The sequence below is a fragment of the Nelumbo lutea genome, chromosome 1, assembly GCF_056320005.1.
Source record: "Nelumbo lutea isolate HS-2025 chromosome 1, American lotus-T2T, whole genome shotgun sequence".
NCBI classification, from domain to species: domain Eukaryota; kingdom Viridiplantae; phylum Streptophyta; class Magnoliopsida; order Proteales; family Nelumbonaceae; genus Nelumbo; species Nelumbo lutea.
This window is the reverse complement of record NC_142684.1, coordinates 112,833,922-112,906,010: the sequence shown is the minus strand read 5'-3', so window position 1 is coordinate 112,906,010 and position 72,089 is coordinate 112,833,922. Positions and strand designations below refer to the sequence as shown.

Sequence of the window (72,089 nt, the reverse complement as noted above, 5' to 3'; positions counted from 1 at the left end):
ATTAAAGGCTCGGTTTGAAAGCATATAAATATATAAAAAATAATACAAAATACAAGGTTTTGTATTTTAGATATTTGTATTTGTAGTCCTTCCAAATTGCGCTTAAGGTAAAAATTTTTATTGTCACGTGGCGAAACATTCTTACGAAGGCGATTGCATGAATTTGGTTTGGACTTTGGAACGTGGATGAGAAGAGACACGGTCAATCCGAGACGAATCTGCTCTTTATCGTCTGCACTGGGAATAACGGAAACGGTACATCAGTCCCCACCAATTCAATTAGAATAGCAAAGAACACATCAGCATTTGCTGTCCTATCCCACTCAAAATTGGTTTTAAAGCATCTCTTCGATCTCCCAAGGTCGTCTGTATCGCACTGCCGAACTGCTTTACCTTGAATCCGATTGACGATGGCGTTGTGGAGAAATATCTTGAAGCAAAGTCTTCAAACAAAGGAGAAGTTTCGCCATCTTCTGCTCTGTGATTTTTCTTCCATTTCTGCTCCAAAGCTCCCTCCGTTAGATTACGAACCGAAGCCTTACAAAGGACCTTCAGCAGATGAAGTTCTTGAGAAACGGAAGAAGTTTCTTGGTCCATCTCTGTTTTACTACTATCAGAAGCCTGTGAGTTGTCTCTTACTTTCTCTCTGTGAATCTCTGGAAACAATGAAGTTGTTGGCGTTAGGATTTCCAGGCTGATTTGGGTTTGATATTTGATGTTTATGTGATTCGAATTTACCCATGAGTTGAAAATTCCAGTGTTTTTGGCGATGCCATTCTTCCCGAATCTGTGGAAGGAAATGTAATTTGTGGCAGTTTTGATCATAAAGGTTTATGGGTTGCTTTTGGCTGTTGATAGTGTAGGTTCCTTTTTGCTATTGATAATATAGATTTGACGCAGAACTTACTGGATTGCTCTGGCTCTGCCATTCTATTAGAGAGGATGCTGGTTGTTTACAGTTTTGTTCATTAGATGTATCTGGTTGGAGTTTATCTTTATCCCCATTTTATCCTTTAAAATGAAAAGGAAAACGAGAATTTGTTGGCTGATTAAATGGTGCATCCGCATTCATTCTCTATTGTTCGGTGATGTAATATGAAATTTACTTTTTCACGATTTGATGAAGTCGTCCTGAGATTTTCTAATGAATTTTTCTGCTGAGGCCAAAGTTCTGATTCAGGACTGTCCTTACTGTCTTCAACGTTCTTTCATTTAGTTACATCTTGTATTAGTTGGGGATGTTATGGATCATTTCTAGTGATTTCAGGAACTTTTTTTTTTTTTTTTTTTTTGAGCAGCTCAATATTGTCGAAGGGAAGATGCAGTATTTATTTGACGACACTGGTAGGCGTTATCTTGATGCATTTGCTGGAATAGTCACCGTGTCTTGTGGACACTGTCATCCAGATGTTCTGAATGTTGTTGTGGAGCAGAGCAAGCTTCTCCAGCATGCTACAACCATCTACTTGCACCATGCTATAGCTGATTTCGCAGAGGCACTAGCATCGAAAATGCCTGGAAACTTAAAGGTTTGCCTTTTGGTCTTTTACATGTTTTCTAACTTGCAGTTCAAAGTTGTGAAAAAATTTAAATAAAATATTGATAGAGCAACTTAAAGGAAAAAACCTCTTTAACACTGTGTGTATTTGAACAAGGATTCTCTTTTTTCCAATGAAAGCTAATTTCAAATAAAACTAGATCACGAGTGAGTGGCTAGAGACCCTACCACCATACTATTGTTCTTTCTCATGGAAAACACAATAAATGATGGGGTAATGATTTTATGTACTAGTCATACAATCTCCTTCATTTGATGATCCCTCCAGGCCTCCCTGCAGCCAGATGTTAGCCACATCGATGGGTTACATGGCCACTCCTTAGCAGAGATTGTGTGTCCATGTCCAGCTTGTCATCTGCTGGTCTCCTTCCTTCTGGATTGGCTCTGCATTACCCTTATTCCCTGTTGGTCTTGCTATCCACTGTATATTGGATATTTGGATCCTATACCTAGGAAATCAGAAATACATCTCATGAAGTATAAAATGTAGGAATAAGTAAATCCCAAAACATGTTTTATTATGGCCATATGTTCTCCTTTGAGAAGCTGGGGAGGGGGAGATGTCTTGGGCTGAAACTTTCCACATGAGGAGAGGGTGGTATGGGACAACTAAGACCTTTTGGATGACATCTAAACTGCCAGGCATGAGATACAGTAGTTATCAAAACTACACTGAAGTTTTAGGCATCCACTTGCTGCTACTGCATTTGTCTAAACTCCTACTCTAAATATGCCAAAAGAAATTGTGAGCATGCTATATATGAAACTTACATTTTAAGAATGACTTGCATAGACTATTAGATACAAGGAATGTGTGTAAACAATGAGGAATTGTACATAGAGATGTATATACATTAAAATAAAGATTAAGGTTTAAATTTAGGTAGACAAGAAGATGAAACTGCCTCTGGACTATCATCCATGGGTTTATGTACAGAATTAGAACATTCTTTGGGTTTCTGCTTGTCTGCTAATGGCAATTTTTTAACTGACATGGGGTTTGTGGCCCCTGGATGTAAATAATATGAACCTTGTTTAGTTTTAATGTAAAAAATGTATTTTGTTTCATATAAAAATTCTGTATGCAGATGTTAACAGTAATTCGTTTCAATATACTGATAATTTATCTTTAATAAAAGCAGGTTGTTTATTTTGTCAACTCTGGAACTGAAGCAAATGAGTTAGCAATGTTAATGGCTCGACTTTATAGTGGTAACCTTGGTATGATTGCCTTGAGAAATGCATACCACGGTGGAAGTTCTGGGACAATTGGACTGACGGCTCTAAACACCTGGAAGTACTCAATACCACAGGTTCCCCAGCTTATTCTGTAACTTTTGTTTTGTAATATCTTTCTGTTTAAAATGCACAAATTAATATTTTTCCATAGAGATAAAAAGGAATAAACTCTTGGCATAATATAGATAGTAATTACCTAGAGTTTCTTCGTAAGTTGGATTGTAAATATTTTCTTCATTCCACTCCTTTCATCTCTGATGAAAATAAGGTCATTGGCCAAATTGCAAATGTTCCTGAAACTTATAATTAGTTTATACTCAAGTGCACATACATCTGAGGTTATCCTTCTTTGTAACATTTCATTGACCATGTAAGAAGCCAGTGAGGGGAAGATGACAACCATGAAATTCTGGCAATTTTCAAGTTGGAACTCTAACAATCATGCACCATTAAATACTTATGTCCCAACCTTCTATGTTTACAACATCATTGTTCAATAAGCATGGCGTCCAAACTTGATCGAGGAAAGGATACGTCAGTTATGCAAAGATAAATAGGCATATTAGAAATCTATCCTAAATATTCAACACTTTTCTTTTTTTAATCATCACTCCATTAATTTCCATTTAATGGTTGTGGATATCCATTAAAACCAACATTGATAAAAAAATCCATTGAAACCAATGAACCCCACTGGGTACTTCCTGGTAAGTCCTCATAGAGCATATTGTCTATTCTCATTCATGGGGAAACAAATAGGTTTAGGGCATACAGTTTATCTACAAGACTTAAATGAATAACTAGTGGGAATCTTCAGTCCTCTTAAAATGTTGAACAGGGAAAGGGCATCTCCTTAGGTGTAGTTTGTGATGCATGCGAATATTATTTACATGTTGATAAATTTTGTGATTGTTGTATACTAGGTTCACTAATAATGAATTCACCTAGAGAAAGAAAACTGCTTCATGTATAGGCTTGTCAGGTATGTTGTATAAGACCTCCAAGGTTAAATAAATAAAAAATCACAAATTTCTATTACTACAGCTGAGCATCTTAGACTTTCAGTTAATTTTCCTTTTACAGGATAATGTGTTACAGGGCTACCCATACCCATGCATGACTGTTGACTTGTACAGTCAATTTTTTCCACTTGTTTTTAGAAAGGAAAATTATATAATTTTATTCAAACACTTTAAGTGGGCTTAACAAAACATCTAAAGAAAAACTCTTTCAAAGGCAACATTGCTGAACATTCTTGCTGCAGATAACCAATTATATGTTGTTGCAGTGATATTCCTTGGCATCTCGTCTTTTCACATCATCCATATTATAGCTGCAAGGATTGTCTTCCAAAATTTCTTCCCCTTCATAGGCAAACTGCAAATATGCCATCCTTCTAGTTCCTCCTTGCTTGCCTTGGGAAGGTCCTGCTTACATTCATGGATTTCGGAAAGAAGAACCAAATCTTTGCAGTGCTTTGACAGCGAATGAATAAGCTGAATAGTCAATCAGTTCGAGTGTTTCATTTGCACATTTTCAAAATGATTTCAGATATATCTTATTAATATTTTCCTTTACATTATCCATGCATGTAAAGTTGGTGTGATGCCCATGTTGACACCTTAAATATTTGGCTGTAAACTTCATGCTTAAGGTGCACCCTTTTAACTGATAGTGTTGTGTGCCTATTCTAAGATGAACTTAAATATCATACAATATGCCAAAGGTTAAAGCCGTATTCAGTCTACCCCTCCCAATAGGTCAATACCCCAGTTATCTGGGACCAACATTGGGTAATGACCTTTCTCTTTCTTTTTTTTTTCCCTCTCCAAGGAATATCATCCTAGTTCTTATTTCTTGTTCATAGCTTAGCTACTAGGAGTTGGGAAGATGATGAATATTTTTTAGTTGGGTTACCATTCTCTTGCATAGCATGGTGGATATCTTGATCCTACAGAAAGATAATTTCTGATTAAATAATTTATGAAGAGAACCTCAGAAAGATTACTGATGATGAGGTATCATGCCACCAATATCTTTTATTAAACTGTTTTACAGGGCGAAATTCATCATGTTATAAACCCAGATCCATATCATGGGGTCTTTGGCTCTGATGCCAGTAGGTATGCCAAGGATGTTCAAGATCACATCAACTATGGTACTTCTGGAAAAGTTGCTGGCTTTATTGCAGAAACTATTCAGGTTGGACCAGAAGTTATATGTTTTGGTCTAGTGTCTGTTCTTTCCTTGTATTACCAAATTATTATTTCATTATTCTACAGTAATAGAAGTTTCTTGTCTTTACAAATTCTAGGGAGTAGGAGGAGCAGTTGAGTTGGCCCCAGGATACTTGAAATTGGTGTATGACATTGTACGTAAGGCTGGTGGTGTTTGCATAGCTGATGAAGTGCAAACTGGATTTGGTCGAACAGGAAGTCATTACTGGGGTTTTGAAACACAAGGTGTCATTCCTGACATAGTTACCATGGCAAAGGTCTCTCCTATTGTCACTTAATTTTGTAGCTTAGTCTTGCCAAATTGACGGTTTTTTTTTTTTTTTTTTGTACTTTTCATGTTAAATTTACTCTAATGAATTTAACAGGGTATTGGAAATGGATTACCATTAGGTGCAGTGGTAACAACACCAGAAATAGCAAATGTGATGGCCCAGAAAGTTCAGTTCAATACCTTTGGTGGAAACCCTGTCTGTTCTGCTGGTGGACTTGCAGTGCTTAGGGTTCTTGACAAGGAGAAGCGTCAAGCACATTGTGCTGATGTTGGTTCTCACTTAATAGAGCGTTTGAGAGCTCTTCAGAAGAAACATGAAAGTAAACACCCTCCAACCTTGATATTTCCATATACATTTCTTAGGTCTTTATATTTTCATTGATAAGCTTTGTGCTCTTACTTTCTGAATCATGCAACTGCATTTACAAGTAATTATTGGGCTTTTGGACATACAAATCATGATTGAAAATATTAATGCCAATGGACAGACCAAATGCAAATCATGAATGAAAATTTAAGCTTTGTAATTTTATTTTTAGATGCACCCATGAAAGTGTGTGTGTCTTAATTGCGTCTGTGGTGCATTGCATAGTCCAATTTAGTCTTGCTCACAGATTTTTCATCCAAAGAAATCATTTTATGCCAGAGAACTATTAAGGAAAGGAATAGACAGATTTTGGACAATCTTTCCAATGACATAGTTTCAGTCCAGAACAAATTTATAGATTTTCAGTGTTCCTGGTTAAGTGTATGAAGAGCTTTCATTGGAATTCAGCTTTTTCCTTTTTTGCAAGCTGGACCTTTCTTTATCTGATTTCTCAGATCTTTTTGTAAATTCCCAATGTACAGGTTCTCATTGTACATGGGCTGTTGTGGTTGATTTTCTTTTGCAATACAATACATTACCTTCTTCAAAAATAAATAAATAAATAAATAAATAAACTATTAAGGGTTTTCTGTTGGTCTTGGGATTTGATATGTGAACTTGTGAAGAACCTATAGGCAAGGTCTGAACCAGCTTGAACATCTGCAGGATATGAAACCATTCTAAGGACATATTTTTAATAGATGGTAAAATTGGTGTCTCTTGAGGTACAAGCTGTTAGTCTAAGATTTTATCATGTGTAGACATGTTGGTTATCTCCAAGTCATTTCTTGAACTTTCTATACACCTAACTTGGCAAGTTAGGCATTTCCTTGGGTTTTGTGGATCTTGTCCAGGGTATCAAGGGGGCTTTGATAAATGACCAATCATCTGGATTTGATGAAGGGTTTATTGTAAGATGTTTACTGTTTTTGATCCTTCAAATACCAATTGATGTAGACAAACCATAAGTACTAGTTTGCAGGATTGCTTGGTTTGACTTGTTTTGTGGTTCCTGATTTGAATCCTAGAATGAACACAGTTTTTTGGGTTTAGTCTTCTGTAATTTATCTTTTAATTTATATAAGTTGGCAGTTTGTGGTATGTTTGGGTTGCTAGAATGTCATATGCATTATGTGGATGATATGTACAATAATTATATTTTATGGAACCAATGTTTATGGGTATATAAGTTGCCCCAGAAAGAATATTTGCACATAATAGGAATCTTAATTGAAGTAGGATTTATACTTAAGATATTTTTTGTGAAGTTTTGGCCTTAAAAGTTGTCAAATTTATTTGTTTTTTTAATTTTATTATCACTAAAGGACGCAAAAATTTGTTAGGGATTTACTTTGTGTCTTTTCTTTTATTTTTTAAAGATTGTGCTTTTCGATGAACCAATATAGACAAACTTGAAGTGTGAAAATCAAATGAATTCACAAAGCAGAGAAAGGTCATAGAAACTTAGGTAAATATATGGGGGACTTTCCTGGTAATGAAATTTGAGTTTAAACTTTGAAGCAAGGATCAAAATTTTGTCACGTATCGAAGCCTTCCTGATACGCCCCTACAGGGGGTAGACCGGCCTTAAACCGGACCCTCTTAACCAGTTTCAAAAAAAAAAACAAAAAAAAAAACATAAAAACAGTACCGATACAGGCTGATACGCCCTACCGGCATATCGCCCTGTATCGATATTTTGAACCTTGCTTTGAAGTTTTTCACTTGTTGGAATATGATGCCCAATTTGCATATTATGAGGTTGTCTTTGTTCTGCATAATTTAAGACAAAACGTTATTATTGACCTTGGGTTGGGATATGTATTTTATTGAGCATGCATATGAACTGAGATATGCAAAGGGAAATTTAATATAAGTTGAGGTGCACAAATATGATACAAGGTGCATTTTTCTTCGTTTACATCAACATAGCACCGCTGAGCCCACATTTGCAGCGTCGCGTCAATGATTCTCACAGTACTATGTTTTATTGTCATATAAAGTACTTCTATGGGCATACATTGTTATACCCAGATTACCAGTACTCATTTTCTCACTACTACATCCAACTCAATTGAGAGGTTATCACTCCTTTTTCCAAAAAAAAAATAAAAACAAAGTTGATAATCTTCATGATTGTCTATATGCATTATTTATAGATGAATAACATTGTTATTAAAATCAATTTCTTATGTTGATGATAATGGGTAATGTAAGGATATGTGGTTTATTATGTAATATAGAGGATCCCTAGTGAATTCATCTCATGTCAATGTAATGTTGATTTCAGTCATTGGAGATGTGAGAGGCAGGGGCTTAATGGTGGGGATAGAACTTGTCACTGATAGGAGGGAAAAGTTGCCTGCAAAAGCAGAAACAGCAGCTCTGTTTGAGAAACTAAGAGGTAGATAATATTAATTCTATTTTTATGTAGAATGTGTTGTTTTCTCTATAATATCTCCTTAGTATTTTTATGGTTTGTACTTCTCAAGAGCTGGGAGTGCTAGTTGGGAAGGGAGGACTACATGGAAATGTTTTCAGAATAAAACCGCCAATGTGTTTCACAAAAGATGATGCAGGTACTCTCTCTCTCTCTCTCTCTCTCTCTCTCTCTCTCTCTGTATCTGTGTGTGTGCACCTGCACACACATGTCTGTCTATGTTTCTGTTTTATCTGATACCTTATAATTATTTTCACTCTGTTTTTATATGATTTGTTTCTTTAATGCAGATTTCCTTGTGGATGCATTGGACTATTCCATATCAAAGTTGTGAAGAATCAAAGTTGGTGAACCAATAGAGCTGTAGATGTTTTTTTTTAGCCTACAAACTCTGTGACATTAGATCCAACATTCCCATAAATAAGTAGATCTCTTGGCACTTGATTTCAATTCTAGAACTATTTCTTCTCTCTTCTTCTTCCTAAATGGATCCTGTGAAGTTTAGGGGATGGATTTAGGAATCCCATCTACTACTAGTGATAAATCCTAAACCCTTACCATTCAAAAAATCTGAATTATTGGCCTTTCACATTTTTATAGCTCAGGAGCCAGGCTGAAAGTTTCAACCTGTTTTGCCACCTCTATCATGTCACAATATAAATGTAGTAGCTATGGACCCTTTTCATTAGGAAAAGTCAAAGAATAAAATACCATGCCAATGGGAGTCATTCTCAGGAGAGCTCCTGTAGCCAATCCAAAAGGATTTTCTACAGGGCAATTAGGTTTATGTGTTTGAATCTAAATGGCATAAAACATGATAGGCTTTTCATTTAATACTTATCATGTAATCTCATACATGAAATGTCCGCCCATTCGATGACTGATGGCTCGATCCATTTGCTTACTTGTGCTGGAGGCTGTCAGATGAATCCAACATGTTACAAGTTACAACCAGATGTGAGAAGAGCATTTGTTCAAATCTAGATTTGAGAGTCATGTTGGATTGGGTTGATTAATGGCATTAGAGGTGTAGAATTGCTTGCGCAAATCTTAATTTTAGCCTTTCCATTTTATTGGATGCCACAGATGTCGTAGAATATATTTATAATTAATTCCACTATAACTTAGATTAATCTATCTATTTAATTTGCATAGTTCCTATTTATTCATTCACAACAACAACAACAACAACAACAACAAACTAAATAATTTTTTCTTTCTAGTTTTTTCAACGTCACCTATTTTAGAGATACACATATATTTTTCTACAACTTTCTCTATTTTTTGCAGTTTTTGAATTTCCATTTAGTTTTAAATTTTTATTATTTATTTATGACATTAGCTCATTTGACCTGAATAAAAAAATGACTTCATTTCTATGTCAGTTTTAAATTTTCTATTCCATTTTCATTATCAATAAAAATAATTATTGTTTATGACATTTATTTGTGTTTAATATGGTGAATATATAATATTATAGATGTGCCCATATTTTTTTATAAACTTTCTGTAATATTTTGTATTTCTACCATTTTTCAAATTTTATTATTTAACTATGATATTATGGATTAACCCATTTGAATTAGATGGTTGAACTATTATTATTCTTATTTTTTACACTTATTTTCTTTAGTATGATGAATCTATAATATTAGACATGACCAATTTTTTTTTTCTACAAATTTTTGTATCTTTGATGTTTTATCTATTTTTCATATTTTACTATTTATTTATGATGTCATGGCTTTATTTACTTTGTTGGTAAAACTGCTAACCTGCCATGTATATATATATATATATCCTTTCTAGTTGGTTCAAATTTTGTGTTCCATTTTCATTAATCAAAATAAGGGTAAAATATAAAATCCTCACTTGTCCTTTCTAGAAATCCTATAAACCTCCATTCTATTTTGACCCTAACAAAAACTTCCCTTCCACCAAAAACAAGGACACTGAATCAGCTACAAAGATAGAGCAGACTTAGGTAGGCAATAGAATATAACAAAAATAAATAAATAAAAGAAAGTAGTAGAAAATCTAAACACCTTACAGAACAAACAAGCAAATAGCTTAGAGCAGAGTTACGTAATCAATAGAGTAGAACAAATGAGTAAATAAATAAAAGAAAATAGTAAGAAACTAAAACACCTTACACTCACAAAAGAATGCATTCTAGAATGAAAGTGGAATTTGAAGATAAAGAAAAATGTATCCTAGAAAGTAATGTTATCATAGAGAAACCTAAAACAGCTAGCAAGTTGCAAAGAGAGGAAAAACACAATATGATGTTTGAAAAAGGAGCCGTTAAATTCAACATATTTGAGGCAAACAGTCAAAATGAACCGGTAAGAATAAAATGTGTATTGCACAGATTCAAAAGCGAAGGCAACCTATAATGAAATTCGCTTCATTGCTAACAAGATCATGCTCATATCGTTTGTATAGAGAAATTCCCAATGCAAGACTGTAAAGGTTGCGAACAGTGTGAGTTCAGTTTTGTGAGCACTGAAGCCAATTTCACCTAACAAAGCATAATTCACAGAATGCAAAATCTCCATGGTTTCGATTCATAGGATTGAAAACAAAATCCGAAAACGAAGAACCATTGATGTATAGTATAAAAGAAATAATTTTTTTTGCTATTGAGTCGGATTATTTCAATTTTCAAAGGAGAGACAAATAAAACGCATGCGATGTTTCACTGGACTCATGTGTGAGAAGAAGCAAAAAAAGTTGAGGAGAAGTCAAAGAAAATGTTGTTCATAATTTACACATGGAGAGGGAAAGAGACTTTGAGCGCAATGAAGCAAAGAAATTGCATAGCTTCGTTTTGGTGGAATTGCGTCGGAAATGTGGGGTAATGCAAATGAAAATAGTTGCAAGCAAGTTTCTAAATATCCACAGAGGGCGATGTGCTCTGGTTCTGAATATATTTTAAGAATGAAGATGATCTGTTATGGATGCTTTGCCGACCATGGTCAGTCAAGTACTACCCCCGCTTCATTTTGCATGCGGAGATGGGAACTGACGTCCATTGTCACTAGGAATCTGGTATTAAACCCGTTGAAAGGCATGTGAGAAAGCTAGATTTTAGGTAGTGAAAAGTTGCCAATCACTTGTTATCGCTGTGGAGCTCCGGGGGGTTACGGGGATAATCTGTATCAATGATGATGAATACATTGACGCCATAACCATAGTTTGGCTATCCAAATGGTAGGTGAAGAAGGTGGTCGAGCTCATTTCAGCCCAACGTTTTGGAACCACCCGTTGACCCAGACGGTCGGACTGTTCGGCCTGGGAACCTTCAGGCAATCGATTCCGTTTTACCCTAAATACGAAATTTGGTCAAAAACCATTGAAAGAGTTAATAAACCGTTGATTCGGGTGGTTGAACCATCGATCCATTCAACGGTTTTTTATTGTTTTTCTATTTTTTAATTATTTTTAATTTTATTATCAGAATGGGCCGTTCATTTGAATTGGATAGTCGGATCATCGACCTGAAAACCAGTGGTCAGAACAGTTCCATTTCAGAGTCATTTTGTAAAACGTTGTTTCAGCCAATGGATTCTCTAACTAGCTTCTCAAATGAACCGTTCCACGTGTAAGCTTTTAACTGTTAGTGAGGTCCTGAGTTTATATTTTCTAACACGCCGCCTCACCTGAACGCCCATAAGGCTTGGAGCGTAGACAATCATAAGCTCATCCTTTCCTTACATTGAATTTATGGGATAAGACTCTAATACCATTTCAAAGAATCATTCAGCCTAAAAAACATAAGCTTAAGCTTGTTTTTATTGTATTCCCTCAGATGATGTAGATTTAAATTCATTAATCAATAACCACCAGAAAGGAATGGAGAGAATGAGAGAGAGATATGTGGAACCATGTAGACACTAATCTTAAGTCCAATAGTTCTATGGTTAAGAAAGATCAGCAGAAAATACCCACCAAACGATGACCTTTTTTGTTGGTTAACCCAGTGGGAAAAAGGGATGTTAGGAACTCGGAGTGGCCACTGATTGAAGAACGCTACTAACATCTCTTGGTATCGCAGGTGAGACTGACGCCATGTTTGGAACCAATAATGCCGTATCGATGTGCCTTTTTTATTACCTGGGACCCTGGTCGCAGAATAAACCAATGACCCCTCAGTGAAATATGAGCACGTCAGTGTTTTAAATGAAAAATCAGCTGGCGTAATGTGTTGAATTTATATGGTAAGTAGAGAGTTGAATATATGGAGCCATGTTTCTATCCTTGATTTGTTGCGGAACTCTGGTTCAATTCCCAAGTGAAAATATGTGGAAGTGGATATTGCCTATGCTCCATTTATTGAAAGATTTCGTCCATTCATACTAGAAGTAAAGAAACATGATATCGCAAGCAGCTTGGATTGGGGTAATGGAATTAATTGCCCCATTTCTTTCTTTTTCTTTTTTGAAAGCCCAAACAGTTCCTGATTAGAGTTACACAGTAATCATCTATTTTATTCAGAGTTACATTTCTTGTTAATGTATTGAGCCTGTAGCCTAAACATTCCCTTCTCAGCATGCCTTTCTTCTGATTAAGGCATTCTATCTTAAACCAATTAACTCCTTCGATCCTTCCATTTGCTGTCAATGACCTTCATTTTAATTATGTACATTTTATTTTTGGCAAAGCTATTTTGTAAAACATATTAGCTAATTACGTTACGGATATAGAGGCACCATCCAAGTATCCTGCAAACAAATTAACTAAAAATAGATGATCCAAAATAAAAGTAACAGGATGAAAATGCCAATACCCCTATTATTGTATTATAGTTTATTTTGCAATTGGGATCTGCTCTACACACAGCGTGCCTCACACCGACCTCACAGATACATCCCGCCTTGCATTGGAAATATTTCCCACAAATAATAACACTTAAGTACGGAAGACATTTCCAATATAGGATGAAATTGGTGTAAGGCGCACCGTGTGAGAAGCAGATATGGTAATTTTACTTGAAGGAGATCCCATTGCAGTCGGGTCTCTCACTCTCTTGCCACATGTAGTATAAGTGTAGGTGTTGAGAGAGAGAGAGAGAGAGAGCGAACTGACATGAGAGGAAGTGTAATAATGTAGCACCATAGATAAACTGATGTCCCAGTCATTTTGAAATCAAAGCTGAAATAAAATAAAATTATAAAACTGGAGTGAGCAATCCAATGAAGGTTAAACACCTATAAAACTGGCCAACATCCTATGGTCCAATGCCTTCCCAGTCATTTAGGTTATTTATTTATTTATTTATTTATTATTATTATTATTATTATAAAGTATATAACTTAATTTAAAATTTTCAAAAGTTTTAATAATTGTTATTTAGGGTTTAGGTAATTTCAAAAGTTTAAAGTAAGCTACCATATATAGTTTAAATAGCTATTATTTAAGTGAATAAGTCTAAATAAATAGCTACCATAGTTTTAGCAATTAAGTGAATAAGTCTAAATAATTAGTTATTTTAATTATTCAAATTAAAGCAATTCATTAAAATTAACTAACTTAATATAGAGGTTTTAATTAAGGAATCACTTTTAAATATTATTACTTTAGTAATAAATTATCAATTTTTTTCAGAAAAATCTTTCGTTCACATCACTAATGAATATCTCAAGACTTGAAACAAAATATTAAAAGTAATAAAAAAAAAAGTGAAGAGAAAGAGGGAGATGCCTCCATCAGCAAAGATCTGGTCATATCATTTTCACCTTAATTCTCATGGTCATAATGGGATTATATATATCACAAGTTCTAAAGAAAATCATAATATTTTATTAAAAATAACTAAGAAATGTAAAATATTTTAAAGAAGATTGTTGGTATAATATTAAAAATATAGAAAATAATGAAGAAGTAAAAGAATTACGTTATTAGCAATATTAAAAAATAAATTGATTAATTGATCTAATTTCACTTGATTAAATGGAAAATATATTGAAATGTTGTTAGTATAATATTTAATATAAAAAATAATGAATAATATAAGAATTAGGTTATTAATAGCATTAGAAAATATAAATTAATTAATAAAATAAAGTAAAATGAAATTATTATATTTATTCTTAAAAATATTAAATTAATTGCATTAAATAAAACTAAAAATATAAATTGATTAATTGATTTAAGTTCACATTATTATTAAATGAATGAGTTATTACGGGGAGAGAAAGAGGGAGGGGCTGACCTGATTGAAGATAGAGAAGACATGACAACTTGTCATTTCCATCATTACTTCTTAAATAATAGTGGGTAATTAGGGGTGTCAACGATATTCGAAAATTCAAATTCGAATTCGACATTCGACATAATTGAATCGAATTCGGATAATTCGAATACCTAATTGGTCAAATTGGGATATCCTATTCTTATCGAATAGTTAATCGGATTTGAATTCGGATATGACCTGATTCGATTCGATAAATATCTGAATTTGACAAATTATTTAATTCTTATATATAATATATAAAATATTTTATATAATATATAATTTAAGTTATATAAATAATTTATATATTTATATACTTTATATCAATCAAATATTTATTTTATATATTTATTAATTATCTAAAATAATTAATTAATCAAATTCGAATCAAATCGGTTATTCGAATATTTAATCGGATTCGAATTCGGATATTAATTTTCAATATCTGTCGGATATCGGATTTTCTAATCGAATTCGAATTCGAATATTGCCTGATCCGATTTGAATTCAATCCGTTTACACCCCTAGGGGTAATGTGCGTTTTGCATTGAGAAAAATAGGGACAAAGAACAAATAAAAACCAGTCACGTCTCTAGTCACTCATCCCTGGTTCATACTCCAAAGAGATTAAAAAAATTGAATTTATAATGGGTAAAATATAGGCGATACCTAGCTGGAGAGGAGCAAGAGAGAGAAGGGGTGGTGAGAGGTGATGTGAAAGAGAGACATGGGATGGAAATAGTTTCAGCAACCATCATTCCTCGTTGCTTTTCAAATAAAAATATGGGAAAATTCATTATCAATACCCTGTACTTTGGTCCCTGAATATTAAAATGCCATAATTTAGTATTCAAAGTTTCAAAATGTGACAATCCAGTACTTGAACTTTCAAAATGTGACAACCCAATACCTTCCATTAAACAGTTCGTTAATCAGCCATTAAGTGACATTTGAAAAGTAAAAATTGCCCTAAGAATGCATCTAATTCTCTTTATCAACCACCCAAACATTGACAGTAAAATAAATAGTCCCAAATTCTAGATTCTTCTAAGCATTGAATAAAAGAGGCAAGGATTTGGGACTACTCAGTTTTTTGTCAATGTTTGGATGGTTAATAAAGAGAATGAGATGGCATTTGAAGGGAATTTTTGACTTTTCAAATGTCACTTAACGGCTGATTAAGGGATTGGTTAATGACAGGTATTGGATTGTCACATTTTGAAAGTTCGGGTACTGGTTGTCACATTTTGAAAGTTTGGGTATTGGATTGTTGCATTTTAAAGTTCGGGGACCAAATTGTCACTCGAGCCAAAGTACAGGGTATTGATTGGGAATTTTCCCTAAAATTCCAGTACCCAAACTTTGCGTTTGGGGACCAAAGTGCATCAGCCAATGCAAGCGACGTCACGAAAAGGATGGTGTATGTTGAAGACCTGTCACGGCCTAGCATTGAGAGGGCGACAAAAGAGGTCGTTCCTATGTTGACAACAGAACTGAGCTGGATGGATCTACTTGTTGAGTATCTGCTCCATAGGACTCTACCAGCAGATCACAACGCAACTAAAAGGGTAGAGTGTCAGTCAACTCACAATCTTCTTATCGGCGGGCATATGTATAGAAGATCCTTTACGCTCCCCTACCTACATTGCATGCGACCTTCAAAGGCAAACCATGCGCTACATGAGATCCACGAAGGTCTCTGTGGAAGAAACTTGGAGGGGGGGGGGCAAGCCCAAAAGGCACTAAGGCAAGGCTACTATTAGCCTACAATGAAGGCAAATGCATTCAAGCTCGTTTGGAAATGTGATAACTGTTAGAGACATGCCAACCTACCTTATCAACCTGCCACCAACCTCAAGTACTTGACCAACCCGTGGTCTTTCGCCTAGTGAGGAATAGGCATCCTCGGTTTGTTCCCACAAACGACTGAGAAAAGAAGGTTCTTGGTTGTGGCAGTTGATTACTTTACGAAGTGGGTGGAGGTTGAGCCACTAGTAACAATCATAGCCCAGAACATACAGAATTTCTTCTGAAAGAATATAGTGTGCAGATTCGGACTCCCAAAAGTGTTGATATCTGACAATGGAAAGCAGTTCGAAGATATAAAGCTCCAGAACTAGTGTTCTGAGATGGAGATCTAGTAGAATTTTACTTCGATAGCACATCCTCAAGCAAACAGATAGGCCAAGGTGACTAACAGGGCAATCCTCTGCGGACTCAATGCTCAGCTCTCCCGAGCTAAGGGTTTGTGGGTAGACAGGTTGCCTAATGTTCTTTGGGCATACCAGACTATAATCAAGACAATGACTGGAGATACCCCATTCAACTTAACGTATGGTATGGAGGTTGTCATCCCTACTGAGATCAAAGTACCAACCCTGCAATTAAAGGTGTATGATGAGGAGGCCAATGATGATGAGCTATGGACCAACCTTGACCTAATCGAAGAAGTGTGTGACCTGGCCTATACCTGAATTATGGCCTACCAACAGCGAGTAGCTTGGTATTATAATGTCCGAGTCAAGAGACACCACTTTTGAGTTGGAAACCTTGTTAACTAGAAGGTTATGGTGCCTGAGCCTGGTGTAAGTAAGTTGGGACCGAATTGGGAAGGTCCTTATAGACAATGATGTGTGTTCGGAGAAGGGACGTACAAGCTCGAGACGTTGGAAGGGAGGCAGGTACCCCGTGCCCAGAATGTTGACAACCTCAGAAAGTACTATCTATGAGCTCAGGAATCAAGCATCTGTGACCTTAACCAGATAATCAAAATTTTCACTAAGTATGGGAGTCTATTCACTTCGGCGATCTAGTCAAGCATGTCAGCAAATCATATTTTAAAGAGAATTCAATGGGGATGCCAAGTCGCTTTATGGCTAAAGGCCCGTAGTCCTTACCTAATAGTGACCTCGGTGGTTTAACAAAGCCTAGTCGCTTCGGCATATAGGTAGTTTGAGTACATCTTTTATTATACCTAGTTGGAACATAGGCAATTCGGGTTATATCCCATAGCATGCCTAATTGCCTCAGTACACAATTACCCCAGGTCAATCCCATACTGTGTCTAGCCACTTCGAGGGCTAGGCACCTCGGGTGAACATACACTTAGAATTATTTTTGAAGTTTCGGTATGTTGAGATAGGAGGAGCACATGGTGTACAAAAAATGAGCTTTCATCCATTTCTAGATCAGCATACTTGCATCGGTTTGACTTACATTGGTATTGTAAAAAGAGAGAGAGAGAGAGAGAGAGAGAGAGAGAGAAGAGTTCTCTAGACTGAGCTCAGAGGCTCGGCGCAGTACATATATTTACAGGGGGGTCCAAGAAAAGAGGCAAAGTGTTTAGACATCTTGGGGCTCCTCCTCCCTGCCTCCAGTAGCAGCGGCAGCGCCCAGCTTCCTCCCCAACACCCCCCGTCGAGCCCATCTTCCTCCTCCTCGGTGTCCGGGTCTAGGTCGACCTGGTTGGTCATTTCCTTGGTGCACACAGAGGACATGATGGGTCCAAGGTCGAGCTCGGGGTATACCGACTTCATGAGCATCCGGCAAAGCTTGAAACCCTTACGAAAAGTTATAGTGTCGAAGTTTTGCCTCTCTTGAAGAAAACTCAGTGAGACTTTGTACTCCTTGATGGCATGAGTCTTCGCCTCCTTGATTGTGTCGATGAGGAGGACCTTACGATCAGCAAAGGAGGCTTCTTTCTCCTTGAGGTCCTTCTTGAGCTTAGCGTTGTCAAGCTCCATCTCCCTGACATGCCTCCTCTTAGACACCAACTCCTTCAATTTGTCAACGAGGCCAACAGCTTGCTCCACTCAGGACTTATATCCTTCCGCCACTGCCTCGGCCTCAAGAGTCCTCGCAAGGTGCCACTTAGATTACTTCACGAAGGTATGCGCTATGGACTTGATCTATGGAGAAAGAGAAATTCATTAAGTACATGAAAACACCTCGGCAACAACACAATAACAGGTTTGAGGACTTACCACCATGGCACAGTGCATCACTTTGGTTCCCAACTCAAAATTTTCATTTTTGCCATACTGGAGACCTCCTCAAGAAAGATAGCCTCCGAACTCTTGTAGAGGCAAGTCTAGACATCCATGATGAACTGTTCCTCCTCAGGTACTGCCCCCACAGAGTTGTCCCTAGGATGTTGAGGGCACATCTTGGGTGACCGGACCACCTCGGGTTGGTGTGATGGCTTCTTCTCCTAGTCTTCCTCCACCAGGTTAATGATCGGAACCTCCTCAGCCGTGGCAGGGGCAACGGGCTCAGCAATTGGTGCCCGAGATGAATCTCTGAGAGACACCTTCCTTTTCCTCTTCTTCTTCTTCTTCATGTCAAAGAGGAAGCCCATAGTCGAGATATCTGACATGTTGCTTGCAAAAGAAAGTCGAAAGTCATCCAAAAAAATATGGAGTAAAGTAACAAAGTTGAATACCCACACCTGAGGTGACGACCTACCTAGAGGACTCATCCGGGCCTAAATAAGCTTCTCCTCTGATAATAAGTCGTCCAACTGTAGTTCACGTTCTGCCAAGTCTCACATCTTGGCCTGTATCTCCTCACTTAGGTCTTCCCCGACATCCTTGATGCCCTTTCTCCAATGCATCGGGAAAGGCCACCCCCAGCTCGGGCGAGAAATGAATATCTACTTTTTTAGGGGACCTTTGAAGGGAACTCGTGGAGCAATTTGTATCCAGGTTGGTAGGACAAATAATAGCTAAATTTGTTTGGGGAACTAGCAGGGTTTTGTTTGATTTGGCAGACCGAGGTAAAGGTTTTTATATCAAGAGGGAGGCTGAGGTCAAAGAAAAGAGAGATCATACCGACCAAGGTACAACAGAGTTCGGGTGCAATTGATTGATGGTAACGTTGTAGAACTTTAGTAGTTCGGGAATGAAAGGGTGAAGTGGAAAGCGGAGCCTGGCCTTCAGGTGCTCCGCGAAGACAACTATTTCATTATCGTCATATTCCCAGGGAAAGCCACCAATGCAAAGAGAATAGTTGTAGTGGTCAGGGAACCTATGTTGAGTGGCCAAGGCACGAATCTCCTTGGCAGACATCTAGGTGGGACCAAAGTGGTCTGGTTCTCTAGGACGAGCTAGCCGGCGGGAAGACAAGGCCCTTTTATGGGAACATCATCAGTCTTGGACCAAGGCAGCCTCCTCGGCAGTACCGGACTAGACCCATTACCCGACATACTTAAAGCAAGGAAAGTGGAAAAGAAACAGAGAAAGGGAAACAACTTACCTAAAGGGAAGAGAGATCGACCTGAAGACAACCGCGACAACAGCGATGATAGCACACTTCACGACCTTTGGATATGCGAGAGCTCAGAATGGGACGAAGGAAATGGGTCCCCAAGGGTCCTATTTATAGCCAGCATAATCGACCATGGACAGTCTAGATCGATCAGATCCAACGGCTCCCAAGGGTGTGTCTATTCGCATTTCGAGGTCAAATTCAATTGAGTGCATTTTTTATGTCCGTGAAATTTATAGTTCGTGTGACATCTGTGCATACCCGAGACACAATCTCGCCCTTAAGGTTGAACCGGTTGGGTCATTCATGTCTAACCCATTGGTTGGATCTCAGGGGAACCAGAGGCTGGCTAAATCCATCCAACTCGTTGAGAACTCTGGCCCCGAGTTGATCACCCCAAGGTCGGGAGCGGGGGCAATTGATGAGGGATAATTTGGCCCGACCTGTAATAAGACAACATGCGGAACAACCTATTGACTAGACGACACATCGACCTTCTCGAGCACCTCATCAGTCCAAGTCATCTCGAGCACCTTGGGTCAGTTAGTCAAGACCAGGGTCCCTAGCAACCAACGTACACCGACCTACCGAGGTGCCATGTATCATCCTTGTAGAAGTGAGCCAACTGTCTCCGATATCCTCCAGAACATGCCGCACGTCAGCGAGCCTTATCCTTATCCTACCCAGATCGGATGGACTCGATAAGCCTTATTAGCTCACACAAAGTCCATCTCGGGTGCAAAACTAACTCTGGTTTACGCAGACTAGTGATTTTGGTGAAGGGATGGGAGATCCATCATATGGATGGCCGGACCATGTAGGGTGGCTAGGCAAATTTTCAAAAAAATTTATTTCTCCCATCCAGAAATTCTATTCCCTAATTTAGAAAAACTACATTTTTCAAGGTTCATTCTTGAAACAAACCGGACCAGATTTGAAAACAAAAGGAAGCAAGTAGGGATATACCTGATACGGAATAGCAGTAACTCCCAACATAGGTGTTCACACTCAAAGTGGTTACCAAATCTTCCTCCACTAAAGATGACACAACGAATGTTGAGGCAAGATTAGCAAGAAGGGTTCTTCAGCAAGAACTTATGATTCTTCAACAAGAATCGTGTAGGGTTGTGTGAGCACGACTTCAGATTGTTTCTTCACCAAGAAACAATATCAAAAATGATTCTTGATCACTCCAAGAGGTGGAGATCGAACTAGGCAGGGCAACAAGAGCAGAGGGAGAAAAAGATTGCAAAAAAGAAGTGATCTTTCTATAGAATTCGCCCCCTTATTTATAACCTTCCCTAAATCAACTTCCTAATCAAATTAGGAATGAGTTTCTTGATCCAAATCTGATATTTAGATTTGGACTCTCAAGTGGATAAGACTTATCTTATCCAACTGCTAATCCTAATCAGATTATAAACCCAAATTTGCTCATTTAATTAAATCACTTAAGCCCAGTTCGAAATGGGCCTTAGGCCCATTAAGTCACACTACTCACTTTACCTTTTAAATGCTGACTAGTTTGGCTCTCTTTGTATGGCGTGGGACCCTAGCATTGATCTATACATCAGCCACATGGGTTCAGCCCAACCTTTGTTACAAGGCCTGGCCAAATTCACTGCAGAACACAATAAACCCCTGAGTCCATCAGTATGGCCTCTCAACCGGCCCAACATTTACACAAAATGGTCATTGGGTCCAGCCATCTTGTGAAGGCACAAGGACTATAGACAAATGCAAGATTAGCCCATCAAGTATAACCCTTAATGGTCTTACACATAACCACTTAGTCCTTATTGATCAAACACTGCCCAATAAGAGAGGACCTCTCCCTCGGCTATAAGCTACAGTGTTGCACTCTCTACTCACATGGATCCCGAGAATTAAAATATTTTGCAAACATTTTGTGAAACCGTAATATATATGTATATCTCTATATAAATATATTTTGCAAAACAAATCTCAACAATTTGAAATCAACTGCCGGCAGTTGATGGTTTCCATCAAAGAGAGTGCATTCCCCGATCATTCACTTTGTCCGACAAAGGGGTTGATCATGTCACTATGATCACCCACTCAAGTGAATTCTTGGACTACCCCAACATACCCAGGTTTTGGCCCGTTTAAGGGTCTCATTGATTGGCATATGAAAGACAGCCTAATCATACACCTAGTGCAGTACCATAATCTAGTTTAGGGGTCAGGTGTAATATTCCAGTTTTGCCCATCTATCTCCAAGGTCTAGGGCAATATTGGAATTTGGTCTGGTTCAGGGTTTCAAGAAAACCCACACTACATGTACCTCAGGTCTCACCCTGGCAGCTGAGACAATCCACCCCAACCCACTTGGCGGCACATCAGTATCAACCTTGGTAGGATAATCTCCACAAATCTATCCAATGGCTGTGAAGATTCTAAACTAACATGAGTCTCATAAGTGCCAAGTTTAAGGGTATTACCCAGAAACATACCAAAATAACACAAATCAATTATGTACTTTATTCATTTACAATATATGACAAAAGGTACACCAATCTGATTGGAGCTAAGGGCATAATTGTCTAACACTTGGATATATTTCATGAGGGCTACTGAAGCTCCCTATATAAAGGCACCATCATCACCCTTAGAAGGTACATGTGATTTAGCTCTCTACTAGCCTACACAACACTTAAGCTCTCTACAAAGTACTCTTCACTAACTTGAGCATCGGAGTGCTCACACCGAGTAAAGCACCCTGAGACCTCTAATACTACTTTCTTGCAGTTCGACTAGCCACGTAGCAGACCAACGTCCAAGCTGCCTTCTAGTAGGGAGTGTTCAAATCGCGCATCATCAAAACTGATTAGATTTACCTACACACTTGTTTATAATAAGTCAACACGTGGCATGTGGATAGGCAACAGGGACCATCCAATTCTATGGCTCGACATCAGCGATATGTTTGATTTCAATCATTGGAGATGTGAGAGGCAAGGACCAAGGTTCAAAGTATCGATAAAGGCCGATACGTCGATGTAAGGCATATCGGCCTAAATCGATGCATTTTTTGTTTTTTTTTTAATTTGGTTCAGAACAGTTGGTTTAAGGTCCGGCTACCCTCTGTACCATGGTCTAACCCGAAACACCCCTATAGGAGCATATCGAGAAGGTCCGGCTACCCTCTGTACCATGGTCTAACCCGAAACACCCCTATAGGAGCATATCGAGAAGGCCACAATACGATACATACGGGTCGATACGTAACGATATTTTGAACCTTGATAGGGACTTAATGGTGGGGATAGAACTTGTCACTAATAGCAATAGAAAGGAAAAGATGCCTACAAAGGCAGCAATGACAGTATTGTATTGTTTGAGAGACTAAAACATGATGCAGGTATTCTCTCTCTCTCTCTCTCTCTCTCTCTCTCTCTCTGCACACACATGTCTGTCTATGTTTTTGTTGTATCTGATACCTTATAATTATCTTCACTCTATTTTTATATGATTTGTTCTTTAGGTTGTGTTTGGCTGCAATGCAAATAAATTTGCACTGATGCAAAATTATGACAGTGCAAATGATGTGAGTGCAAATTTTGACCTATTTTTGTTTTAAACTTTAGCTTATTTTGTTTGATTGTAATACAAATGAAATAAATTAAGACATGAAACAGAATAAAGTAAAACCCCCAAATAAAATCAAACGAGAATTTGCATTTTTTTCATTAACACTTACATGCATTTGTACTAGTGCAAATAAAATTGTACTGCAACCAAACGCAACATAAGGCTAAGTTTGGAAAGAAGACAAATACAAATATGAACAGTGCAAATACATACAAAATAATACAAATTACAAGGTTTTACACTACATGTTTGTATTTTTACTCCTTCCAAACTGAGCCTTGATGCAGATTTCCTTCGGGATGCATTGGATTATTCCATATCAAAGTTGTGAAGAATCAAGGTTGGTGTACCAAGAACTGTAGATGATTTTTTTAAACTGACATTAGATCCAACATTCCCATAAATAAGTAGATCTCTTGGCACTTGATTTCAATTCTACAACTATTTCTTCTCTCTTCTTCTTCCTAAATGGCACTTGATCTCTTGGCACCTGTGAAATTTAGGCTGTGTTTGGTTTGAAAGAAAAAGTAGGGAAACATTTACAAACCTTGTATGAATTTCCCTACCTTTCCCTACCTTTTCCTTCAAACCAAATATAGCCTTTAAGGGATGGGTTGAGGCATCCCATCTACTACAGCTCATGTGGCCAATCCAAAAGGATTTTCTACAGGGCTAATTGGGTTTATGTCTTTGAATCCAAATCTTATACATGGAATGCCCACCCAATGGATGACCGATGGTTCCATCCATACTCTTACTTGAGCTGGAGGGGGTTAAATAAATCCAACATGTTACGAGTTACAACCAGATGTGAGGAGCATTTGTTCAAATCTAGATATGACAATAATGTTGGATTGGGTTGATTAATGGCATTAGAAGTGTAGGATTGCTTGCACAAATCTTAATTTTAGGTTCTGCATTTTATTGGATGACAGATGTCATAGAAGAGATTTATAATTTATTCCAGTACAACTTATTTCAATCTGTCTATTTAATTTGCATATTTCCTAGTTTATTCATACACAACCGGCTTAAAAAAAACAATAAAACCTCCCTTGGCATTTCTAGAAATCCTATAAACCTCCCTTGTATTTTGACCTTAACAAAAACTTCCCTTGATGTTTTGAAAAATGTTCAAATACCTCTCCTCCAGTAGTTTTCTAATAACAGGTATTGCCAAGATACCCATCTCATTCTCTGTCTTTCTCTTCTTCCTTTTTTTTTTCTTTTTCCTCTTTTTTCTACACTTGATTGAGTCAGTTACAAAGAGCAGAGTTAGGTAAACAATAGAATAGAACAAATAAATAAATAAAAGAAAATAGTAGAAAATTAAAACACCTTACAGAACTAACAAACACATAGCTTAGCCACTCACAAAAGAATGCATTCTAGAATGAAAAGTGGAATTTGAAGAGAGAAAAAATGCATCCTAGAAAGTAATGTTATCATAGAGAAATCTAAAACAGCTAGCAAGTTGCATAGAGAGGGAAAACACATTTGATGTTTGAAAAAGGAGCTGTTAATTTGAGGTAAGCAGTCAAAACGAACAGGTAAGAATAAGAGGTGTATTGATACGGATTTCAAAGCAAAGGCAACCTACAACTACAAGAGCACAATTCACAGAATGCAAAATCCCCATGGTGTGAGAACAAAGAAAAGTTGAGAGAGAAGTCAAAAGAAAATGTTCTTAATAATTTAATTTACACATAAAGAGATAAAAGAGACTTTTGAGGGCAATGAAGCAAAAAGAAATTGCATAGCTTCGTTTAGGTGGAATTGCGTCGGCCGCCGGAAATGTGGGGTAATGCAAATGAAATAAGTTGCAAGCAAGTGTCTAAATATCCACAGGGCGATGTGCTCTGGCTCTGAATATATTTTAAGAGGTAAGATGATCTGTTATGGGTGCTTTGCCGAAAGCCATGGTTGGACAAGTACTAAGATATCCAAGATAATCGGATCCAATCCAATTCCATAAATGTATTATTCAATCTAAGATATCCAAGATAATCGGATCGGATGTCGAAACATATAATTCATCTCATGCCCTTTCCCCATCCCACCCCCAAGATCCAAGGATCCCGAGTCCAAAGATCTCCCAGGATGATAGCTAGAAAAGAAAAAGTTAAAGTCCAAAGAAGCCATTTACCATCACCTCTGCTGCGACTATTTGAGGACAAGCGTCTTGACCAAAAAGGACCAAAACTATTCAACAATATTACACAAGTACCAGTTGACTGCTCAAAAGTCAAAACATCAAAGTTACACTTCACACAATCTTCTCTTATAACATATATTACATGATTTGAATTGGAAAATTAACTTAATGAACAAAATGTTCTATTGATAAATGGTGAAAGGAGCTTCATATTTACAGCATTCTTCCAATTCTGGAGGCTGCTTCAAAAATGTCAGCAGCTTAATTACGCATGGCCGTCAAGATGATGATGACCACTACCAAGTGGATTCTGTTAAGCTAGGAGCATTTTCCTTGCTGCTAAAGGTGGTTGATCTCTAGCTAGTGATCATGTCTGACTGACAGGTTATGCATCCTCCATAGCTTAGGCTGGTTCGCGAGGACGAGCAGCCCAAAGTGAACTCAGGGCCCGAAAACGATGAAAAAAATCTCCCAAGACTAGCAGGCCTCGAGCTGCTTGATGGATAGTAAGGATACGAGACATTTGCAGTAAAGTCTGTTGCCGAAGGTGATCCGCCTGTTTGGAGAAAGAAGACTGAAATCAGTCTAATGATAAATGAGCAACTTAGAAATTGCTTACATTGTTAAGGTATACGTTCCAATTTTACATGCTAAAGTAGAGCTGTAACCTCAGAATTGCAGTCAAACAAATAGCTAATAAATAAAACCTACCCAACATATGAAAATATATAAGTGGATTGATAGCCTTTGAATGGTCAAGTTGCACACACCCAAGCTGGTGGGAAACTCAAACACGTTGTTTCTCTCTAATTTTCTGTAGGTAATAGTATCCTTTGGGCACCCTCATTCTATATTCTCCAAGTGATCTGATTCTTGCCAATAAGATTTTTCGGAGTATAGGAAGAGTATAAGACGAGACTTGTCTCCTCATCTCAGATTGTTAACTTCACTTCTCAGTTAATATGCCCTTGCCACATCCATTGCCTAGGAATGAGTTTCTACTACATTACCCCACACTTCTTTAGCTGTTTTGATCCATAAATCATCATCATCATCACCCAAGCCTTATCCCAACTATATGAGATCAGCTACACAAATCCTGTTTAATCATTCTCTTCTGTTCAAAGTTATATCCATTGTTAAATTACTGATGCTTAAAAGTCATTTTTTACTACTTCCAACCATGTCCTTTTTTGTCTGTCTAGCCCTTCTGGTCCCTTCAACTCATAACAAATCACTTCTTACAGGTGTTGTTAATGACCTTCTATGCACATGACCAAACCATTCAAGTCTACTTTCTCTCATTTTATCACCCATTGGAGCTACCCCTAAGGCTGAGTTTGGTTGCAGTACAAGATTCATTTGCACTGGTGTAAATGCTTTTTTTTTTTTTTTTGATGATTCACTGGTGTAAATGTATGGGAGTGCAAAAATGCTGAGTGCAAACTCCAGTTTACTTTTGCTTCAGATTTGACTTTGTTTTATTTATTTGTGAAAAGTAAAATGAAGTCACATCCACTTTAAATGAAAGAAAATGGAGATAGAGGGTTGTTATCTGTGTAGGAATAAGGTAAGATGCAATATTTGCACTACTAAAAATTTTGTATCATGTAGGAGTGCAAACCATTATTACAAACAATTGAAAGAAAAACAGAACCAGGTGCAAATTTTGATCATAATTCCTATGAATGGCTTCATTTCTGGTCCTATCCTTTCTAGTTTCCACTCATCCATCTCAGCATACACATTTCTACCACATTCAGTTTTTGGACATGTTTCTTGGCTGCCCAACACTTTGCTCCATACAGCATAGCTGGGCCTTAGAATTTTATGGAATTTTCCTTTTAATCTAAGTGGTATTCTCCTATTTCATAAAACTCTAGATGCATTCCTGAATTTTGCTCATCTTGCTTCTATGGGTGACGTCCTCCTCTATCTCTCCCTAGTTATGAACTATTGAACCAAGGTATAGGAAAAGGTCACATTGAGTTCTCTCCCTAGTTATTATTATTATTATTATAAATATTATTTCAAAACCACTTGTTTCTAAGGCATGTCTGTAAGCTTAATTTTGCATTTAATCCTTCATTAATTTCATCACTTAAAACAATGTCATCAACAAACAATATACACGATGGACCTCTACCTAAATTCATCTATGAGCAGTGCAAACAAATAAGGGCAAAGTGTGAACCTTGGTGAAAATCCATCAAAACTATAAAATCTGACGTCTCTTTCACGTGTTCTAACATTAGTTGTTGCACTCTCAAATATATCTATGTACCTATTTGGAATCCCTTCTTTTTCAAGACACACTATTATCTCTCTAGAAACTCTATCATATGCTTTCTCTAGATCATGCTTTGATCCATAAATAGTTCCTGCTAATATGCTGTTGCATGGAATTCACAAGCTAGGACATAATCATGTAGTATTCCTACACTCACCTATCATGAGAGGCACCTTACAACAACCAACCACACAACCTGTGATGTACTACAATTTGTGACAACCACCAATATAGATGCAGATAGACTGTGCCCACTCTAAGTAATTGGTTCCATCCAGTCTAATCATAGTTACAGGGTTCCCTACAAAGTACAGACCAATGGAAACAACCACACATTCCAAATTCTACTGGAAATCAGTTCCAAAATGGTCTGTTGATTAAAAACAATATACAGGCGTTTGAAAGATTAAAAGTCTATTCAACTTCAATCCCTTGCCTTGCAATCAAGCCAACAGAGAGAACTCAGGTTTTTACCAACACTGAAACTTGAGAGAAAAGGGAGAAGGCGCAGATGCTCTTACAAGCCTTCACAAAAGGTCCTTCAATGGTTGTTCATCTCAATATGGTTTCAAACTGTTCCACGAAATCCCTAAGCACCAACCCCAATGTCTCTTTGGTCTTTGATTTGATACTAGTCCTGTTTCTAAGATTGCTTCTGATTTCAGGCAAAGACTACAGGAATAACTACTGGGCTTCAAAATTGCAATCAAGTCTCTATGAAATCTGTTAAAAGTCTGTTAGTATACTCAGATTAGTACTGCAAGGGTACTGTTGTAATTTCTCCCTTTCTTTTATTTGTTTATGTCGCCCTAATATAAATACTCAAAGCTGGCACCGCCAGCCTAACTTTTTGGTTCTCAAATCTCTTTTATCTCTTCTCTCTTCCTTCTGTTCTTCTCGTCTTTTGGACAATATGGTATCAGAGTGGGACTATTAGATCTGAAAGGAGATCGAGCAAGCCTTCTTCTTCTGTCTTCCCTCCTCACCAGCTGCTGTTGGTTTTACTGAAGATCCAGAGTACAGCATCGGACTGTTCCAGAAGTAGGTTCACTCCATTTTTTTTTTCTGGTCATGTACCAGGACAGAACCTGTAATAGGTTCACTTAACTGATGTGAGGTGATCAGCACCTCTTCTTTCCTTTTATGTGGGATTGGTAGATCCCTATGATGATTTGTATGTCGGTGATGACTATATATGCTTTGACAGCAGTCCTATAGTATGTTTGTAGGTCAGGAGATGACCTGTATGTACTGTAACAGCAGTAGACTTTTCTTCTTTGATGATTGAAAGGCTGTGTTTGAACTGAAAGGTGCTTGTTTCTAGTTTCCCGGTGCAAGGACTTTTTTTAACAGCAATACAGTGTGTGAAGGGGGGAATTGTGTGAACTGGAGAAAAAATTAAATAAACATTGACTTTCTGGGGTGTTGGACTGTACTGTTTTAGGGTTTTGTGACTACTTTGGGTGTGACCTGAAACAGTTATCATGAGTGGTGAAGATTCTACCACATCTGGTGTTTCCTCAATGTAGAATGGACTGAGTGGGGGTATGGATTTATCCTTCCCTATGACTGTCATACCTCTTGATGGTCTGAAATACTTAGAATGGTCGAAGGGGATCAAGTTGTACATTACTGCAAGGGGAAAGATAAGATATATAAATGGGAGAATTAAAGAACCTAATTCTGGCAGTGCTGAATATGATAAATGGAACCAGGAAAACATCATGGTCATGTCCTAGCTTTTAGTCTCTATCCAACCTCAGGTGGAAAGAAATTTTGTGGGCTGAAACGGCTTATGAGATTTGGGAACAAGCAAAGTCCATCTATTCTTTATTGCGCCACTATGCAAATATTTATCAATTACAGGCAGAATCATCTATTTGCAAACATGGAAAAGAGTCTACCTGTGTACTATTCAGACTTGACCTCCATCTGAAAGGAGTTAGATCACTATCAGAGTGTGGACTAGAAGTGTGATGAAGATGCAAAAGCAGTATAGTCAGAGGAAAGTAGAAGAAGTATTTAAAGCATAAAAAAATAATGAGAATAGAAGGAAGAGAATAGGAGAAAAAGAAGAGAAGAATAATGTTCTTAGAGAAGTCCAATAATGGGCTTTATTGTAGTCCTGCTGTATTTTATATGAGCTGGTAATAAAAGCAAATAAAATTATGTCTCTTCCCCTAGTAGGTGGCAGCAATAAGAAAAGAGGCCCAGCCAGCCCACTATATAACCAGCCCAATTATAAACATAAAAAAATGAAGCCCAATAAAAAAAGAAACTCCTACAGCCCTACATCTCAAAACTCCCCCTCAAGCTGAGCATCTCAACAGTAAAAGTGATCCTTTATTTTAGAAAACAATCTTAAACAGATAGAGATGTATTTCTTTATTGCTATACTCATTTCCTGTACCTGAATGCTTATTCACGTATATAATCTACTGTATGAAAAGGATGATCAAATATTTCAAGCAATTTAAAGTTTGAAAAAGGTGGTAGGTAGAGGTATCATGTGAACTCCAGGTAAGAATATGCAAAATGAACTACCTGATAAGAAAAAGTGATTAATACCTGGTTCACAAAGCTCACTAGAGCTTCCAACTTTCCCATTGCCGTAGCCATCTGTGACATGTAACTGTCTTCACCCACTGGATCACTTGCTAAAGTTTCAGCTAGAGTTTGCTGCAGTTTAAGCATCCCTTGTGAAAGAGCATCTTCAGCTTGCTGAGATGACTGTTGCAGGTTACATACATCCAGCAGTTGTTGTTCTGATAATGGTTCAAGTTGGGGCATGAGAACCTGTGTCCAGCATAAACCAAAAAAATAAATAAATAAGAGAAAGAGAGAGAGAGAATAGAAATTTCAGAATTTGATGAATGGAATCACCCCAAAATCCCAGACAAGAATACAAGCACTAAAGTTTTCTGCAGGATAAAAGTAGAATCTAAATGTTCATACATTTGAAGCATGGTATGTCAACTAAAACTTGACACAAGAATGTTATGATAAATGAAGTGTTTAACAGACTAACAGAACAAAGAACTTTAAGTATTTCATTCAAACCAAGAGTAATACAATAACCAACTCAACTAACCCTTGTTCCAATCAAGGTTCCAAGTATTGATACACACTGATACGCCGGATGGGGCATATTGGGAGTTTCGACCTCACACACCCCCTCTTTTTATTTTTTATTTTTTTTCAAAACCTGTTCAGAGGGATCCGTTTAAGGCTTTTCTACCCCTTGAAACAGGTCAAAACACTAAAGCTTATATATTTGGCGTATTAGTTACCCACCAATACACTATGTATTGATCGAAACGTGATGAAAATTTGAACCTTGGTTCCAATTATATGGGGTTGGACACATGAACCCTATTCTGCCATTCTGCATTGTTCAATGCTATATCCACTATTAAATTACGGGCGCTTAAATCATTTCTCACTGAGTCAACCCAAACCAAGAGTAGTACAACATAGTAACCTTATTGAAATTTATCATTGATGTGGTTCTTTGGATTAAGTTATTGTAGTGTGTCATCACTAAGAAGCTCACCATCTATAACATCTCCACATATATGGAGGACGGAATTCATTAGTATGCATATGAGAAAAGAGGCTGATCTAATATAACATATTCATGAATTGATGGACCACATCTGAAGAAAAATTAATGATGCTATTTGTGAGAAGCTATCCTCATGAAGCAAATCTTTCAGCTACACTTTTCAATGGTGAAGATCTTATCATGTCACTGTACTGTTAAGATTACTAAAGAATAGTTCAAAAACAGGTAAATAGAGTTGAAAACAGATTGGTACAAGTGAGGGTTTCAAATGCATGATTAATTTAAGGCTACAATGATACATCTTAGATAACAATAAATAAAACAAAACAGACGATGTTTAGACAACTGAAACTTCATATTTGATCTACTGAAACTATATGAACGAATGAAAAAAGACGGATTGATGTAGGAGATATCTAGAATGGAAATAAGGAAAGTTCAGACCAGGAGTACAGAGCACTTTTCACTAGTGCCATTCATGCTTTATATTTGCACAAGATGGTTATTTCTTGTCCATAAATAATGACTCTAGAATGCAACTATAGGTCAGGTGCAGCAGAAATATTCTGATAACATGGAAAAAATCCTAAATAAAAGTTCTGCTTCTTGTGATAAAGAAAATGGAGAAAATATTGAGAAAAAAGTGGAACCACCTTAGAGATTAAAAAAGTAGCTACAGAAAAATAGCATTCTTCTAGTAGGCATATACTATAACCATTAATGCAAAAAAGAAAGTAATAGGACGAAGGGGATTAATAAATATAGAGTAGTTTTTTATCCAGAGTACATTGACGATCGACCATTATGGGCTGTACAAACAACATGTGCATAAAGAATAAGAATTAAACATCAAGGAGCCGTTTGATAACAGATGAAGTGGATGAACGCAAAGGACTTGTAGTTTTGTCTTTTAATGAATAAGTTATTAAGGAGGTTGCAAACTCCTTAATAATTGAATGAAACTTAAGTTAGATTGATTACTATACCCTCAAATATTGTATTTTTAATTATTTTATCCACTAAAAGAAAAAGCAATAAGTTATTCAGTTCAGCCTCTTCAACTGTTATCAAATGGCTCCTAGGTGATTCACAACTGATAGCTTCAACTGAACTGTTCATCACCTTTAGAAGCTCTGATGGACGAAATCCTCCAATCCACAGGAAAAAACGCTCAGCTGAGGTTTTCCACATGCCAGACATTAAATAGAAGACATCAGCCTTTGCAGCAGCTCCTTTCATGCGGAACAGATCACAATAGTGGTTTATGCCACTATCTACAAGTATGCGAAGCTCTATATCAGATACATGAGCTTGCAAAGCAGTTCTTAGTTCATGATTCTGTCTATTCTGTTCTTCAACCCAGTGTCCATACTCCATTTCAAATGTAGCAATGCCTACAAGATTCCCAAGATCAATCTTAGGAATATGACTAGAAGTACAATGAAGTGAATGAAAACCCAAATGAAATAATAAAAGAAAAATGGGAGCATCCTGCCACAGGACTCAAGATGCAGTTTAGGCCCCATAATTTGCCACATGTTGCATGTTAAGAGAAATAGGGAATGCCCAGTAAACCAGTCCAACCTAAAAGACATCTTACACCAAATCAACATGATGAATTTTAACCATATAATATTCAAATAAATATCCAGAAACTCTTTAGCTTAAGTAGAATCTTCCCCCCTCCCCCCATACTATGAAAATGAAAATAATAAAAGGACAAATGGTTTGTTAGAGCTGAATTTTGGCAATGGATAGTTCACTACATGGACTTCCCCATTGACAAGTTCTTTTCATTTTCTGTACATGTGATGCAGCTTTGCCCCTAATAGGGGAGGGGTGCTATATACTAAACCCAGTTAGCAAGTTACTGGATTAGTGGTGACAGAGTACATGTGTGGCCCCACTGGCATTCACTACACAGTGAGCCTTCCCTTCCACGGGATTGAACCTAAACCTCCTAAAGGGAGGAATACCAAGTAACCAACTGAACTACCGGGTCATCAGCCCTCATTGGCAGGTTGAGATACTTTCGAAGTGCAAAATAGCAAGTTATTATGCATGCTCAATGCACAGCTTATCTACCGATTAAAAACTCGCATATAATATTTACTACTGGTGGAACATTTAGGTAGTAAGGAGATCAAATTGAAAATGGTAACTACTAGAACAAGAAATGACAAACCTGAATTAACAGTTCCAGACAATCCTAGATGACTAGTATCTAATGCACCACCTATGTATACTCCCTGCAGTAATGCATTATCAAAATTGTTAAACAAGGAAAAAATGATAACTTTCTTAATTAGAAAATTAATAGACACAATAGAGGAAAAAATATAGTCCCATAACTGTTGTCTAGCTCGTTCAAGCTCTTGCTCCACTTGTGTCAGCTTCAAACGACTTGTCTCCAATTGTTGAATATAAGCCTTGAACATAATTTAGATCAAGTTACCAAGTCGTTAAGAATGTCCATAGACAGACATACAATAATGGGTTTATGCCTTCCTACCTTTTTCCGTAAACGGCTTTTACGGGCAGCCTCACGATTTTGTGCAAGTCGTCTTAATACCTACATGAATTAGCACATTAATGGAACTGGGAACCAACAATAATATTATACTGGAGGAACATAGAAATATCCCACCACAAATCTGGACCAACACTCACCAATACTGAATGTTCACCTGGAGATGTTTAAAATTGTGAGACAAACTATTTATAGCATGTTTTGGTGACATATTAAAAATAGAACAAATTAACTGTTAGTTTCAGATGGCATTTGAACCTATCCCATCTTTTCCTGAAATGGACTCACTTCAGACTGTTAGAGAAAACTAAATGAGTTCATTGTCAATAAAATCTGAGATGACTTCATTCTAAACTTTAGTTAAAAGCTGTCTGGATCAATTTTAGACGGTGGATTTTTCTAAAGCTTTGTAGAAACAAGCATTCAACATCCAAATGGTCATAACACATGATGATTATCACAATCACATGCAAACAGTCTAATGCATAATACAATAATAACTTTAACTGAGGGGGGTCAGGGACTCGACCAAAATAGAGCTTTGTGCTGCTTTTATTGTGTCCTTAGGAGAGTAAAATTATTGAACTGCAGAAACCTCATAATTGAGGGGGACCCACAGGTTGTAACAGGGTAGCTGGGAAGCACTAAGGTTGGTAATTGGAGTTACAGATACAGGCTTAGGGAGATCAAAGAGCTAATAAAGGACCTGAGAACCAGCATCAAGTAGGTACATAGATTTGCCTGGGGTATAGGGGGGGAGGGGGGGGGGTTGTAAGCAACAATCTTAGTGGTGTCCAGCATGTGCAACAGGGACATGTTGATGAATAATGTTAGATTACATAAATAATTAAAAATTTAAAAACACACAAGGATATTTAAGTATGGACTTATTATTGGATGTATCCTTTCTTGTGATCTTGTTTATGAATACTAACTGCTGAGGTTTTATGCCAAATTTTACTTGGAGCATCAAAGAGATGCTACAAGAAGTGCCAAAAGTGTCTATCACAGCTAAGCACCTTACTTTCAAAGTTCCTGGTAAGAGTAATCTCAAGTACAAATATATTTGCAAACTACCAAAAATCTAGCTAAACCACACTTGCTGTCCCTGCATCTAAGAATTTCCTTCCTTGATTACTATAGGAGCCTGACATGTACCATTTCCTTGTTGACCTATTCTGGCATCATAGAACATGATTGTTTTTTTGACAAGTTAGAATATGACAATGTTTCACCATTTGCAACTTGTATTAACTGAAGACTCAACCCAGAAACACTACAACTCAACTCTGGTGCTGGGGAAAACGATATACAGTTTTCTTTCCCCCTTTCAATGTCATTTCTCTATTGATGCTGTGGTTGTCCTCCATGCCTGCCTTTGGTGGTCTTGGATCTGGAATCATGAAAGTTGTGATTCTTATGACTAAAATTTCTATTCGACCCCTTTCATTTTATTACAATTTTGATTTCCAAAATTTACATGTCTGGCCCACTCCAGTAGTCTTGAACATGGATGTGGCTGTGCAAGAAAACCAACAACTTGGTGAACTTTCAACTTCAGCTGGACATGAGCTGATCAGGATTCCTGATGCTCAAAACAAGATTGCATAAATAATGGGCCTGATCTGAGACTAAGGTTGCTCATCTTTGCTAACTAAGCAACCAAGACAGGATGGATTGTAAATCCTCTTCATGCAGGTTTTTTCCATCATTCACCATGGTTCTTTTTCTCATTTATTTCTTTTGTAATGAAGAAGAAATACTTAGACTATGATGATGTCTCACAACCTCATAAAGTTTGGCAAAATAAACTGATAATGGTATCATACAAGAGAACCCTTCCAACCCCAACACCCCCCCCCCCACACACACACAAAAAAAAGGGAAAAAAACCGGAACATCAATAGAAAGTTTATCCTATGACAGAGAAGCCAAATAGTCAATTATGGGGATTTCTGATTGTTTTATGTATTTTATACTTTTTTGGTTTGGTAATTTTGAATATTGTAAGTGGGTTTGAGCCTTAAGGTTCACCAAATAGAGTGATAGAGCCATTGTAGAGAGACTGGGCTGAATGGGCCCTAGTACTTTTTTATGTTTTAAGTAGCATCATGTTTACATTTTGTGTTAATGGGCCTTTTTCATTATGGGCCTGAGGCCTGTTAATTTGTTTTGTGTTTCTTTTAAGTGATTTAAGTGCTGGCCGCCCACTTAAGGGCAGAGATGTAATTAATCATAGTTAAGTGAGTTTAATAAAAGATTAAGAGAGAGAGGAGGAAACCATCGAACTGTCTTCTCCTTTCTCTTCTTCTTCTCCATCTTCTTCTTCCTTCTGCTGTAATCACCTCTTTTTCTTTTTCTTTTTCTTTTTCTTTTTCTTTTTATTGCTGTGATCACGTTTAATTATCAGATTTGAAGGACAATTTTACATCTGCCGTATTAGAACAATATATTCGGTACTTTGGTTTTTTTTCTCCAGAGTTGTTCAGATATGAGGATTGGATGATCCTAGTCATGCTTATGTGAATTCATTTCTATATTTGATTTGTTTGTGTTGATAGATCAAACTATCATATCTTTTTTTTGTTATCTTTTATGGGACCGTTATTGCTGTCTCATTTATTAGTTAGGACAGTTGTAGGCACTGTTAGCCTGGGGACTAGTTTAATCTCTTATTTTATTTCTTTGTACAGCCAACCACTTAAGGTAATTCTATAATTATGTTTTTACTTATGAGAAGTTAATACAAAAAATAATGGGATCTCACATTGAGTCCCATGATTAGGAGTGCTTTTCTTCCTTATCTCTCTTCTCATCTCACTTTCAGCACTATTATTTTAATTTTTTTTAGATTATTTTCTGCATCTGTAAACATCAACTCTTTGATTGTAAGGAAATATTAACTCAAAAGGAAATACATAAACCCTAAACCCTAACCATAAAACCTAAATCATAAACACTAACCCCAATCCCTAAAACCCTAAATCAAACCCCAAACCCAAAACCCTATAATTGTAAACCTTAAACCCTTTGTAGTTGACAAGAAACTGACAAGAGTGGAAAAGGCAACAAGTAGCCAACAACCAACTGACCAAAGCGGATGAAGAAAACTGAAGAGAAGAGAGTTGAGGGTTAGGCAATGAGAGTCTGAGAAGAGGATTTCGAACTCTCCCTCTCTTAGCCCCCTAACACTGTTTTATTAGAAATATTTGAATAATTACAAAGAGGCCCTTAGTTGGGCAAGAATTTACACAGAACTTAATATTGACAGGATGGACCCAGAATAAGGCCCATTACAAAAAAGAAACATAAATAACAAAAAAGAATAAGCAACCTATGGGCCACTCGGCCCATCTTCTCTACACTCCCCCTCAAGCTGAGCATAGATGTCAATCATGCCAAGCTTGCTGGTATCATGCTGAAGTTTTGCCTTGGGAATGCCTTTGGTGAGAAAATCTGCCAACTGTCCTTCAAATGTGATGAAAGGAAGATAACTTCACCCGAAGAGACCCTTTCCCTAATGAAGTGTCAATCAACTTCAATATGCTTGATTCTATCATGTTGCACTGGGTTGTGAGCAATGTTGATGGCAACCTGATTATTATAGTACAACATCATTGGCTTGTCATATTCAACTCCAAGTTCTTCCATCAAAGATTTTAGCCATAATAATTTAGAAACCCCATGTGCCATGGCCCTGTATTCTGCTTCAGCAGAAGACCGAGCAACAACCGATTGTTTCTTGCTTCTCCAAGAAACAACATTACCAGCTACCAAGCTGCAATACCCAGAGGTAGATCTTCTGTCATCAATGTTCCCGGCCCAGTCAGCATCAGTGTAGGCTTCAAGTTTCATATGACCATGCTTGGCAAACAGAATTCCCTTTCCTTGGGAGACCTTCAAATAACACAGGATTCGCTCTACTGCTGCCATATGAATGTCTCGGGGAGCATGCATGAATTGGATAATGCAACTGACTGCATATGCAATATCTAGCCGAGTCATGCATAGGTACAAAAGTTTCCCAAGAAGACTCTGGAAGACTCCTTTGTCTTCTAACAATGTCCCATCCGAGGCAGAGAATTTATGACTCATATCAATAGGAGTAGCAACTGGTCGAGCCACTTCTATGCCAAGAAAGTATCTCAATTCCCCCAAATCTTTAATCTCAAACTCTGTATGTAGAAAAGATTTTAGATCATAAATTCCTAAGGCATCATTACAAGTCACTACAATATCATCTACATACACAATGAGGTATACTGCCAGAGGTCCACTCCTTTTCAAAAAAAGAGTATGATCGGACTGTGTCTACACATAACCAAAGTTAACAAGTGTTGTTCTAAATCTCTCAAACCATGCTCTAGGGGACTGTTTTAGTCCATAAAAAGATTTTTTCAGCCTGCATACATTCCCTTTCATATCAGTTCCATACATCCCTGGAGGAAGAGACATGTAAACCTCCTCATGTAACTCACCATTCAGAAATGCATTCTTCACATCCAATTGATAAAGGGGCCAGTCAAAGTGAACAGCTAAAGATAGAACCCTCACAGATGTCATCTTGGCAACAGGTGCACAAGTCTCTAAATAATCAATCCCATATGTCTGTGTATAGCCTTTTGCAACCAGCCTGGCCTTGTACCTTTCAATGGTGCCATCAGCCCTATATTTGATAGTAAAGACCCACTTGCAACCAACAGGATCCTTCCCTTCAAGTAAATCCACCACTTCCCATGTGTCATTCTTGTGTAGGGCATCGATTTCAGATCTCATAGCATCCCTCCATTCTGGAATCTTAAGAGCTTCTGACACAAACCTGGGAATAGGATAAGAAGCAACAGAAGAGAGATAGGCAAAGTATGAAGGTAAAAGCAAACTATAAAAAAGGTGCTTGGAAATGCAGTGTGCAGTGCACTTCCGTTTTCCTTTTCTAACAGCAATGGGAATATCAAGGTCAGGAAATGATGAATCCAAAGGTGTTGAAACAGTATCTGTTGTCTCTTCTGTGACTGGAAGTGTATGAGGCTCATGTGTTGTAGGAGAAACAACCTGCACATTTCTGGATCTTTGCCTATGATACACCTTGGGATTGAGGATAGGACGAGGATGTAGAGAACTGGGACAAGGAGAATGGAGCGACTGATCCACCCTTGATTCATTTGAAGGAAAGGCAGACACATCAAGAGACTCAATAGGGACAGGAAGAGGAAGAACAAACACCTGTGTCAAATTCTCCCCCTATAGACAATGTCCTTCTGGAGAGGAACCATAAAAGGGGGAAAGCTCATCAAAGGTGACATCCATTGAAGCATATCGATTGCCAGACTTTGGATCAAAACAACAATAACCCTTCTGTGTGGGGGAATAACCAAGGAAGATACACTTTTGAGCTTTGGGTTCAAATTTATGCCTTTGGACACTTGGAACATGTACATAACAGGTGCAGCCAAAGACACGAATAGGAACAGGAAAAAGATTCTTGTCCAGATGAAGAAGAGTGAAGGGAGACTTAAACCCCAAAACCCTGGATGGCATGCGGTTTATAAGGTAGGTAGCAGTAAGTATAGCATCACCCCAAAACCTGGTAGGAACATGTGAGGCAAATAAGATACTTCTTGCAACCTCAACAATATGCCTGTTTTTCCTCTCAGCAACCCCATTCTGTTCTAGGGTCCTAGCACATGAGCTTTGATGAATAACCCCCATGTCAGAAAGATAGTAGGATAGGTTTTTCTCAAAGTATTCTTTTGCATTGTCCGATCTGAAGATCTTAATCCTGGTATCAAATTGGGTTAGAACAAATTCATGGAATTGTTTTACAAGTCTTGGAACTTCATCACGGGATTTCATCAGGAATATCCAAGTGAACCGTGAAAAGTCATCAATAAACAGAATAAAATATTTAGAGCCACCCATGGAGGGTAAGTGGTAAGGTCCCCACACATCAGAATGCACAATATTAAAAGGAACAGAAGATCTTTTATTGCTCAAAGGATAATTGCTTCTACAATGCTTTGACAATTCACAAGACTCACAATGTAGACTGGACAGACTAATTCCCTTAAACAGTTCAGAGAATAGATGACTCAAGGCAGAAAAAGACAGATGACCAAAACGATAATGACATAACATAATCCGACTAACAGATTCTGAAGAGACACATCCAAGAGCAACATTCCCAAGATGATCAGTGCATTGTCCCGGAGTATCAAGCAGGTATATTCGTTCGCCTCATGGCCACTCCCAATCACCTTCTGAGACTCCAGATCCTGAAAAACACAGTAGGAAGGAAAAAAAGTTACACAACAGTTTAGTGACTTGGTTAAACTACTTACAGACAACAGATTTGTATTTAGTTTAGGTACATGAAGGGCAGAAGGTAGGTACAAGGAATTCGTAGCCTTGATGGTTCCCTTACCGGAGATAGGGGCAAGTGAACCATCAGCTAAAGTGATTTTATCACGTCCAGGAAGTAAGTCATATGAAACAAACAAGGTAGACAGATTGATCATATGGTCAGAAGCACCTGAGTCAATAATCCAAGGAATCTTGAGATTACCTGAAGAGATAGCATGATTGGTAGAAGCCCTTATACCTGAATGAGCAAATGCTGAAGTAGTAGAATTTCCTGAAGGGTTGAAAGAAGAGGTCACATCACTCAGCTGACTAATCATCTTCCCAAACTTTTCATATTTTACTCTCATGGTTGCCAACTGTGCAGAAGCAGACATCTCTTCACTATCTGGCCCGGCAGCTACATTTGCACTTCCAGATCTTTTACTACATGTTTTTTTCTGAAACCGAATGGGAACAAGATTAGGATGTAACTTCCAACACTTGTCTTTAGTGTGCTTCGGCTTCTTGCAGTACTCACATATAACTTCTTTCTTTCCTGTGCCACTAGAAGTTTCAGCATTACCTTTAGGTTTAATCCCCATATTAGCAAAGTGATCATTAATATCAGCCCCTTGAACCTGAACAGCCCTTCTGCTCTCTTCACTACTCACCAATGCATAAGCTTGTGACAAAGAGACACACTCCTTGGAAAGAATATTCTGTTTTGTGATATCATATTCTGGGTTTAGTCCAGTTAAGAACTCAAAAACCATGTTCCTTTCAACCAATTTTCTGTAGGTCTTTGCATCATTGGTGGTGTCCCAAGTTACAACTTCTATTAGGTCAATCTCTTGCCATAGGGACTTAAGGGTTGAGAAATATGCAGCAAGAGGTTTCTCTCCTTGCCTTAAATTCTTTACATGACTTCTCAATTTATATGCCTGGGCCACATTGAGTTTTTGGGAATAGGTTTCTGCAACACTGTCCCAAATTTCCTTTGCTGAATTCATCCATAGGTAGTGTTGACTGATTTGTGGCTGCATTGAGTTCACAAGTCACCAATGACAGTGTAATTTTCTTGCATCCACTTCTCGTAGGATGGATCATCTTCTGGGGGAGCCTTCTTACTCCCGGAAATGAACCCCCACTTTCCTCTACTACATACATGAATCTTTACTGATTGTGATCATGCAAGATAATTAGTTCCATCTAGTTTAACTGTGGTCACAGTCAATAAGGAGTCACTTGGAGTCCCCTGAACTAGTCCATATTCAGCACCACTTTTGTTTTCAAACTCTGAGGAGTTACATTATGTAAACACTCCAAATATGATTTCAGATGACTTCTACAAGTATACTGAATAAGGACAAGCAAGAACAGAGTTCAGCCGACCACAAGAAGGCAATACACTGAGTTCAGCCTTCAAGAAGTAAAATAGAAACTTCTAGATACTTAGCCGAAGTACCATTTTCAAATCTAGACTTCAAAGTAAATACCACTTGGCACTCAGCCGAAGTACCCTTTTTACAAACACAGTGTGGGCAATAGAAACAACCCCACTGTCAAGAGAAAAAAAGGCCTCAAGAACAGTTCGTATAGCCCCCCAAAAACAGCCAGATATAAGCAACAATCCACAGCCTTGTTACAGAGATGTTTCGGCTGTTTGACAGTCCAATAAGGAGTGAAAAAACAGCCCAGAAATTTCTGGGTTAAACCAGATTCAGTGGTAGCCGAAGGTAGTACAGAACAACCAAATCTTTCAGACAGTTCAACAGTCCAAACACAATCGAAAGCAATATAGAACAACCGAAAGAAAACTGAACCCAGAAATCCGAGTACAACTTACAGTTTCGAACCAGAAACCTGAGTACAACTTACAGTTTTGAGCTTCAACAGAACCGAACTGTTCCTCTTCCCCTTTTTCTTTTCTCTGATTCTTCCTGGCCACCGAACCACTTCTCCAAGAGATTCAAGTCTTGGGCACTTCCAATGACCTCCAAGAATCAGGCAACACGAGTCAAGCTTCCAGCCCTAGGATGCTAAAGTTCAGGTATGCTCTAATACCATGAAGAAAACTGAAGAGAAGAGAGTTGAGGGTTAGGCAATGAAGGTCTGAGAAGAGGATTTCGAACTCTCCCTCTCTCAGCCCCTTAACACTGTTTTATTAGAAATATTTGAATAATTACAAGGAGGCCCTTAGTTGGAAAAGAATTTACACAGAACTTAATATTGACAGGATGGACCCAGAATAAGGCCCATTACAGAAAAGAAACATAAATAACAAGAAAGAATAAGCAACCTATGGGCCATTCGACCCATCTTCTCTATAGCGTTGAAAGCAACAAGAAGCTGACAAAGTGGAGCTAACAAATGGGTTGCAAGCAGCCAACAATGTTACTTGATTATGAAGATATTTCTTGAATTATGAATTTATTGAGTAATTCCCAAATCCTAAAGTGATTCTAGGCCTCTGTTGAGTAACTTTGGGATTTCTTCTCTTCTCTTCTATTTCCAATTTCCTTATTCTTGTAGCTATACAGCTCAATGATAATAGTTTAAGACTTGAAGAAGTGGATTAATCTGCACCATAGATCGGAAATTCATTCACAAGCCAGTAAATTTTCAAGATTTTTATTTTATAGCTCTTAATGTCTCTCTCTAGAAAACCTCTGAATTGGTCCATTTCTTTCTCTATACTTCATCCCGGGAACTTTTATTCCTAAACTCCATTCATTAACCTTCTTACTAGATTAGTTCATCCTAAATCCATACCTTTGTTTAAACATTAGTTTTCTAAATCCCTACATTTCACTTTTGACTTCAATATAGCCATACTTAGCCCATTTTCCATTAACCCCACAATAAATTGATAATAGAGCACTTTTTTTTTAAACTCCACTACACATCCTACCATCAGTTTGGTATTAAAGCTATTGGTCCTACATCATCTATTGACTATAAGTTCCAGAGCCACTCTTCAAGCTAGATCAAGTACTATTAATTTTGGAAGACTCTTGAGCTCGACTTTGGGGGTGGATTTGATTTACTTGTTAATACCCCTTTTGTAGTTTGTTCTTGTTGGTTTTTGTGGATGAACCCACTTTTTACTGTAATCTTCTTTATTTTATTTTGTTAAGTCCTTAAGTTTGCTGGACTGGGAGGAGGTTATTAAGGTACTCCTAGTCATAGCTTTAAAAAAAAAAAGGAGAAAAAGGGCTTTCTTTTTAGCCCAGTCAATCCTATTGGCGGGCTGAAGCTTTTTAGTAAAGAAAGGGACCTGTAGTCTAATTAGTAAACAATAGGCCCCAAATTAATTGGGCATATTTGTAATGCAATAAACATTTAATGGGCCTACAATAGAGCCCATTTAATGGGACAACAGGCCCTAAAAGAACTGAATCTATATTAATTAATTTTCTTGTGAGGTGTCCCACTCATTTATAAGGAGATGCCACTTGTCCTATTCTAACAAGATAGTTATTTTTCCTCCTCTAACCACTTTAAGTGGGGGGACACATGTCACCCTAAGGGAGAAAGTTATTTTCCCTCCTCTAACCACTTTAAGTGGGGGGACACATGTCACCCTAAGGGAGAAAGTTATTTTCCCTCTTCTAACCACTTTAAGTGGAGGGGCACATGTCACACCCTAGAGGAGAGAGTTATTTTCCCTCCTCTAACCACTTTAAGTGAGGGCACACTTGTCACCTTAGGAAGAATTTTCTTTTTCCTCCTTAACCCATTTTAAGTGCGGTGACACTTGGCACCCTAAGAAAAAAGGAGTGAGGAGTTACTTAACCACCTCCCTCCTCTATATAAACTCCTCTCCAACAAGGAGAAGGGGCTAATGCCATTTTGTTGGCTAATGCTATTCAGTTGATAGAATTTAAAGCAACAAGAGGCAAGCAAAAGGAGAAAGAAAAGAAGATTGTGATGTAAAGGAAAGGAAGAAGATGAGAAAGAAGAAGGTAGGGATTACAGTATTCCTTCTCCACCTCTTCATTATGATGCTCCTACAACTTCCACCATTAGACCTTTGTCTTTCCTTGTACTCCTACAACCATCTACAGCTTGTTCATGAAACTTGGATGGGTTCCTTACAACATATTAACCTATGTGTGAGGGGAAAAACATCTACAACCTTGTCGTGAAACTTGGTTGATTATGGTTCCTCACACCATAATAATGCACATAACCAAAATTTAAAGGCCATTTGTAGCCTTATTGATGAAATATGACTATTTATGATACCTATTTACTTGTTATGTATAAAAAGTTTGCTTATTTATATATTGGTTTTCTCTCAAACAAAGAGGGAATATATACCAGAATTTTCAAAGTTTAGTATATTCATTTGTACTTCTGAATTAGAATCAAAAGGTTTTCTCTACCCCTAGCAGAGATGTAACTAAGGAAACACCTACGTGATTTCCTGAATGGGGTTACCCAAATAACAAAAAAAAACCCAGTTATTAGTCTAATTGGGTGAATTATGTTATGTGAGAAATTATACTAAACAAATTCCACTAACATATTTTAATGAAATTCATCTTTTATTTTCCACAAAAACATCAATAAACCACTTGTACTAGACTGATGTAGGATATGCTTGGGTCATGTAGGAATTCTACAAACCAAAACGACCATGATTGGGCATTTAGTGTATAAATCACCAATTAACAATGAAACTTGATAATAAGATAACCTATGAGTATTTTTGAGAGAAAATGAGTAGGGTTAAAAGGCTGATCAAATTGGCTAAGATTAAAGGAAAGGGTTCTCAAAATGCAAAACATAACTAGAAGAAAAATAACTTAGCTTCTTAGGTTAATAGCTGGGAGAAGATCAGAACTCAAATGTTTGAACATTAGGTTGTGTTTGGTTGCAATGCAAATAAATTTGCACCAATGCAAAATCATGGCAGTGCAAATGATTTGAGTGTAAATTCTATCCTATTTTTGTTTCAATTTTTAGCTTATTTTGTTTGATTGCAGTACAAATGAAGTAAATTAAGACATTAAGCAGAATAAAGTAAAATCCAAAACAAAATTAAACAAGAATTTGCATTTTTTACATTTGCACTCCCATGCATTTGTACAAGTGCAAATAAATTTGCACTACAACCAAACACAGCCTTAAGAAAAATCATGTAGTAGTTAAGAAGGATAAGTAATGAGTCTCAATTGAGCTAGAACTAGATTTCTGATGCCACAATTGAAACGATGAGCTTGAAACCATCTCCAATTTTGAGTCAAGTTGATGTCTAAATAAACAAATTTGCCTGTTCCATTATGAACTCTTCCTTAGTAGTGAGAACCTTGAGCCATTTTGTGGTGCCATCTAAAGCTTCTACATGTAATATTTGTGGGTTGTCTAGTTCCATCAAACAGAACTTACCATGGAAACCCACTTCTTTAATGCAAACACTTCTTGTATGTATACAAATACAAATTTGTCCACATTAAACAATTCATTTAAAATGCCTTGTCACAAATTCACAACTGCTGAAGAAACTTCTACTCTCTTTAAATTAGATTAGTTAAATATATTTTCCCAACAATCCAAGTAGTCTAAGAGAATAAGAAACGATACGTGTGAAATTAATAAAAGTCAGTTCCAGTAGACAGAAAAGGAAAATTTTGTATCAAATAATACTCCACAGCTTAAGTTTGTAACCAGAATGGTCAAATGTTGAGAAGGATCCATGCTTACAATAGAAACAGCCAAAAAGATAGTCTTGAACAAAATATGAAAACCACAGTTCAGGACCAAAAGACAACCAAACAAGTGGATGGATTAAAAGTTTCTCGTGAGAATAATAAGCAAGCACATATGACACGATATGATGGATCCACAAAAACAATTAGGAAATTAAATGTTGAATAAGAATAAACAATCAAATGAAGTATTGGACAAAGTGAGACCTAGACTGTAACACAGTCTCTTTACCTTGTCTGAAGGTTTATTTGCTTCTTGATCATGATTTTCTAAAGGTCCTATTGTTCCTTGGGAAGTATCTTCAGACTACAGACATTAAATTAGATACATAAGATACAGATAGGTAATCAAAATAATATAGCCCCAACAGTACCAAGATAAGTGTAAGTTTCGGTAGTTTGTACCTTGTCCAGCTTTGCATCCCCCTGTATTGTGGACACAGCTGTGTTTGGACTGCTATTACCTCTTAATGGTTCTGCCCACATACTAATTTGGTGGACTGGCTCATAGATACCCATCCTTCTTGAGGTGGCAAACTGAGTTGATGGAGAGCTCATATTCTTTGAACTGTAGAAAGAAAATTTTGCAAAGAAATTATTGATCCCCAGTATTTCAATATGCAACGATGAAAAATACAGGAAGGGTGCTGAACAATTAATGTTCTAAATATAGAAGAAATTCCAAAGGTGGTGAAGTTAACAGAACAAAAATCCTGTACTTCCTTCCGACTCTTCCACCCTAAGGCCATATCCTTTTTTGTGGATGCATTGAGAGATAACCTGAAGGAATAATATAGAAAAAAATATGAAAAAGGAGTCAAACTAAAAACTAAGAAATTGGGTGTGACAAATCTGCCCGTGCAAACAACAATCCTAACTAATTTTTGAAGGCTACAATCTGCTGACCAAACCATCAGCCATGATTAAGTAGAGAAACATCCAATGACATTTTCTAATAGAGTTTAGCTGGGTTAAAACTTTGATATCTTTGGATAGAATTTAGGTGGGGTATAAATTTAATACTTTTGGTTGCAAGGCATTGAAAACCAAACCTCTGGTTGCAATAAATCTCTTCAATACGTTGATACCACATCTGAGGGTCTCTACTTGCATGTAGCTCCAAGCATGCAACAACTCCAGCTGGGCTTGAGATTTGTTGCCATGACCAGGAAGAAAATTTAGACTCATTTTGATAAGAGGAAACTTTCTGATGCAGATATGGAAGCAAGCAAAGAAACCATTGGGAGATAAGTCAATTTTCCAATCCTACACCCATTTTAGATTTTTTTTTGTGGTGATAGGATATCGGTATTGCTTGAGTTTCTTTATTTTCTACTTATAGGTGTATCAAGAAAAGGATTTTAATTTTTCCATAAATTTATTGTTATTTCAAACTTACTATTTATGGTAACATTCGAACTTACTGTTTATAGTAATTCCCATAATTACTATTTTTAGTAAATACACTTACTATTTTTTATAATTTCTGGTGTTGTTACATTAAATTAGTTTTAGTAGAATTACAATAGTGTTATTAGAGTTAGAGTCCTTATTTAAGTGTCATTATAGGTTACTTGTGGATTTGTCTTAGTTATAAAGCAATTAAAATTTGATTTTGGCCAATTTCCAAGTCCAAATTGGAGTCTGTAACAGGACATCCGAGTTAATAAGTTAAGCCTACAAACAGAGTCACTGTAATTGCAATTTTAGAAGAGTTTATTTGATGAATCATCACTGCTATCATTATCTAAGCCTTATCCCAACTAATATGGGTTGGCTACATGAATCCTGTTTCACCATTCCATTCTGTTTAATACCATATCCGTTGTTATGAGCACTTAACTCATTCCTTACTACTTCGACCCATGTTTTTTTGGTCTGCCCCTAGCCCTTGTAGTCCCTTCAACTTTAACTGACCTTTTTTTCTTACTTGTGTTGTGGGTGGTCTTCTATGCATGTGACCAGATCATCTAAGTCTACTTTCTCTCTCTTCAAAGCGATCTATCTCTTTGCTGTTTACTTAGCGGTAATTCTTCTTTCTTTGTAATTTCTTGCTATTTTTGGTGGACAGCAAGTTGTCTACTTGCTTTTCCATCCATCTTCTTCTTCATTAATCACCTAAACTCCCTCTTTCACCTCACAAAGCCCATCACCAGATTTGACATTTGGAGGACCCCGAACCTGTCCTACATCACTTGCTTAAAGTGAAAAGCAGAGAAATTAAGGCAGGTTTTCACCAATATGAGTGGTTTTTCTTTTCAAAACAAAAACATCTGCTACATCATAAAAAACAAAAATGCCCTAAGAGAACCACAGAATTCTGCAATTGGAGCTTCCTTTGCTTGTACATAATACCTGTACTCAGCCTCAATTTCAACTTGCAGCATGTCCCTAGAATTGCACAAAAGACTGAGGATTGGTACTCATATTGGATTGGCTAAAGAGTGAAGGTTGGTACTTATATTTTCTGCTAAACCTGACACAAATCTCTATTATCTAGGCTTTGCCTGTATATGATATATTCCATACAAATGAAACCAAGTGAACAGATTCTCCCCTTGGAACTTAAAACCCGTACTACCAAGCCTTACCATTACAGGCATCCTTCTCTACTTTGCGTTTAATTGGAAATTTGGATAATTAGTGTAGATGGGATCTGGGTCTGAGAAGGATTTTAAGGGATTTCAAAACTCTGGAAAGTATTGCTTCACTTGAGTTGTTGGACAGAATTACCATTGATCTGAGCAAACTTGATATACCATGGTTTGGACTTTAATTGCTTCCAGGTCTTATTATTCTTCATCCTAGAAAAAACTTCCAGATCAGGTTCCAAGTAATAAATCTCAATATCTTAATAGCCAACATAGGGCATAATCCTAAAGGCAACAACTTTATGGTAAGATATGCCAGGGAGGTAGATGATTATGGTCATGTCAAAGACAGATGAGAAGAGGATAGTTTTCAATAGCTAATATCTGGACATCAAGTAATGAAAGTCCAAAATATAACTACATCCTTTGTGTTCTATAAATCACAAGGTTTGAAGCTTCAAAGTTGCTCCTGGACAACCAAAGGGAACCTGATCCACCTCACTAGGTTAAGAGATATTGTAGAAAAGAAAGTACAGACGTTCAGGTGGAGCAGAATACTCACTAAACACAATCACATTCTCAAATCCTTATCAATGTCTCCAAGGCCCTCTAATTTCTCCAGCTCACATCCAATAAAGTTCAGCAAGTGTTTAAAACATATTTTGCTGTATATATCATGAAGGCAACCTACTATAAGAAGACTTAATTCTGATGCCATCAAAGTTAAGCTACCAATAGAATCCAAGCTTGTAGGAATCGTGCAATTCTAGGAGTACTCAACTTCATTCAGCCAATTCAGAAGCACCAACTAGCCTTTTTATTTTCACCCAAATACACAGCAAGGGAATTACTGAAACGAACTGGAATATGTTGTTAAAACAGCACTCAAAGAAAAAGAAGAAGAAATAAATAGATAATAAAAAATCCCGTTTTCTTCTTTCAATTAGACCACACAACTCTAACCAATTAACCAAGTTCATGGCAAGAAGGCATTAAAAAACAGAAATTCAGAGAAAACAACTTATAAGTAAGCCAAAAGGAACTCTTAGTGAGTGATTAAATCGCAAAGGTTCTTTCTCTCAAACAAGAAAATATAAAATAGAGATCACTTCAACCAGAAAGCATAACAGTAGTAATCCAGCATGGAAAGAGGAATTCAATTGCCAAACCTTTAAAGAAAAAACAAAAATTGAATTCTTATATCACCGGAAGAATTCCGCTCAAACCTCAACTCTTCAAAGACTGCATCAAATTCCTGAAACATTCCATAATTCTCGATTCCGATATACCCCAATCCAACACTTAGCTCATCTGGAAACCCTAGTATTTGCGAAACCGTACCATCCATTCCTCGGGCGCAAGGAATCGAAATCAAATCAACATCTTAAAAAAAGAAGAAAAAGAAATTCCCTTATAATTACCCTTTTCTCGTCTGCTACAGTCAACCTTTAACGTCGTCATATTTCCACTACAACGCAACTTTGAAAATGCGCACCAGGTCACTCTCTCCCCTGAATCTTCACACCAGTCACTACTCACTACCCGCCCCCTTCCTCTGACGTCACTTCCCGCCGGCACCGGTATATACGCCGGAGATGTTTCTGTTTTCTAGTTGACGTTGTTATTTGAAACTTTGGCTGGGAGTGAAGCGTGATAGCTTTATTTTTATGTTGATGGTTAATAGAAAAGATTATCTTTATGGCATTTGTTCCATCGTTTCGGTTTTACACGTAAGCTCGTGTGTCAGATTCCGGTAAAAGTTCAACACGCGAGTCGTCTGTCTCCTATCGAGGATATGCCATGCTGGCTGCCGAGATTCTTCCATGAGAGGCGCACACTAAACTTCGCTTGGAGGGTGTACTTGCGCTAACCTACGCATTCCTGAAAAAACACAAAAAAGCCGCTGCTCCCTGGAGAGTATGAATAACCGCTGTACTTGACATTGAATTAGGTTTTAAGAAAGAAAATGAGAATAATTATGTCATAAAGGGAGTGTATGACATCATTGTTCCAACATCTAATGGCTGCAATTGAGGGTTCTATTGTATAAAGGTAAGACAACTTATTGATATCCCTTTTTTTCGCTTCATAGACAACGTGTTGATATCACATCACCGATTTTATTATTAGTCTTTATTAAATTACTAGTGGAGACTTGAATAAGCTAAATTATTGTATAGAAAAAAAATGAATTTACAAAAAGTAAATTTTTTAGTTAATAGTTCGTAGAGAGAGAGGAACCCCAAGGAGCCATGCCCCCCTATGGCCCAATAAATCCCCACTCTTCATGTATATTTCCCCACTCCCCCACTCTCCACCCCAATGGTTCCCCCCCCCACCCACCCTATCCCCAATTGGCCATCCATTTTTATTCCCCTACCCCCCAATCCACTTAAATTTTGGCACCCCTCATAATTCCTAGCTCTTCTCCTGCCCAATCCAGGCCTAACCTATTGATAGCCCTAAATTACCCCCCCTCCCCCAATCCACTTAGATTTTAGCCCCCTCATAAAAAAATTCCTAGCTCTGCCCCTTCCCAATGCAAACCTAACCTATTGATAGCCCTAAATTATTAGGCTTGGGGAGAAAGAGAAATAATTTGTTAGTAAAATAAACTATTAACTAATTGAATAATTGAATAATTTAATAAATTCAATAAATAGAAATTTATGGATAATAATTTACTTAAGTTTGTAAAATAAATAAATCAATTATTTATTGTAATAAAATAAAAAACTAACTATTCATTTATTATTGGAACATGATTGGTCCAAGTTGTCTAGAACCAAACCCGACCCATTGACAACCCTAAATATTGGGCACATGTTGAATTAAATAAATAAATATTATGGATAATAATATACTTAATTTAATAAAATAAAACAATAAATAATTAATTAAAATTTTCACTTTTGAAGTCAATTTAATATAAATAAATCAATTTTGTTATCAAATAAAGAATACAAATCTTTTTTCTCAATTTCTTGGTCGAGCTTTGGGCTTTATATGAGGATCGGGCTTGGACTCAAGATCTAGGCCCAATGGTTCGATCATGCTCAAACTTGGACTTGAATATGTTCAATTGATATAAAGGCAAAGGTCACATCTCGACATGACTTGTTAATATGTTTAATTCCAACCCCAAGAGTGGAGCCAAGGGGACCAGGGAAGCCATGGTCTCCCATTCCACTTACATTTTGGCCCCCCTCATAAATATTAGGCTTAAACCTACCTCTTGATAGCCCTAAATATAGGACTACCAATGGATCAGATCTGGGTCGGAACTAGTTGGAACTAGAACCGACCCAACATGAAATGTTAAGGACCCGGACACATAGGGTTTGTAATTTTTGGATCAGAATTGAACCGACAGACCCGATTATAATAAATAAAAAATAAATATTTATGTATTATATATATTATATGTATAGTATATATATTATTTATTTAATATTATATATATATATATATATATATATTCTAAACCGATAGTAATTGGAACCCTATATCAGGACCCAAAATTGACTCGTTGGTTCCAATTCTCAGAACTAGAATCGGCCCAACTAGTTCGGGTCCATCAGGTTCGTTGAGTTGGACCTAATCCATTAACAACCCTACCTAAATATTGGGCTCAAGGCTCAAGGGGAGAGGATAATTTGTTAGTAAAATATTTCTAAATAAATAAATAAATAAATAAATTATTAAAATAAATAAATAAATGTCTATTAAAATCTTTTTCTCAATGTCAAATCTCCTTTATTTTATTGATTTACAAATAATTTATTTACTTTTATTAACTAAATAAATTATTAGATAATAATAATAAATTAAATAAATAATTTAATAAAATAAATAAATAAATGTCTATTAAAATCTCTCTCAATGTCAAATATATTTTATTTTATTGATTTATAAATAATTTATTTAGTTTTATTAAACAAATAAATGCTTAGATAATAATAAATAAATAAATTCCTATTAAATTCTTTCTCTCAATGTCAATCTCTTTTATTTATTGATTTATAAATAATTTATTAACTAAATAAATGCTTAGATAATAATAAAAAAATAAATAAATTATTAAAATCTTTCTCTCAATGTCAAACCTCTTTATTTTATTAATTAAAATAATTTATCAAATAAATAAACTCTTAGATAATAAAAATAAATAAATAAATGAATAAATAAAAGTTGAGATAAAGAATAGGAGGAGAGAAGAGAAAATTAAGCGAGAGAGAAGAGGGACGACATTTTGTTTTGTAGGATGGCATAATCGTAAATAAATTATATATGTCATTGCTGTAATTTTCGAATATCATAGAGGCATTGCTGTAAAGAGAGTGAATTTATCTTATATGTGGCATTCCTATAATTTTTGAATGCCTTAGAGTCAATTAAATTGGAAGATTTGTCTTATATGTTATAGTCTTGTAATTTTCGAATACCTTAGATGCAATTACAAGTTAGAAGATTTGTATTATATGTGGTAGTCATATAATTTTCGAATAACATATGGGCAATTACAAGTCAATCAAATAAGGGGGTTTGTCTTTATGTGGCAATTTTTGTAATTTTTAAGGAAAAAAAAAACAAAAGTTATTGTTAGATTCCATTTTTTTGCATCCTCACTTTTTCCTTCATACACATTATAGCTTAATATATTTATATATAGATTAATCCCCATTTTTTTTTTATATTTAGGTAGTTGATTGGTCAATCCAACATTCAAACTTACCAGACGACCTTTTGTACGACTTTGGATCGAATCCAGATGTCTTGCCTGCAACTCTCTACCCACTATGATAAACTATAGTAGCACATCGCCCATCTTGTATTGTGAGATGTGACCAATTGACCATGTGGGGAGCTTCAATATCTTGTGGGTAGAGAGAGTGGGTACAACAAGTGGGCAGAAAATCTGGATTTGCTCAGATTTGAAATCGGATTCAATCAATAAGGCCCGTTCCAACAACTTGTATAGCCATGCATTGGGAATATCTCCCCATGAAATAAAACACAGAAATACGGAGATGTTTCCAATGCAAGGTTGTAAAGGCTTGCATTGGTATTGCACTAACTGAAGACGATCTCCTTAGATTTGCTCCCTAGAAGCCTCCAAATAATGAACCAGTCAACCAATTGGGTCTGGTTCAGGATAGTATGTATCAGTACTATTTCAATCAAGGTTTTTAAAACTAGACCGGCAGAGAACTGTTCTGGGTCCAGTTCCCAAGTCAAGTGGTCCAACCATCAGATCTGAATGGATGGCCTAATCTGATAGAAAAAATAAAAAACAAAAAAATAGCTAAAAACCATTGTCTGGGTTGACGGTTCAACCACCTGGGTCAACGATTCACTAACCAAATTAATGATTTTTGGCCAAAAAGTGATTTTAGGGTAAAACAGAATTGGTCAAGTAACTAGTTCTTGGTTTTTCTGGTCCAATCCAGTTTTGAAAACCATGGTTTCAATTATTAATGGGGGCTATTATAAGATAGACCCAAAAACAATTGTCTAACCCAAACCAATTATATTTAGGATCCATTTGGTTCATAGTTGAAATCGGAGTTGGAACCACAATCCTTTGGGGATTGGAATTAGAATGGTCTGGTCTCATAGTCTATTTTGGTTCCAATAGGAATTGGAAGTAGCTGGAATGAGATTTCATTCCCAAAGGAGAGGGAGTAAATGACCATTCCCTCAATTAGGGAATGCCATTCCACCAAGAATGGAAATGAGATTCAGATTTTGTCCAATCAAAAGTTGGAATAAAATGGTCCCCATTCCGGAGCCCACTTTTCCTACCCACTCTTTACCCACCATGAATTGCAGCCACACATCTCTCAAATCATAATAGAGATGTGTGGCTCCAATTCACATGGATAGAGTGGGTAGGAAATCTCGAGTGACCATTCTCATTCCCATTCCAATTACAGATCCCTATTCCTACAAACCAAACGGGTTGTTAGTCTTAATTAGCTATATAATCAATTTGAAACAATAGTAATGACAGATTCTGGCCCAATTATTAATATGAACAAAACTTTAAAACCATAACCAATATAATCAAATTGGTTGGTTCGATCAACTTGATTTTGTTAGGCAAACCAGACAAGCCAACCCATTGACAACCCTATCTAACAAGCCACCGCAACTTCATATATGGGTGTTGTTTAGTACTATGAACTTTATTTAACAAATGTTTTGTATTGTATTTATCCTGAAAAACAAAAATAGTGGTCGATGATAAGCTGAATATTAAATAAATGACTAGGTGTTTGGGGAAACATCATTTAATGGCTGGAACTCAAATTCAGTCCTCACAAGGCTATGCTCACACTGTATTCACAGCCACTTGCAACCATGTATTGGGAATATCTACCCATGATTAAAAACATACAAGCACAAAGATATTCCTAATACACGGTTGCAAGTGGCTATGAACACGGTCTTATGAGGATTGAATCCGATCTCCAATGGTTGGCTCTCGCACAAACCAAGAAAACACTTATTTAATAAATGGTCTTATGAGGATTGAATCTGATCTCCAATGGCTGGCTCTCACACAAAGCAAGAAAACATTTATTTAATAAACAGTCTTATCAAATAGCATTTTGCAATAAATGCTTACATGGCGATGAACCGTCACCTTTTCTCAGAGACCGGATCTACTCCTCACACCTAGTGCCTCACAGGCACCTCGCATGCACATCCTATCATGCATTGGGAACATCTCCCGTACTTATCAATTATTATTCACGGGAGATGTTCTCAATGCATGATGGATGTGCATGTGATGTGCCCATTTGTGAGGAGTAGATCCCATCTCCTTTTCTCAAATAAAGAGCCATAGAACTAAACACCATGGTAGTGTCCTTTTCTATGAAGCATATGTAGTGTCTTTTTGGTGAGCTTGGATCCGCTCCTAACAAAGCTCCCAAGAAGCCATTAGAGCCGCACATCGGATCAAACCAATATATACGGCTATAGTGGCTTGTTGGGAGGAGATCATGTTTCCTCTCAGTAAGTAATCCCATTACCGTGGATATGTTGTGCACATGGTCATACCAACCTCGCAACACATCCCATTCCACTATGTATTGAGAATGTCTCCCAATGAATAACAACATGCAAGTAGGGGTGGATTCGAGCCAAGCTGAGCCGAATACTTGGTTATTCGAGCTCGGCTCGTGGGAATAGTATCAGGTTCAAGCTTGAGCTCAAGCTCGAGCTCAACTATAAGCCAAGTTTTTTTTGAAAAATAAAAATTATATGTATAATTTTTTTAATTTTTTAGACAAAAAATTAAGAATTATAAAAATTATTTACTATTATACATTAAAAATAAAAATATTATATTAATAAAATTATCTATTATATATATATATTTGTATGTATGTATGTAAAAAAATATTATTTATTTAATACTAGGCTCGCAAGCTTCATGAGCCGAGCTTCAATAGGCTCGATTAGTAAACGAACATATATATCAAAATCAAATTCAACTCGAAGCTCGGTTTAAACCGAGCCAAACCAAACTTGTTATGAGCCAAACTCGAATAGCTCGTAAAAGGCTTGGTTCGTAGCCACCTCTACATACAAGTATGAGAGATGTTCATGATGTGTGATTGAGACATACTTTGAGGTTGGTGTGAGGAGCCGTCTATGAGAAACAGATCTAGACTCAAACAGGACACTACAATTGCATATTGAGAACATACATATACATGTATGTTGTTGTTCATGGGTAGATATTCAGGGGTGGTAGAGTAGAGCCAAATTCCCACAATCCTATTTATATTTCACTTATATGTTGGCCCCATCCTTGTTTATTAATATTAATACTATTGTCCCCCTTAATTGATGTTTATTAGCTCCCCTCCCCCTTCCACCCACCCCACCCCCCTCTCCTAAAATATCCTGGCTCCACCCTAATGATATTCCAAATGTGTGGGTAGTCAAAAATTGAATGCACCTAGTCTCGAAAACACAAGTTCAATGCAATGTAAGATCTTAAAGTTGGGTACCAATTTGCACCGCTACTTGTGGGTAGCTCATTTTGGGAAGGATTGCTTTTAGTTCCAATTTCCTTTGTCTTCTAAGAGGGGATCTATTACCAACAAAAATGTGTGTTAAAATTAATGCAGACAGCATGGAAGATATTCATGATGTGTAGTTGGACTGCGGTGCTGTCAACATGTTAGCATGCTTTTACTGGCAGCAAATTTGGTTGCATTTAGAAGGAGCCTTGATCTCCTCAAGTAAAAGTTCCACTCACACAGCATCCAACCGAGCATTGGGAATATCTGAATTCATACGCAGATGTTCCTAATTTATGGTGAGATTCCCATGCTTTCACAGTGTGTATAAAATCCTATCATTCAGAGGCCATCATTCAGAGGTGGTGGCTTTGGCAAGCTGTAAATTATGGGCCAACAAATCGTGCAAGTGGTGACTGGTGATGATTGAATTGTTGGTTCAACCAATGAAACCAGGACCATGACCTCCTCGTTTGGGTTGATTGGCTTAGGGCTATAAAAGGATTGAATCTAATCGTATGTAGGTAGATCTAAATCAAAATTTGAATTCGAATCAAATCTTATCAAATGTATTTAAATCATATTTTCCAAAAAGAAAATTGTTTCTACATCGGATTCAAATTGAGTTGGGATTGTAATATCTAGGTATCATGGGGCTACACAATGGAGATTAGTTGATCCTCAACCCTCGTCCAGCAGGATTTGCTATTTTGCTTCCAGCAATAGGATATTAAATGATATAAATAAATTAAACTAAAGATGAAAAAATATCTTACATTATTAATTAATTAAATAAAAATGACTTTAAAACTGTATTTCGTTAACATAATGAATTGAAATTTACTTGTGGTATGAAACTTGAAGCCTCTGACAATTTTAGGCTGTGTTTGGTTTAAAAAAAATTAGGAAAATGTAAATCTTTAAAATCTTGTATAGGTTTTCCTACCTTTCCCTTTCATTTCTTATTTTTTCCTTCATGGATATGACACCAGAAAAGTTTCTAACCAATTAACTGACATCATAAAAATGGTAATCAAGTAGGTGGATTTTTGCAAAATTTTCTGATTGATTAAAGTTCTCCTATCATACCTTTGTGGCATCATAGATTTATGCAAAATTTTCTGAAAGCCCATAGGCATATTAATTGCATCATAGATTTACATAGTGGTTGTTCCACAATTTCTAGTACATGTACTCATCATAGATTTGCGCAACATTCAAACCAACTTTATTAATAAATACGATATAAATTTTAAGTACGGGTGCAAGTTGGGTTGGCCTGAGTCAATTGGCTTGGACTTCGTGCTTCAGATCGGGTCTGATGGAGCGCGATCCGGCTGGTCTTAGCTATCCGCTGTCTTGCTTTCGAACGAGGTAGCAGGGATCCTGAAACGGGAGAGATGGGAAAGCTCCGGGGGGAACCCGGTGTAGAGGCTCCGAAGCTCAAGTTAGAATCTTTTAAAAGCAAGGTAATACCAGATAGCGCAAAGTTTTTGCATACCTCTCTTATCGGGGGGGCAGGGGGCTCTTATAGTCGCTTCGCGTACTCGTCCCGAGGCCCTTGTTAGGTCGGGTATGATTACTCTGGCGCTTGTTAACTCGGCTGTCGTCCCTTCTGCTGAGACAGAACCGTCACTGCCTAACCGTCTAACTGGAGATGGCGGCATCAGTGGCGATGGCAGGTGGCCGTTTAGAGTGCTGCTGCCAAAACGTCAGATCCCAAGTCAGTCAGGCATGGCGCCCTCGGGCACGGAATTCCCTGGTGCCAGGCATGGTACGACTTGTTTGGCTTTGGTGCCTAGAAGATGATGAGAAGTGCTGAGCGAGGCGGTCTTGAGCTCGGAGTTATCCCGAACTGTAACAAGGTGGGTCAGTTCGGCGAAGTCTACCCCGAGCTGTTACAAGGTGGTAGTTCGACGAAGTCTACCCCGAGCTGTTTACAAGGTGTAGTTCGGCGAAGTCTACCCCGAGCTGTTTACAAGGCGGTCAGTTTGGCGAAGTCTACCCCGAGCTGTTACAAGGTGGCAGTTCGGTGAAGTCTACCCCGAGCTGTTACAAGATGGTAGTTCGGCGAAGTCTATCCCGAGCTGTTACAAGGGGGGTTAGTTCAGCGGAGTGTGCCCTTGTTGCCGCCTAGGCTTGACCCCTTTTGCCGAGCTGTCATTTCTGCCACGTGTCTCATAATAAAGAGGTCGGGCCAAATTTTCCTTCATCAGGGTCCATTAAAATTTTAATAAAATCTCAATCCTAAACCACAAAAATTGCACCCCTAATATATGTATATATATATAATCAAATTGAATTGGATCATATACATCAGATGGGGTGCATCCATTGATTTAAATTTGGATAATTAGATACCATATGCAGCCCTAAATTGATTGATTCCAAGAAAGATGTTAAGGCTCAGTTTGAAAGGAGTACAAATACAAATATGCATATACAAAACCCTATATTTTGTATCTATACATTATTTATATTTGTACTCTTCCAAACTGAGCCAAAAGGGAAAGCTATCCCTTCACTTTTCTGATATGGAGTTATGGGGATACTTTAGTATTTGTGAATGTTAAAGTAGATAGGAGTAAGAGCCCGTGGACAACGAGAGGAATGGATCAGTACACACTACACAGGACACCCACATGTACCTGGGATAAAACACAGAGAGAGAGAGAGCACTTTGACTTGAGAAATTATACTCTACGAGCATTGAACATGGCAAGTAGCTAGTGATAGAGCGAGAAATGAGTCTCTGATGATGTTAACACAGATGATCACTTTTTGAATATTTAATTGCTAATCAGCTAATAATAGAGGAATAATTTGGTTAAAGTGGTGTTTGATAACTGCCGAGGTATGCAAAAGCAAATTAGCAAAAGATTCTGAACTCAAAAACAACTTAAACGTCGCCACGTAAGGATATTAGTAGTATTTGGTAGACATTTTAATCACCCAAATGCCTAAAGAAGCTTCTGTATTCTGCAAATAAGTAGGTTTCGGATTAATGAAATTCTGAACTGGAAACTTCTAAACTCAGCAAGAGAGAAATATACTAAATTGGCAAAACTATACAATTTCAGCCCAAAAATAAGATGAGATTAGTTTTGGTTATTTTATTTAAGACATGGATTTATTATAATAACCTAATTAGTTTTGGTTGGTCCTTTTTTTTCTTTCTCTTTCTCTAACTTTGGCTTGTCCACTCGGTACGAGTGCGTTTGATGGGGAGTAAGAAGGATGGAGGGGGGCAAGGGAGTGGTACTCGTCGTCCAGCAACTGACACGTACGCATGGTTTCTCTTTTATTTGGTGCTGGTGCGGTTCAAAGTGGCCAGCCACATACACTGTCGTTACAGAGAACTTGGAGAGGACCAGACCACGTATATGACTCACGGGGTTCTCCAAATCAATGGGTATGAGAGGTATCTTTTTGGTTAAGGCTCGAACAGTTCTTCTCCAATCCACACGTGGCTAGCCTTAGTGGTCAGAGAAAAAGATCTTTCAAAAGTTGCCAGATAATCACTTTTTCCTCTTAGGCTATGTTTGATGATTAAGTGGTTTGATAATTGTAAGTAGGGGTATTCACGATTTGGTTAATTGAACTATGAGCCTTTTTTTTGTAATTGAACTAGTACTATCGGTTTTTGAAAAATCAATAACTGAAACTGAACAAAAGCCAATCAGTTAACCGATTGATTGGTTCAGTTAACCGTTGGTTTTTCAGTTTTTAATTTTTACAATATATATTATAAAAATATATAATAAATAATATATCATATATTATAAATATATTTATATATATAATGCATATTTATTAATTTATAATATACAAAAAATATAAAATATATAATATACATAAATATATATGAAATCTATGTTACTTATAAAAGTGTGAATGATGAGGTATTGGCTTATGGAATTTTTCTTTACTAAAATACCCCTCCTCTTGAATTTAGTTCATTTCCATTGAAATGGTCGAAAATGTAATTAAGAGAATGCCATTAAGTACATTCAATTACCTTTCATTTAGTCTCACATTTAAGTCATTAAATAAATCACATTCTCTCTCATTGAATCCAACATTTATACTTTTGTTTATCATCATTAAATTCCACAAATAAATCCATACACAATAATTATTAATATAATGAAATTTTATATTTTTTTAAATAAACATAGAAATAAAGTCATATTTTTCATCTAGGTGGTGGGTAAGTAGTTCAACAATTTGGGTCAAATGGATAATTTCATGATATCATAAATAAATAATATAAATTTATAAATAAAAAATAATAATTTTGTTTGTCATCATTAAATTCCACTAATTCATACACAATAATTACTAATAAAATGAAATTTTATATTTTTAAAATAAACCTAGAAATGAAATCATATTTTTCATCTACGCCGTGAGTAAGTACTTCAACCATTTAGGTCAAATAGATAATTTCATGATGTCATAAATAAATAATACAATTTTAGAAATATAAGAAATACAAAAAAATATAGAATAAAAAATAAATTTTGAAAAAAATTGAACACATTTCTATTATTAAATATTTGTCATATTAAAAAATAACTATAATAAAATAGACAATTTTATTAATAATGAACATCAAATATACAACTTAAAACCGATGGAAAATTAAACAATCTTCCTATCTAGGGGGTGAGTTAGTGGTTTAATCTTTCGGGTCATATAGATTAACCCATGATGTATAATTAAAAATAAATTTTTTAAAATATAATAGTACAAAAAAATATGAAAACAATTTTTGGCACATCTATAATATTGTATACTAATAATATAAACAAAAATAAGTATAATAAATAATAATTATTTTATCAATGATATAAATAAAATTTAAAACTAGTTTGAAAATGAAACTATTTCTATATCTAGATGGTAGGTAGTCAATGATCTAACATTCCGGGTCAAATGGCTCAATCTATGATGTTATAACTAAGTAACGGATATTAAATATACATACATACATACATATAAACTCAAACAAAAATATAAGCTTTGTATAAAGCATTTCGATACAATTCTATTGTTATATATTCACCATATTAAACAAAAATAAATGCAAAAATAGGAATTACTTTTATTGATGATGAAAATGGAATACATGATTTAAAATCAACTAAAAAAGCAAAATGGTTTTTCAATCCAAGTGGTGGGTTAGTGGTTAAACTATCCATGTCAAATGAATGTTATTATTAAATAATAAAATACATAAAATTTTAGAAAATGTAGAAAGTTGTCAATAATTTTAGGTACATTCTATAATATTATATATTCATTATATAAAAAAGTGTGATTAATGAGAATTATTTTCATCAATGATAGAAATGGGATAAAAATTAGGATAAAAAATAAAAAGCATTAATATCTAACACATGACCCAACTAACCATGTCAAATGGTTCAATAATTTAATTAACTAGATCATCATAGGAAAGTGGTTTGGTAGGGACTCAAATATATCATACCAATCACTTAAAGGAAGGTTTTTAGGCTACAACTTCCACCATTCGGACACATGGCTTTTTCAAATTTAGACACATAGCATTTTCTAAGAAGTTGTTAAAGCACATAACCCAGTATCACCATTCAGACAAGTGGCCTTTTCATTTTCTAGATGACTAGACACATGGAAATTTCTAAGAAGTTCCTACTAAAGCCCACAGCCCACTACCAGGCTATAACCCCCCACCATTCAAATACATGCCTTCATTTTTCTAGAAAGCTAGACAAGTGGCATTTTCTGAGAAGTTGCTATTAAAACCCACAACCCACTACCATCATTTTCAATCTATTCCTAAAAACTGCAGAAAATGCAAAAGTGGTTATCCACAACCACTTCTATCTACATTCTATCAATCTCAGTTAATCATTAACCCTCTACATATTATAACAAAAGAAAACTATCCATATTCTAATAAATATTGAAAACATATTTTTTGAAATAAATATTTTTTGAAATTTTAATTATTTAAAAATATTAATAAATATAAATTTAACATTATTGATTTCATAATGTAAATTTAACATTATTGATTTCACGTAACGGAGTCATTCACTAGTATATTACATAAAAGGAAGGAAATACAAGTTTTATATGTATGAGAACAGGCCCATCTTACAAAGTCATTAAACATATAATTTCCAAAACAAATACAAATTTTATGTGTATCAGAAAAAAAAACTATCTTACAACAAAATTATTAAACATACAATTCCCAAAATAACATGCTATTTATCTTGTAAACCAACCAATTGTTTGTGTAACAATGCCTTCAACACTTGAAACTATTCTTAAGGGAACACTTACGAAATTTTATGAAAACAGAGTTATATCCTATACAATTAGAAAGAAACATCAATGATAATAAAGCCCTGTCTTTTTATACAAAAAAAAAAAAAAAACCCATCTAATTTGAACTTAATTTAAGTTCACTCAGCCTATCCAATTTTCTCTTTTTTTCTTTTGTCCATCCCTTCCAATTTTTCTCTCCCCACCCTCTTTTCTTTCCTACAAAGTCTCTCATTATACTATGCCTTTTCTATTCCCTCTTTTTTCTCTTCCCTTACCCAAATTCTATCTCCTTTCTCTTCATAATGCACAGGGTATACAACTGACCTTTTGATCCTTGACCCTTCTCCACACACTGAACCTCTTTTATAAAATCTAGTAGTAGAAGAAGAAAAAACACAAAAAAAAGTGCATTAAGTCATAGGAAATGAGTAAAAATTTTAACTTGCTACATATCCAATGAAATAAAAAAGAAGATTAGCTAATGAATAGGCAGCCAATACCAATTTGGCTAATCATGGGCAAGGAAGACAGAAAAAGTTTAAAATAACAATTTTATTTGGACATGGTGTCTTAATTATATACAAATAACGACGTAAATGTAAGAAACAAAGTCGACCAACCAAATTAGATAAAATGGAATAATCCATTGGCATTGTCTGATATAAAAGATCGAGATAAAAAATAAAGAAAAGAATAACATTACAAGTTCAGTAAAGAAAATAGCATAAACTCAATCACAATTATTTTTCCTAATTTTTACCAATTAGTAAAAAAAATCATTTATCTTTATTCATCTTATTTATCAGATTTATGGAACCGTTCACTGCTAACATCAAGGAAAAAATGAACTTTCCGATATCCATAACTCAAATGGGAAGTTCAATCGAATAAAAATGAACAAATTCCATTAATTACTGGACGGGAAAAAAGAGACAACAAATTCCATAAATTAACCTAACATCAATAAAAGGTTGTGGTAGTTCAAAGAAGCCATCACCATTCATATGCTAGGACAAGTTCCAGTACCATCCAGTATGCTCTATGATGTTAATCTCTTCAGCTCAATCATATGTATTGTCTTCCAGGTGAGCAGCTGACTGCAAAGCAATATAAGAAAAGTCAATAATATCAAATTTTATTCAAAATAGGCCCAGAAAGAACAAAAATTATAAACTCCAATTTTTCATTGTTATTAACATGTTGAACGAGTTTGCTGGTCCATGAAAGCTCCAAGTTTTTGTTGCTTCACCTTATCATTATGTGGTAGCCTTCAGCTACCTCTGGCTTGGTCTAAGAAGCCTCATTTCTAGGAACCCTATTTTTGGGTTGGGAAAATATAAATCATTGTTTGGTGATATATGGAGAGGACCATTTAAAGCTTCTCTGAACACGCCATGGCTGCATCAATCACTGCCTCTAAGGGCATAGATAGAATCATAGAATAACATTTCATTAGATAACTATTAGAGAGAAAGAGAACAGTACTCAATACGGTTAATAGAATTATAATCAGTGGCAAGAAAAGCATAAATTAAAGCTGGTCCTTGATCATCAAACACACTTAATAAACAGGCCCACCACAAAACACTTTACAAACTTTCATCAAGTAACAGGAACGTCTTTTTTGGTAAAACAAAAATAGGTACTTGATATTAATGGAATCAAGTGGTACTCTGAGAAATTGCAGTCTTAGTGGTCTTTTATGCAGGGAAATTAATTTCAAAAAAAAAAAAAAAGAAGAAATCGATGCAACGACACTGGGTAGATGGCAACCCAGGACAGTGCATCTTCAAGTCAAAACAGAACAAGGATGTTCCTTAAATCAAAACTGATGTAACGGTTTCACGTATCCTTTTTTTTTTTTGGCTAATTACTTCGTCATCTTGTCTGCTCTCTAGTGGCCGATGACTCAAGGGCTGAAGTGTAGCTCTCTAGTGTAGTGTAACTTGGCTGTTCCCTGCAAGAGATGATCTGCTCATCTTTGTAGACGGCAGTAACTAGTTGCCCGTAAGAACTGAATCAGAGAACCCGAGGTGGCTTACCCGATGAGGACACTTCGATGGCTAAATCAATACTTAATAGTGAGCTGAAAATGATATTAGAGAATGAGAGAGCTAGAGAGTATATATCGCCCTTCATTTCTTATCCTCCTCCTTCACCCCTGGGGGGTGAGGCCTTTATATACTGGAGTCCTCGTGGGTTTGGTGGAGCAGTTCTTGGATTCTCGTTGTGATGGGACATGCTTTCGTATTAGGTGGGGATAAAGCCACCAACCGATAAGGTTGCTCATTTCCGCCTAAACCGGGGAGTGGGTGAGCTAATATAGCCGTTACAAGTTAATCTCGTAAAATGCGGGGTACGGTGGTGAGCTCCTCGGGGTTGTCACGAGGAGGTCGATCTAACTAAGAAGCGAGCTACTTGTAAGGTGCCAGGCTGCATGGTGGCGAGCTGCCTGTGAGGTGCCGAGCTGCTTGGTGGCGAGTTGTCTGTAAGGTGCCAGGCTGCATGATGGTGAGCTGCCTAGTGGCGGGTGTAAGCATTGCATGGTGGCGAGCTGCCTGTAAGTGCTGAGCTTGTTTGGGTGGCGAGCTATCTGTAAGGTGCTAGGCTGCATGATGGCGAGTTGCCTGTTAAGTGCTGCATGGTGGCGAGCTGCTTGTGAAGAGCCAAGCTGCTTGGAGGCGAGCTGTCTGTAAGTTGCCAGGCTGCATGATGGCGAGCTGCCTGTGAAGTGCTGCATGGTGACGAGCTGTTTGTAAGTGCCCTTGGTGGCAAGCTGCTTGTGAGGAGTCGAGCTGTCTATGGCTGCATGATGGTGAGCTGCTTGTAAGTGGCAAGTTGCCTGTGGCGAGCTACCTGTGGCGAGCTGCCTATGGCGAGATGCCTGTAAATGGCAAGCTGCCTGAGATGAGCTGCTTGTGACGACTTGTCTAATTGTCATGAGGTTGCACCTATTTGTCATAAGATGCCAGGTGTCATAATGTCATTGGAGGGACAAATCCGCCCTCATCAAAAAATAAAAAGAGAAAAACTGTGATATGATCCAAACTTTCTGCCAAATACTATTAATAAATAACAAAGCATAATGGAGTCTCTTTTAATATTATGAGAGACAGGAGCATGGAATTTTCATCCTCATCCTCCGTGGGCAAAGTGCAACTTCTCAGGTTTATTCATCTCTTCTAAAACCACCTTTAATGTTAACCAAACCAAGAACATTTTGCTATAATGTTTACCATACACAAGTGAGGATGCAAGTCATTATCTCAAATGGATCACAATATCATTTTCCAAATAGAATACATACACACCTAAGCCAATGACATTAGAGCTTTTCATGACCCTCAACTGTTTAAAAAAGAGATGTTTTAAATTCCGTTTATAAATTTCTTTATGTAACATACATAATTAAGAACAACCAAACCATGGATGGAGTTGGCTTTTTGTAAACTCCACAAAAGACAAAAGATAACCCGTAATTAAAGATACTAATTGCTTTTGCCTCTTCCTTTTCTAGAGCATGATTAACCAGATTTCACCTCTACAATGCTTTTGCAAGACATTTTCTGTGAACACCTCTAAAGGCATGGAAAACATACCCCCTAAGTAATAGATATTATGATAAATGCTACTACCATGGTAGAATGCAATGCACCGATATCCACCTTGAATTATGGCTCATTGTTTGCAATATAAACGTTGAACTGGGGTATTTGTGTATTCAGTTTGTGTTTATTTGATATGTAAAAAAGTGATGATTATCAGATCAGAAATATATTTTTTGACATTTTTATACTTTGAAAAGAGTATTATTGTACCTATTTTTTTATATAATTTGTATTCTTTTGATAATCAACTTTTTAACCAAAATTAAGGCATTGGAACATAAGATAATTAGAGCATTTAATAATAGGGCCCACACTCAAACAAAATGTGCAAAAACGATCAAATCAACTTAGTGTAAACCTCTCAAATGGAATCATCTCTATGCATTTTTGAGTTGTACTCCAGTTCATTAGCCACATATGGGGACTTGGGGGCCTAACCTGAGCCCAGCTGGATTCAACTTGTGCTTTTTGCATGAGCTGGGTTTAATTATAGATACAATTGCCTAACGAAGAAAAGAGAAAAAGAAGAGGCACACCTTTGTAAGTATAATATCTAGGAGCTCAGTCCCAGCCTTCGACTCAGCAAAACTCCGGTTGACTAGTGTTGTGGAAAAGAAAACATAGAGTTAATAAAAAAATAAGAATTAAATGAGGTTTAAGATGTAGGAACCAAAGGGAAAAGAAAACATAGAATTAATAAAAAAAAGAATTGAATGAGGTTTAACATGTAGGATCCAAAGGGAAAAAGAAAACATCTAGGATTCAAAGAAAAATTTACCTCGACTGCCATCTCAAAGGTCTGATTGAGTGATTGATGGCATGATTCAAGAGGCCAAGTCTACGAGGTTTCGGGATGCAAAAGGTGCTTTGATGACTGCAATGATTCATTTTCACGTATTTCCAAAGTAGAAGAAGCCCTAGCAAAACGAATCAACTTCTAACATGACTGAAAGTCAAAAGTCTCATAAGCAGGGGAGAAGACGGAAGCTCTTGATGAACTATACTTGTACGCTACAATCAATAGTTAGGGTTTTGAATACCTGAAAATGCAGCGATAAAACATTCAAACAAAATCAAGTGCTAGGGTTAATGGAATAGATTAAACCGTCGTTATCGGAGACGGAGAGACCAGACACAGAGTCGGCGTGTTCAATCCAAACGACATAATCTGGTGGGAAGCGCGGTGCCCATAAGAGTTGATGAGCGATAATTTGGCTCTCTAGTGACACATGATTCTATAAGACCGAAAGACGACAATTCAACATCATGTAATCAGACTCTGACTTCGGAAGTATGACAAACACATTGCATCTGTTGCGAACTCCTCTGCAGGGTGAACTGTGGATAGACAGGATGATGTTAGGTCGGCATAAGAGGCGACCAACCTATGCTGGCCTAGTGAAGATTTAACTAAAGGATTGTGTGACATGACGGGCGACTTCTCCCTCAAGCAAGATGTCACCTCCGACCTTCCCAGGATCATGACGCCACATTGACGAAGTTACCTATCGCCCTATCCACTTCGGCCACGATCGGATAAGGACTTTTTGCTTACACGAAGCCCATCTACGGGCGTGAAACCATCTCCGAACTAGATAGGCTAGAGATCTCAGACGTGCTTCGTGGAGCTCACGTTAGTTAGCCTATATAAAGGCATCCCCCTTTCCCAAAAAATGTATGCGTGATTTATCTCTTATTACACTACCTCTCTCGCTTTATTGCAATCAAACATCTATTTCGCTTACTTAAGCATCGGAGTGCCCCCCCCCCCCCCCCAAGAAAACTGAGTTGTCCGTTGTCCACCAAGCAACCAAGCATCAAATTGCCCACTTTAATCACTTATCTCTTACAACTCGACCAAGCGACCTATTCAATTCAACGTCCAACCTTTCCACCAGAAGGGAGCATCGAATTATACAATACCAATTGGCATCGTCTATGGGAACAATTATACAAAAGTTGAGTTCTCACCTATCTACTGAGTCCTAACTTAATGGCGTCCACAAGCAACAACCTTGTCAACAAGGCCAACAATAACAATGTGCGTGTTGACTGCACTATCATAGGGGGGTAGGACCAGCCCACTATAAACCTAGAAATTCCAACTATCATAATTGGGCAATTCATGGTGACCCTACCAGGTGTCCTTGCCATGCAAGGTCTAAACCTTTCTCAGCCCCACCGTAAATGCGCCTCTCCCAATAGTCAAGCCCTCTGTGGTTCCTGTTGGGATTGATGGTTGCCAATTTCACGAGCTAGTGCAATTCATCCATGGGATAGACCTACATATGCAAATATGGGAGGGTTGTTTTGCTACAATTGCGGAGATGCAATAACAACAATAACAACAACACTAGGTCGTTGGTCAAAATGTGAACCAAAATCAGTAGCCTGACAACCAAAACCAGAACCAGGTACTGGATCCGCCTTGTTGTCATGACAATTAAAAGCAATTTATTAATTTCATTTATTTCAAACCGCCATGGAACACAACATAAATGATGCTAGCGGGGACTTGTGTGATGCATGGGAATTTAGGGGTGATCATTTCAGCCCGGCCCAGAAATTCCAGGCTTGGGCTTAGGTTTTGTGTTCAGGCTCGACCCGAGCCTGGGTCCACATTAGGCCCGTAAATTTGAGGGCCGGGTTTGGGCTTAATACTTCAAGCCCGGCCCGACCCGCATATATATAAACTTACACATTTTGTGTATAATGTATATATATGTATACATGTTATTTTACATTATATTATATATTTATATATAAATATATAACATGACATGTATAATTTATATTATATGTAATATTTTATATTATATAATGTATAAAATAAGTTAATATGCATGTTATGTCATTTAATATGTAGATATGTAATGTTTTATATATGAGTGACATTGGCCCGAAATCAGGCCCGGCCCAGCCTGGGCCCGTATAGACCTGGACTAGGGCTTATGTTTCAGGCCCGAAACCCTAGGCTGAGCCAAGTCCGGGCCTAAGCTATAGCCCTTAACATAAGTGCAAAGCCCGACCCGGCTTGGCCCATGATCACCCCTATGGGAATTGTCATGGAAAGTGAGGCAGTTAATGCAATGTTGTTAAAATAATTAATCTTTATTTTAGTAATTTGTTATAAAAATAATTTAGTAACTTAGTATTTTTGGATTAATTATATTTAATAATTTTTAACAAAATAATAAATTACTACTAATTACTTAATAAAATAATTATTTTTCCATATTATCTATTAGTGTTCTATTTTGCTTATTTTACTTTATTAATGACTAAATGTTACTATATTATTTAAAATACTTAAATATTAATAAATTTATAAAATTCAGTTGTAGTTAATTAAATTAATCCATAGGTTAACTTGTTTAGTCATAATTAAATTAATTTAAGCCTGAGCTTGAGGTTTAAGACTTTGGGTTGGGCTTGGGTTGATCCTAAACTTGACCCAATCCACCCAAGTTGCACCCCTAAGCCTAAGAGCAATGTGTGGCATTCGTAATTGAATTGAACCAAACCAAGTACAAATTGTGCATACATTATTTTTGGGGTTTTCATTATTTTTAGATAAAAATTTTTTATATTGAAGTTGAAGGAGCTATAGGGGATGGGCTACCCCTATTGTGTAGCCCAATGATCCAATAAATAGATAAATAAATAAAAGATCTTAAGCTAGATTTTAATAGTGTATTAGCAATTTTAAGGTTGTTTGGTCCAACCTACTCCACATCCCAAGCATAACAATATTTGTCTAGGCTTGGCCCAACCTACCAGCTAGGATTGTAAATGGACTCCAAAAGTCTGTCACCCAATTTGACTCTGAATTTGATTATCTTGGATTTGGATGTTAGAACGACTTGCATCCAATTACTAATTGGATCGGATGTAGATTTATCTCCATTTGATCCAATCAAAACCAAAGTAATAAAAAATTATTATTTTATGTATATATATAGTATAATTATATATATATATATATTATAATTATATAAAGTTTATAATTGATAAAGTTAATAGTTTATATTTATATGCCTTTATTATACATATATACTTTAAATTATTAGCTTTTTAAAACTTTTTAATTTTTGGTCATTTTAAACACAATGAAATAAACGGTTGTGGATTAAGTCAGAATTCGATCCGAAATCCAACATAATAATTGGATGCGGATGCAAATGCAACTGGATCCGATCTAAACTCAATCTGTTTTACAGCCCTACCCACATTATGTGTGAGTTTGGTGCAAATCCATCCAGACCTATCTTAGAAGAAAATAGTTACTTAAGCCCATAAATTTGTAGGTCGTGTCGGGTTAATTAAGTTATAAATGGTAATCCCCTAGTAGGAGTCCTATAATATTCCTAATGGGTTCATTATTAGTTATATTATTTTATTTCATTACTAATGATGGAAGAGGCATATTGAAATAAATGGAATTTTCTCTCTATCTCTCTATCTCACTATTTTAGGTAAGTATTAGGCCTATGCTTGGCCTTGAAACTGTGGCTCTGATACAGGTCCGAAGAAATGATTACCCCTACTCAAACTTCTTTTGATCTATTAAATTAACTAGTTGGAACCCGTGTGATGCATGAATTTTATATTTATTAAGAAAAATTGAGAAAGGAGCTTTATGACATTTTCAATTAAAGAGCGCCCATTTAAATCCGATTGGAGCTTTTTTTTTTTTGTTATGTCTAGTTTCTTTGATGACAATTCAAGTTGCACTTTAGTGAGAGTGGCTAATTTACTATTCTCTAGACAAATCTATGTTATTTTTTTGTATCTTAATGCTAAATTTTTTATTAATTTTAAAATTTTATGGTTTGTAATGATTTTTGTATTATTTTTAGTAAAAATATTTTTTACCAAAATATAATTTTTTGGTTTGTAATTATTTTAAAATAAAGTTGGTTAAGGTAAATTTGATGTTTAAAAAAAATTAATGCATTACATCAACATTTTCTATTTTGAATTCTAACGGAAGGTAAGTATATGCACCAATTTTCAAAACAATATGGGAGGTTTTTGTTTAGGTTAAAAACTTATATAGAGGAGATTCATATAATTGTTAGAAAACACTATGATCTTTTTGTATTTTTCCCTATTTTTAAATAAAATTTAATATTTTTTTTATTAATCCTTATTAAAATTTATTAATTATATTAATTTTTTATTTTTCAATGGAATTTAAGTTCATTAGTAGAACTTAATTATAAAACTAATAATTATTAGATAAATTTGTTTTAGTTTTATAGTAATTTTAAATGTATATTAGTTTTTAATTAATCTTATTACGTTTTATTAATTTATTTGTTTTTTATTATATTCATAAAAATATTTTTATCAATAGTAATAACTAATAGTTATTTATCTTATTTAAGTAACTTAATAAATTATTTTTACTATGATTAATTAATTTTATTACTTAAAATGAATATAAATTGATTATAATTTTTATGGTGTTTTATTTCATGATTTCGACTCATTATTGATTCCAACAGTTAAATCATTCAAACCATCACTCATCCCTATTTTTAATTTTGGGTTTCCTAAAACCTACAATTTTGTCAAAAACCATTTATTTGGTCAAAACCTGTTCAACCTAGGTGGTTGAACCATTGACCCTTTTGATTTAGTTATTGGGTCATGTATTGCAATACACAATGTTTTGAAAGCTTTTAGAGGACTTAACTTTGTGCTCAGT

General features: G+C 36.5%; 3 protein-coding genes and 1 long non-coding RNA gene across 10 annotated transcripts; 1 reads left to right on the top strand and 3 right to left on the bottom strand.

Annotated features, from left to right (window-relative positions):
• Window positions 1-200: 200 nt before the first annotated feature.
• AGT2 (alanine:glyoxylate aminotransferase 2) lies at window positions 201-8,562 on the top strand. The gene is made up of 9 exons (XM_088975158.1): window positions 201-623; window positions 1,299-1,529; window positions 2,701-2,871; window positions 4,856-4,999; window positions 5,112-5,291; window positions 5,400-5,625; window positions 7,963-8,076; window positions 8,165-8,251; window positions 8,403-8,562. Exons 1-9 carry the CDS (start codon window positions 411-413, stop codon window positions 8,444-8,446), a joined length of 1,410 nt encoding a protein of 469 aa, XP_088831284.1. The 5' UTR covers window positions 201-410; the 3' UTR covers window positions 8,447-8,562.
• A 16,844-nt stretch (window positions 8,563-25,406) lies between these two features.
• Window positions 25,407-50,106, bottom strand: LOC148876869 (transcription factor TGA1-like). 6 transcript variants are annotated; one of them, XM_088975056.1, is made up of 10 exons: window positions 49,830-49,957; window positions 46,537-46,597; window positions 46,223-46,385; window positions 46,050-46,124; window positions 33,747-33,806; window positions 33,589-33,663; window positions 33,420-33,486; window positions 32,357-32,628; window positions 30,238-30,465; window positions 25,407-25,935 (listed from the first exon to the last, which is right to left on the bottom strand). In XM_088975056.1, the coding sequence occupies exons 3-10, from the start codon at window positions 46,373-46,375 to the stop codon at window positions 25,783-25,785; spliced, it is 1,083 nt and encodes a 360-aa protein (XP_088831182.1). In that variant the 5' UTR covers window positions 46,376-46,385; window positions 46,537-46,597; window positions 49,830-49,957; the 3' UTR covers window positions 25,407-25,782. The 6 variants fall into 6 exon arrangements, with proteins under 6 accessions (XP_088831182.1, XP_088831187.1, XP_088831173.1 ...); XM_088975061.1 differs by lacking the exon at window positions 46,537-46,597 and adding an exon at window positions 29,574-29,601 and having other exon boundaries at window positions 49,635-49,896; XM_088975047.1 differs by lacking the exon at window positions 49,830-49,957 and adding an exon at window positions 49,578-49,681.
• On the bottom strand, window positions 39,866-41,275 carry LOC148876870 (uncharacterized). Its single transcript, XM_088975070.1, has 2 exons — window positions 40,327-41,275; window positions 39,866-40,036 (listed from the first exon to the last, which is right to left on the bottom strand). Exons 1-2 carry the CDS (start codon window positions 41,144-41,146, stop codon window positions 39,999-40,001), a joined length of 858 nt encoding a protein of 285 aa, XP_088831196.1. The 5' UTR covers window positions 41,147-41,275; the 3' UTR covers window positions 39,866-39,998.
• A 14,125-nt stretch (window positions 50,107-64,231) lies between the features above and the next one.
• Window positions 64,232-67,940, bottom strand: LOC148876868 (uncharacterized). Of its 2 annotated transcripts, XR_016105505.1 has the most exons (4): window positions 67,417-67,635; window positions 67,155-67,293; window positions 66,913-66,974; window positions 64,232-65,719 (listed from the first exon to the last, which is right to left on the bottom strand). It is a non-coding gene; the product is annotated as an uncharacterized LOC148876868 (long non-coding RNA). The 2 variants fall into 2 exon arrangements; XR_016105504.1 differs by having other exon boundaries at window positions 67,155-67,940.
• Between the last annotated feature and the right edge of the window lie 4,149 nt (window positions 67,941-72,089).

What these genes read in the sequence shown, in the direction of transcription:
- AGT2 (XM_088975158.1), top strand. Translation starts at nt 411, where the DNA reads ATGGCGTTGTGGAGAAATATCTTGAAGCAAAGTCTTCAAACAAAGGAG. An exon ending in GGAAGTACTCAATACCACAG is followed by an intron (nt 2,872 to 4,855) that starts GTTCCCCAGCTT and finishes ACTGTTTTACAG; the next exon opens with GGCGAAATTCATCATGTTAT. An exon ending in TCTTCAGAAGAAACATGAAA is followed by an intron (nt 5,626 to 7,962) that starts GTAAACACCCTC and finishes TGTTGATTTCAG; the next exon opens with TCATTGGAGATGTGAGAGGC.
- LOC148876869 (XM_088975023.1), bottom strand. Translation starts at nt 49,756, where the DNA reads ATGGATGGTACGGTTTCGCAAATACTAGGGTTTCCAGATGAGCTAAGT. An exon ending in GGGATGCAAAGCTGGACAAG is followed by an intron (nt 46,125 to 46,222) that starts GTACAAACTACC and finishes TAATGTCTGTAG; the next exon opens with TCTGAAGATACTTCCCAAGG. An exon ending in AGCTTGAACGAGCTAGACAA is followed by an intron (nt 33,487 to 33,588) that starts CAGTTATGGGAC and finishes AATGCATTACTG; the next exon opens with CAGGGAGTATACATAGGTGG.
- LOC148876870 (XM_088975070.1), bottom strand. Translation starts at nt 41,146, where the DNA reads ATGCAGCCACAAATCAGTCAACACTACCTATGGATGAATTCAGCAAAG. An exon ending in CAATCATGCTATCTCTTCAG is followed by an intron (nt 40,037 to 40,326) that starts GTAATCTCAAGA and finishes TGTGTTTTTCAG; the next exon opens with GATCTGGAGTCTCAGAAGGT.